General features: G+C 42.4%; 1 protein-coding gene across 1 annotated transcript; it reads right to left on the bottom strand.

The window, feature by feature from the left end:
* Window positions 1-30572: 30572 nt before the first annotated feature.
* Window positions 30573-63516, bottom strand: ZNF704 (zinc finger protein 704). The gene is made up of 8 exons (XM_056854714.1): window positions 63287-63516; window positions 46923-47026; window positions 44529-44761; window positions 42931-43031; window positions 41530-41791; window positions 39789-39893; window positions 33766-33863; window positions 30573-30748 (listed from the first exon to the last, which is right to left on the bottom strand). The coding sequence occupies exons 1-8, from the start codon at window positions 63511-63513 to the stop codon at window positions 30637-30639; spliced, it is 1242 nt and encodes a 413-aa protein (XP_056710692.1). The 5' UTR covers window positions 63514-63516; the 3' UTR covers window positions 30573-30636.
* Window positions 63517-72089: the final 8573 nt, after the last annotated feature.

Here is a 72089-nt window from a genome sequence, read left to right as displayed (position 1 = left end):
ATATTTTTTCCAGAGATTGAATCACAAGAAATTATTCTAGCTCATGTATTTAAGTCCACTGTAAATATAATACCTTATAAACTACTTTATAGAAAGACAATAGGCATTGTTTATTTTACCTAACAACTTCTGCATATTGCATGGCTTTCCTTGACATAGCTAAAAATGCCACATTGGAAGGTGGATCTCTTCATTGAGTTTCTTAAGTTAGGTACTTTACTGCACATACTCTGTCCACAGCTAGGGTTTGTGATCATGATAAAGGACAATTCAGAGAGGACACAACTCTGGTAGATACAAGATTGGGACCCGTGATATTCTAAAGCAAGAGATAGATATTAATTTCCATGGAACTTGCTTGTCATAGTTAAACAAGAAATGGGGTCAGCATAATTATATATCTTTATAAAGTGGCACTGGGGAGTGAGGGAACATTATCAGCACCACATTTGTCTTAAAGGCTAACAGTTCTAAGGTGACCTCCTTGAAGCTATGGTCAGTGAAGAAACACTGCTAAGATTAGGGCCCTTACATTACACAACAATTAAATTTTCAAAAACTGTTTTTACTTTAAAAGTAGAATGTTTGTGATACTACCAACAAAGCATTGTGCCTTCCTCTCCTATAATACTAGAATGTAGAGATACCCAATGAAGTTGATGGGCAATAGATACAGGGTTGACCAAAGGAAAGGCCATGGCTTAGTGGTAGAATACCGGCTTGGCATGTAGAGGGTCCCAGGTTCAACCCCTAACATCTCGAGTTAAAACAGTTGGGTAGTAGGTAATGTGAAAGACACTGGGCAGACTAATGGTTTGAGACCCTGGAATGGACAGACTAATGGATTGACTCCATGTAAGACAGCTTCATAGGCCCATGAATCCCAAGACAGCTTCATTGAATTACTCATTGAATCACAGCATTCACTGCCAGAAGACATCTGATGCCCTCTACCATAGATGGCTAGACATTTATGGAGGGTACATCTGTGGCCATGGTGACTGAAAAGAATTTCCAGATGCAGTAAGCCTCTGACTACCAGTGTTAGGAGGCATCATAAGAGGAGGCCTTGGCTTCTATGCCCTGTTTTTGGCCTTCTGGGGCAACTGGTTGGTCACTGTATGAAACAGACTGATGGACCATGAGCTAGATCAGGCAGGCTACCTCTGATATTCTTCTCAAAGGTTAACCTGCCCTTGCTGTTGTTCCTCTAACACAGCCTCCATATTTATTCACGTGCCCAATAAAAATTGTGATCGGTACACATGAAAGGCCTGTTTTTCCAAATATAGAAGAAAACCCCTGTTCAGATTACAAGGTACTGAGAAGTCACATTCTGTAATATAAACAGAAGGCACGGCATTTGTCTTTCCTAAATAAAGAAAAGTACATCACATTTTTTTTTCAAACAGAAAATTACTGATTTTTACAATACACAAAATCATTACATTGCAATCCCTTGCCACAGGGTAGGCCTGGCTTCTTACCTTTCCAGAACACTATTTTTTCCTAAATGTATAAGGTACAACCTATTAGACAAATTTTTGATTTTTTAAAAACCCTGTATTTTTGAAAGGATATAGATATGATGTCTCAAATTCCAGTAAGCGCACTTGTTTTTGCAAATTATGTATGTATTCGACCTCAATTGAATCCAGAGAATCCATCTTTCTGAAAAAAGGAGACCACAGGATAGAGGAAACAATCAAATATGGTAGCACAATTGCTTATCTTCTGCAAAATCTAGTCAGCCCAGAAGAAGTGAAAGCTTCCAAATCAGTGTATATTGTCTTTGGTTGCGGGGGGAGGAGAATAAGCTAAGTGCCAAGAAATCTATGCATTGTTACTTTAAAAATTAATTTTCCGAAATAAACACTGGCCTGTAAAACAGTATTAAAAATAACTCTCAGAATAGAAGAGATTATTTAATTTCAAACTTCAGTAGGGCCACATTTAATACTAATAATGTTCAAGATGAGTAATATGTTTGGATTTCATAGAATTATTCTTTTTTTTTTATTACGCAATGCATGCTCGAATAATGATGCTGGTACCCAATGATGGCTTATGCTCACCAAGCAGAATTTTACCTTTCTTTGGCTTTGAACAGTAGAACCCAATTCTATATCACACTGCTTTTGAAATGCCTCTCATTTTCAAAAGCAATTTGACAGGTCAATAGTGGAATGGGCCATGGTAGAACATTGGCTGTATGCAAAAGGTCCCAGGTACAATCCCAGCATCTCTAGCTAAAAGGATCAGTAGCAGGTAACCTGAAAGCACTCTGCCTGTGATTCTGAAGAGCTGCTGCCATTCAGAGCAGACAATACAGACCTCGATAGACCCAGTGGTCTGACTCAGGATAAGGTGGCTGCATGAGCTGACCCTGCTTAGCTTGTGAGATCTGACAAGATCAGGCTAGCCGGGCCATCCAGGTCAGGGTACTTAAAGAGAGGGATAGTAAATTTGTCAGCCTGGTAGGGTAACTCCTCCCTAATTGTGATTTACACTAAGGTTGGCCTGGAGAAAAATTTTCGGCCCCTTAGGGGACTAATGTGATTTTTATTTATCTCCATGCCATGAAAAGCTTCAGTAGCCTGTACTGAAGGGACAGGCTTGTTGAGAGCCCTACTCACCACGCCATACTGACTACGGGAGTGTATCTGTCCCTACTGGGAAATGCTGCTGCCTTACCTAGTGAGGAAGATGAGCTACAACTCTGCTTGCAGTTATCCATATAGCATAATAATTTATGCAGCAAGTACGCTTTAAATTCTTTCCATATCCATCCCTTTCCCCATGGCAGCATTACCAGGTAGGCGGCTATGATGCTGCTTGGACAGCTGACCCAGCCCCTGGTTTAAATAGAGGCCTTGGGCAAGAAAGCTACATGCTCCGTAGTTGAAAGGTGATTTGAACTTCTGCTCTCGTAAGGTTGGATCCATTCCAGCAGACACAGGAATCCACTAATAATAATTGTGCGATGCCTTCAGTGTACAAAGGGCTTCACATATTATAACAGTAATCCTGACACCAGTCCTTTCAGGTAGACAGACGCCTTTTACGCATGGGAGGTTTTGCTTTGCATTTGCCGCTGTCCAGATGCATATTTCCCCCATTTAAATTCTCAAAACTCAAAAACAGGCCCCCATGCAGAATTCTGAGAATTCAGATGGGGGGAAATGTGCATCTGGCAGCGGCAAATCCAAGGCAAAACCTCCCATTGCATAAATGGCCCAAGATAAGCACCCCTGTGTTAGACGGGGAGGGGGGGGAGCATACCCTGCCTTGCATGTAGTGCGTTAGTGCAGAGGAGAAACTTGAGCAGGGGGGATCTCCCAGGCCTGGATGGGAGAGGAAACTGCATTCCCAGGGCAGTAGTAGTTTAGGGATTGAACCTAGCCGGATTTCCCCCCTCACCAGCCTCTCCAAGACCAGGTCCTTTCGCTGCAGCTCCCCAGGGCAGATTTCCCCCAATTCCTTTCTCCACGCCGGGAATTCGGATTCGTAGCAGCGGCAGAAGTGTACTCACCAGCCCGCTTCCCCGGTTATTGCCCCCAGAAGGCGAGCGGGCAGTCGCTCAGCGCTTCAGAGTCGCACTCCCGGGGCAAATTCCCAGTGGGTCGCCGTGTTAGTCTGTTTGCAGTAGTCAAAAAGGGCAAGAGTCCAGGAGCACCTTAAAGACTAACAGAAATATTTTCTGGTAGGGTAGGAGCTTTCGTGAGCCACAGCTCTCTTCTTCAGATACCCCGGGGCAAAGGCAGCCCGGTTTGCTTGGCTGCTATAGGAACCGTCCCCTCCCGCTCTCCCCGCGCCGCCTCGACGGCGCTCCTTCGGCCAGGGAGGCGCCGCGCGCCGCTGGACAGAAGGGAGTCTGCGCGGCGCGCGAGGCCGTCGGGGAGAGAGTCGCTTTTGTTCTGCTGACCACCCCCCCCCTCCGGCCCCCAATGGCTGCAGCTCGTCAGGTGGCGCAGGGAAGACGGCCAGGAGGGCGCTTGGGCGGGTGACTTCCACCTGCGGCTTCTTAAACCTCCCCGTGCCATCCGAGGAAGACTTTTTCGGGGACTCCTTTGAGTCATTGAGCAGCTCTGCTTAGGACTTTACAGTGGGTCGCCGTGTTAGTCTGTTTGCAGTAGTCAAAAAGGGCAAGAGTCCAGGAGCACCTTAAAGACTAACAAAAATATTTTCTGGTAGGGTATGAGTCTTTCGTGAGCCACAGCGTGAGCTGTGGCTCACGAAAGCTCCTACCCTACCAGAAAATATTTTTGTTAGTCTTTAAGGTGCTCCTGGACTCTTGCCCTTTTTGACTAGGACTTTACAGTTAGGAAGCGATTTAAACAGAGTATCTAGGCCCAGGAAGGGGGATTATTGGGGATTTATTGTCACCCAGCTTTGTTCGTTGATCTTGATTAATCAGCTTTGCAAGTAAGTAACTTTGAAACAAACAAAAAAATTGCAGCGGCTCAGGGGATCACCCAAAGATATTGGACAAAGATTGTATTTCACATTGACTGTGTCACAGCAGTTACCATGTGGTTTGGAAGGTGTTTAAAAAAAAAAAAAACCAGTCTGTGTTTTAGACTTACATGGATGCCGTGGTGGCAGGTACAAAGCAAGATTCAACTGCACCAAAAGCTACTGGAAAAGAGAAGGTTAAAAAAAAATGGCTGCTCCATCTTTGAAGATCGTCAATCGGATGTTTTCTGAACCGCAAGGCCCGTCCCTCGTAAAACAGAGCAGGAGAAAACCAGAAGAAAGACAACAGTTGTAGGCAGTCAGTATTTGCAAAGGGAAAAGAGACATGCCCTTCTGTCCCTGTAACTCAGGGGTCCCCAACCTTTTGTATCCTGTGGGCACCTTTGGTATTCTGGCACAGGGTGGTGGGCACAACCAGAAAATGGCCATTGCAGGAGGCAGACACACAAACACAAAGGAAGCCCAAATGCAGGGGACAAGGAGTCGTTTAAAAATACACTGGGAAAGTAAAGAAACAGAATAAAACCAACGCTTTGGTGACAACTACTGCTGAAAAAATTATTTTGCTTTGCACAACCAATCAGATCTTCAATGGTTGGTGACCCTCCCGCTGGGCAGGAGCCCCACCCAGCCCTACCCACTTCCTAAAAACACTTGGTGGGCACCAGGAAAGGTGTCAGTGGGACACCTGCTCTAACTTCTAATGCAATCAGAGATTATCTAATCTATCTCGTTTTAATGTTACCTTAGAATCATAGAATTGGAAGGGACCACCACGGTCATCTAGTCCAACCCCCTGCACAATGCAGGAAATCACAACTGCCTCCCCCACCCCAGTGACCGCTACTCCATGCCCAGAAGATGACCAAGATGCCCTACCTCTCATGATCTCATGACCTTTCTTCAAAGGAGATCAAGGCTCCCTTCGTGATTGCGCTTCCCTCCATCCAATCCTCCCATATAAGCTTTATTTGCCATTAAGTTGCAGGGTTTTTCAAGGCAAGTGATGGCCTCTGCATAGAGACCCTGATATTCCTTGGTAGTCTCCCATCAAAATATTGCCAACCCTTGGGTAGCTTATGAGTCCAGGCTAGCCTGGGCTATTCAGGGTGTACCAAGCATGGTTCAACCTAATTATGTTGACATAATTCCTCTTTTCTATCTTAAACTCTCATGCTCAGCCAACATGATTCTTTCTTCTCCCTCATCTTTTTTTGTGCGTGTCCAACCTAGTGATGATTTTTCATGATTATGAAAAATTGCTAACTTTTTGTGATGGTTTACTTGATCCTACAAAAAAAATACTGTGACTGTTTGTTCTTGCAGTAAAATATTGTCAAGAAGTTGTATGTTAAAAATTTAAGAAACATTTTTAATATTTACTAATTTACTAATAGAGGTCTCAGATTAGAATATTAAAGTCATTTTTCATTTTAATGTGCATCTTTTCCCTACAACATTTTCCTGCAAGAATAAACCTCTGTTATCACAAGAAGTCTGATCCATCTCTATTTATTTGTAAATAAATTCATTTGAGATGTGAGGCAGATTCCTAAGTATAGAAATGCATAGAAATGTAGCAAAAATGCAATTACTGCACATCTATTTAGAAGTAAACCCATTAAACACAACAAGGATTTACTTCTGAATAAACGTGTAGGATAATTAATAGCTACTGTCTTCCCAGTACATCCCACGAAACTACACAGCATTTACTTATTTAGCATTAGTACCCTTTCTGCTTCCTGTAAAAAATGGCCAGATGGATCGGGGCAGTTCAGTACACAAATGTATAGAATTAATTAAATAATCTGCATGCAAAGTTTTACTGTAGGATTTTATATCTGGATCATAGGTAGGGAATTAAAAGTAAACAAACCAACGGTAGCAAAATAGAAGGTGAAGGTGAAGAAAAGGCCACATCCTTCCCAGTTGGACTTCACACACCTCCACCTGCAGCTCTTCTTGGCCAGGGATGCTTTCCCACAGCCCCCTTTTCTGCTAATTCCTCCTTTCCTTAGCTACCTGCCTATCTCCCCTTCTGATACCAGCTGTGATGAGAGAAACACCAAAAACTCCCAACCCACAATTCCCTAAGATGGTGAGGGCAGCTGGGGGGGGGGTTTGCAGAAAGAATCAGTGGGCATCTATTGATTTCCTCTTGTGAATGCTCCCCACAGGGGTCAAAAATCAAGAGTGGGAGGGAGGACAGGATTTGCAGTGGGGTTTGCAACCTGCTCCATTCCTTGCCCTCAAAGCCTTTATTAGGAAGCTGCTGCCCAGAAAGCAGTTGCTGAAGGGATACTGTCCCTTTGGGATGACCCTTTGAGGGGGATCTGAGGCCAAGGCCAGATTCTCTGTTCAGCTGCTTAAGGGATTTGCAGGTTAAGCACTCTTCCCTCCATCCAATCCTCCCATATAAGCAGCCCCCCGGACTCCTTTTATCTTGGTAAATCTGAGATCTCCAGCATCTATCCTTAGGCTCAGACTATGTTGCATGTTTAGGTGTACACTTATGATATTTTAAATGCAAACTGTAAATGTGAGACGCACAAACATGCAATCCTATGTATTTTAACAGCAGAGAGTCCCAGAACTGTAAATAGCTGCAGCTTTTTTGCTTTCAGTCCTGATGCTGGAAGTGTCCTGATCGCTGTCACTGCTGCACCACCCCTGGGGAAAAGCAGAAATACAGAGGAGAGATGTCCAAAGAGGCTTTGTAGACCACCTGCTTCCCCCACAGTCCCGATGCAACTAAGTACAAGAAGATCAAGTGCTGGTTTCCACAAACAAGTTGTTCTCGTGCAGGGTGCTGGTTTTTTTTTTATCTGCTTGTCTGCAATGTTGTGTCAACCCTATCCAAAACACACTCTTCTACTTTCTAAAGTGATTAGTGGTTTAAAATCCAGTTTGGGTTATGTAACGTCACACGTGCTCAAAAAGGTTTGACGGGTCTTCTCTATTTTATTGTCTCTGGGTAGTGCTTGGAGACAGCCGCACTGAATCAGTGACCTCTGCAGTTGTGACCCCAGCCGCGAGAAGCCATTGATTCCTACCATCTGCCTGATCAGCCACTACAATATAAAATAAAAACTCGATCAGCCACTATGGCAACCCTGCAGTGTCTCTAGAGCCAACACTTTCCATTGCCATATTCACCTGAGACTTCATCAGATGTATCTGACCCATCTTTTAAAAGCAGCCGCCCCAATGCAATGTGAGGCATGCACCTGTTTTGCACGACAGCCCCCCCTCATCTCCCTCGTGCCAGATTCCAGTTTCTCCTCCATCTTCTAACCCTCCTGACAATTGTGACACTGATACATTCCTCCTACCACGCGGTTTGCCTGCTTATACTTACTATTTGACAACTCCTTGTCTTTCTAGAACCTTCTGTTTAGCTAGACTGAATGCTAACCCCTCTATGGTTATGCAGGGCAGAATTTTGAACATATCATACCCAGACAGGACCTGTCCTTGCTCTTCTGGCTCTATTGATTCATTAGCTCATGCCCTCTTGGAATGCCACTTTTATGAGGAACTTCGATCATGTTATATCTCTCTCCTTTTAACATATAAATCGAATGCCTCTGTCTCTGACATAATGCCTTTTTTATTAAGTGACAGGGATCCCAAGGCTACATTGTCAGTGGCAAGATTTATTTCAGTCCTTATATCCCTCAAACATTAAATTTATGCTGCTCAAGATCAATGGATCAAGGAGCTTCTAAGGGATAAAGGAAAGGATACGTTCCTCCTGTACAGATGCAAATATTTCGGCTGAGTATTCAGCATAATTCCCTTTTAGTCCTAATGCTAGACATTTGGGTCTGAGATCATGGCACATGTCAGTATGTAAGCAAGAACTTTGACCCAGCTGGCCAGCATGAGGACTAGAAAGAATGAGAGCCAGTGTGGTGTAGTGGTTAAGTGTCAGACTAGGATCTAGGAGGCTGAGGTTCGACTCCCCACTCTGCTCACTGGGTGACCCTGGGCCAGTCACACACTCTCACCTTAACCTACCTCACAGGGTCATTGTGAGGATAAAATAGAGGAGAGAATTATATAAGTCTGCTTTGGGTCCCCACTGGGGAGAAAAGTGGGGTATATATGAAGTAAATAAATTTAAAAAATAAATTTCATCCACCTTATTGCCCCAATCAACCATTACCTTTCTTTCTGTGCCTTTCTTTGGCTTTTCATACCATAGAGGTTGTTCTCTGCAAAGCTTCAGTTAAGAGAAGATAAGCCCAGTGACCATCCAAAATAGCAGTCACTAGCAAAAGTACCGTACAACCTTTCAGGCTTCCACCTGCATTGGGAGAAGTCAAGGCACAGAAAATTAGCACAGCTAAGCAAAGACGATGCTATCACCAATTTACTGCCATACTTTTCTTATCTTGCTTTTTAGCCTCAGTCTTTGCCAAAACACTTCACTTACCTCATGATGGGAGAGCTCCAGTTTACAGAAAAACTCTACCCATTCACATTTAAAGAGCCACACATCTTTCTTCATTGTAATTTGAGTTGTTGAAGGTTTTGAAGGACAAAACGGGGGGTGAGGGGAAGGACTGGTTTCTTGTGGGTCAACTGATTACCCATTTTGTTGGGGGGGGTGGAAATCAAACTCAGTAAAATGGATGAAGAAGAACAAAATGAAGCAAGTATTTCTGAGGTAATTTCTTTTACACTGCCCGCAGTAATAAACAGCTGAATAGGTCCATTGTTTGGAAAGAAAGTAAGAGGTGCTGCATCTCAGATCTGTTTGGGAACCGACATCTTTTGATCTGAAAATCCTGGCCCCTGAACCCTAGAGGTGTAATATCAGAGGCAGTCTCTTATATTCATCAGTCACATGTCCTGAGCCTTGTCATGTATCAGAATTTGTGCCTCTTTCAGATTAAGCACCCTTACCTCTTGTCAGATAGGCTCTCCGCCGGCCCCGGGTAGAAACAAGATGGTTTTCCCCACGGACAAAATGGAGTCCGTTTGCACTCCGCCCCTCCCCGTTTGCACCTGGTCTCCTGCCCAAGAACTGCAGCTCAATGGAGACCCGCCCCGGTAATGGCTGATCTGATACCGGGTCCCGCAGAACAATACTGGGAGCCCGGGAAGATCAGCCACTTAACGCACGCATTTAACTTTGAATACTTTTGCTCAAGTCTTTACCGGTAGTTTGCTTCGGTATTGTGTCTTTGTTTCCAATGTCCAATCAACCCCATTGTATCCACCCTATATATGTGTCAATATTCCCCCATACCTGTATGCCAGCCTTAAGTCTTTGACCTGCTGAAATCGCTGTTCTTCTGAAATAAACTTTTAACTCGTTGCATTGTCTGGAGGAAGGTTATTGCCAGAACGCATCGACTTGCTGAGGCCTGACACCTCTGAGTTGCGTTGGATTTACTGGAACTTGCTTAAGTAAATATGCACCAAATCAGATGTCAGGCACCAGTAAGCTAGTTGTAGTCTGGAAATACATTTTCCGGTCTTTTGTATTTTTCTGGGGAGTGGGGCTTAAGTGCCTAGGGCTCAGAATAGTCTAGATTGGGGTTCCCAATATGGTATCTGTGGGTGCCATGGTGCCTGCAAAGTGTTTGTACAAAGTGATCAGGGACAGGTGGGGCTTTTGCCCACAGGGTTTCTAATTGACCACTGGAGATCTGATGAGCCGCGCAGATTCTAAAACATGTTGCTTCAGCAGCTGCTACCACCACAGAACAAGGATCTTCACTGTATTACTTCAGATACGAAGAAGAAGAAGAGTTGGTTTTTATATGCCGACTTTCTCTACCACTTAAGGCAGAATCAAACTGGCTTACAATCACCTTCCCTTCCCCTCCCCACAACAGACACCCTGTGAGGTAGGTGAGGCTGAGAGAGCATGACTGGCCCAAGGTCACCCAGCTGGCTTCATGTGGAGGAGTGGGGAAACAAACCCGGTTCTCCAGATCAGACTCCACCACTCCAAACCACTGCTCTTAACCACTACACCACGCTTGCTCTCCTACATCACACACTGTGTGCATGCAGGAAAATATTTTTAACACAATATGTTCATTCAGGCAGCATTTCTGCCTGAAATGCTGACTCGGGATAAGGCAGCTTCATATGTTCATAATGGAGTCTTGTTTTGGACAATGTGTGTGAGATGGGTATTCATCCTCAGCTGAAGCCTGAACCAGCTGCTAAGGTTCATGAACTCTGGGAGGGACCACCACAGCGCAGCAGCAGAAATCACAGTCTGCCCATTCTTTCTGGATGTTAGTAGTAGTGACATTGGACATCTGAGGAAGGACTGGGTCTGCCTACCCCTCCCTAGAGTCAGCATGGCGTCTTGCTTAAGAGCGGCAGGACTCTAATCTGGAGAACCGGGTTTGAGTCCCCACTCCTCCACATGAAGCCTGCTGGGTGAAGTTGGGCTGGTCACCGTTCTCTCTCAACTCTCTCAGCCCATGAAGAGGCAAGCGATGGCAAACCACCTTTGAATGTCTCTTGCCTTGAAAACCCCAAGGGGTCGCCATAAGTCAGCTGTGACTTGATGGCACTTTACACACACACATCCCTCCCTTGGCAAGCATACCTTTGCCACAGGTGAAGGCAACAGTGGGTGTTGCGTAGGGCTGGCCACTTTCACTCTGCTATCTGAGCAAGCAGTGATGGCTGCCAGGAGCAGAGGCCAACAGCTAGAGGAAGCACACAGGCAAGTGTGCAGTGGGTAACACACAATGGCAATAGGTGTACCCATTCCCTTGACTGATCTCTTTGGTCTGTGTGGTCCCTGCAGTGCCCCGCTTGGGACAGCATCTTGCTGACAGCCACTAAGACCAGCATCAGACCCTTGCTTGGAGATTGGGGAAGAGCCCTTGGGGACACTCACTTGGGAGAATAGCACAAAAAATCCAAAGCGAATATTTTATAGCCAAGCAACTTGCAAGCAGAGCCTGGTCCTTACGGAAGACAGATAAAACTGGGGCAGGAGTTGAAGCATGACAGCTGTTAGCAGGTGCATCCTTTCTGGTTTCAGCTGTTAAGAATGAAAGAGGGTACCGGTTTACATACTTTTTTCTTTTCTTTTAGCAACTTGCAGATTTAGTGTGTACTTCTGAAAGGAGTTGATGTTGTTTAATAAGATCAAAAACATTTTGTAATTTTTAAAAAAGGTATGTCTCTTCTGGCTGTAAAAAGCTAATTGAAATTATTACACACATAAGTTTTAATTGTGTGGTTTTTTGAAAAATAATAATGGAGGATTGATTTATTAATGGCTTACAGTGGTGATGGTTATATGGAACTACATGTTCAGAAACAGTGAGGTGTAGTGGCTTATGGATAACAGTGGCTGCCCTAGAGCAGGGTGGCTACACTGGCAATGGTGGTAATTGAGGGCAGACAAAGGCTAATTGCTTCTTGATCAAAAATATTAATTAATTATTAATTCTTGATTAAAATTAAATCAGGAGAAGAGGGAAGGTGTGAGACAATATTATGATTAAGCATAGTTAAGTATCTGCCATAGATGCTTAGATGGAGAAAGATATTCTGTTCCCAGGAAAGCCAGAGGGTAGTCATGGGTGTGCTGATGAGATTACCTGGCCCTCTGGCCTTGGGGAGAGAGGTTCCAGGAGTCGGAAGGGAGTTTGGTTGTATCCAGGCTCCAGCATGATTAGCATACCTATTGCTAGGAGCATGGCTCACCCTTTCGCGAACAGATCATTGAACCCCTCTTGAAAGACAGTCCCGGCGGCACTGACAAGGAGCTAGTCAGATTTCTCTTAAGCGATAGTCATTCTCAGGTTACTGCAGGGGTTGCCAGCTTCCTGGGACTTATTTTAAATTACTCTAATCCACGTTTATGATGTTAAGTAAGAGTCCCACTTTAGTTTTAAAACCTTCTTTTTACCTAAATATGTATATATTTATTTTATGCCAATAAAGGTTTTGATATTGATATTGACCTATTGCTAGGAGAGGGTGAACACAAATGCGACGGAGGCAATATAATTCTTATTGTTTGAGGTTTGCACCTGGCATTGATCTGGGGGTGGAGTCATGAAGGACTCCTGATCTTGCCCTGTAAGCCTGTTCAGAGCTATCCCCAATATGAGTGCCAAGTGACTTCCATTTTGTCCCTGGCAGCACAGCAGTGCCTGCTCTTGTGCGTCACTCCGTTCCTGTGCCCCTCTCCAGTGGGTGCCTGGTTAGGCCTAGGGCTGGTAAGTGGCCCCAATATGAAGGCCTTTCTTCTGTTCTCACCCTACACAAAGGTACTGTGGTATAGGTCTTTGTATGTTTCATTAGCCGCCGTCTATTCCAGGGGTCCCCAACATGGGTGGGGCCGGGTGGGGCTTTTGCCCAGCGAGTCTTCTGGTTGACCATTGTAGATTTGATTGGCTGTGCCGTTCTTTTTTTAAATATTGCTTTGGCAAAAGCTGCCAGCACTGCACAAGGACCTTCAATGTGTGACTGAAAGTAAGTGGTGGCAGCCATTTTGTGGCAGGATCTGCTTCTTGATGCATCTGTTTCCTGGCTGCCATTTTGTGGCTGTGCCCACCACGCTGTTTTAGAATTTCAAAGGTGCCCAAAGGCTCTAAAAGGTTGGGAACCCCTGCTATATTCTCTTCTCACACTACAGGGAGAAGGTATAGGTTTTCACATGTTCCATTAGCTACCGTCTACCGTGTGCTCTGGAAACCTTTTGTTCCATTTTTAAACTGTATCTATCTGCACAGATTGCTGATAGAGTAGTTCAGAAAATTTCATGGTGGCTAGGTCTCTGTCAGAGGGCTAATTGCTTCTTGATTTGTGAATAGGCTAACTATGGAGACAGGAAGAAAAAACAGTACACAAAAAGGGCACGATTTCCTGTTCCTGCCCATGAGAGACCAGCCTGAATAGTCTGACTATACCTCGTTAAAGGGAACAACGGAAAGAGCAAGCAAGTTGGTCCTAACATGCATGTATTGGTTACTCTAATCTTCACCACCTCCAGGACAATGAGGAATAAAACTTGCTTTGCCAAAATAACAAACGGTGGTGGCACCTTGAAGACTAAGGAGCGTATTGTGGTTTAAGTTTTTGGTCAATAAACCTATGTTAGGTGCAAGTAGGCTCTGCCTCCCATAATAAATGCCACAATAAATTTGGTAGGTTTCAGGTGCCACACAACTGTTATTTCAGTTGCAGCAGATGAACAAGGCTACTGCTTTAGAACTCGTTTTGTTACACATGGATTTACTACTCCACAGTGTGCTGATTGCTCAACAGATACTCAGAACTGATTTACATCTCCCAGAATTTACTATCAAAAAGTTCTTCCCTGTGCTGGAAATCCAGATAGCAGGGAGTAGTATCTCCAGTACACGCCTGCAATAGCTTTACGGCCATCATCTGAAAATCTACTGCTGGCCCCCGGCCAGAAGGCTATCAGGCTGTGCTCAACTAGGGCCAGGACTTTCTCAGCCCTGGCTCCTACCTGGTGGAACATTCTGCCTAGGGAGGCCCAAGCTTTAAACGATCTAGTTTAGTTGGGCCTGTAAAGTGGAGCAGTTCCACCGGGCATATAGCTTGAGGGCAGAGATGGCATACAGCAAATCTATCGGCCGGCCTTAGGGTTGTCAGGTTGCTTAGATTGGTGGGCAATTGCCTGCCTATCCAGTGCCCGACTTGGAAGCGGGGGTCATGTGCATGCAGCCACGCTGATGCAATTACATCACTTCCAGTTTACACCTGGAAGTGCCACATCGCAACAGGCCTTTTACCAATCAAACTTCCAGTTGGAGTGGTAAAAGGCCCGTTGCAATGCGGCGCTTCTGGGTATAAACCAGAAATGATGTGATCGCATCAGTGCAGCTGTGTGCACGTGATCCCTGCCTCAGCTCTGCCACAAAAACCTCCCGCTGGAGCCAAGCGGGGACCTGACAACCCTAGCCGTCCTGGACCTTGTGCCCCCTTCCCACAATTTGCTCTATTAGATCATCCGGTCTTTTGGCCCACTCCATACCTGCCCGGTTAGCCAGTGTGCGTTTGCTCCCAGTGCCTGAACTGGCAGTTGTATTTAGGCTAGGAATACTACGGTATTAGGAATACTATTAGAACATGCACACTGCTGATTTTTTAGCGCCATCTATTGTGCTGTTTTAATTTTGTTTTAATCCATTTATTTCTTTCGTGTATTTTAAACGGCTATTACCCTCCCTGAGCCCTGTTATGCAGGGAGAAGGCAGGCCATAAATATAAGTATGAAGAAAATATTAAATAAATACTAAATGACATGTGGATTACCATGTAATGAGAAAGCTCTTTTCAAAGGCAGTCATGGGTGTATCTCTCTTTAGTATGCAGAGTCTGTTTCCAAGTCATAGAAAGGGGCTCCTGAAACATGAATATCATCTGATCTGGAACTGAGTCGGCACCCCACTTTCTCACATCCCCTCAAGTGATATAAGTAAATTGGTTTAATAAAAATAAAATAAAAAATAGCCCACAAATATACTTTAAAAAATTTTGAGCTGTAAACATATTTTTCACCATTGGAGGGCACCCTATGACAAAGGTTTACACTAACACCATAACACACGGGTTGCAAAATGCTTGCAGTTCCCACCGATTTAAAATGAAATATTTGAATACCCTACACACCAAGCAACAAACCATATGAACGTTGATTAATCTTATAAAATGAACAGTATGGCAAGTAAGCCTGTCTTCTGTCCATATACCATCTTGCAGCCTGAGACAACACTAACCTTTTTCTTTTATGGGATCAGGCATGAGAAGCAAGACTATCTGGTTGGAGACTGCCAGGAGATTTAAGTAAGGCTGACTAACCGGGCATTCCTGAGGCTTCAGGCCGATTCCCCTTAGGAGGCAGTGAGGGCAGTTCCGTCGGCGCCTGAGTGCCGCGGAGTTGCTTGCCGCTCCTCCGCCAGCGCAGTCTCCCCACCACATAAATGGTGGTGGGGACTTGTGGCGCTGGCATGCAGGGGCATTCCAGAGGGTGGAGTTGCCATTAGGCAGCTCCCTATGCCCTTTCGGCCCTGGACGCTGGCGGCCAGGATGGCGTCTCTGTTTTCAATAGTGCTTTTAGCCCCAGTGAAAACGAAAAAAAAGCCTTGTCCTGGCGGCGTGCAGGGAACGGGTTAGGAGGAGGCGCGACTGCGCCTCTTCCCTGCCATCCCCGCATGCCAGCAACTCAGGAATGCGCTGTATACAGGGGACCAACAACATAATACATTTATGGCATTTCTGCATCGAAGCAAGCACAAGACCTGAATGTTGCTTTACATCCCAGCCCTAGGATCTGCTGCGCTGGCTGACAGGATTTGTTTCTAAGTACTCCATGCCAGTTAGGGGGTACCACCTGCTAGGACCTGACCCAGCTCTCATTATTAGCATACCACCAGCTGAAAGCTTGCGCCAAGAAGAGGTTAGTTGGCCATCTGTCAGCAATGTTGATTCTATGACCTTAAGCAGATGATGAGAGGGAGGGCATCTTGGCCATCTTCTGGGCATGGAGTAGGGGACACTAGGTGTGTGTGGGGGAGGTAGTTGTGAATTTCCTGTATTGTGCAGGGGGTTGGACTAGATAACTTTGGTGGTCCCTTCCAACTCTATGATTCTATGAAACCTTAGCAACATATCAGAATACAGACCGTGGGTGAGCCGTCAGAATTTCTGTGAGGTACTTATACATTTAGTATATCTTCCTTCAATATTACAGCACCATTTTGGATATTTTCATAACATCTGCATATACCACATCACTTGCTGGCAAGGTGAAATTTTTTTAAAATAGAAATCTGAAAAGCGTAGTTGAAATTAAGCAATAAATGTTATTGCTCAGAGTATTTTAATTCAAAGGATCATAGTTCAAATAAATGTATTGTGCATTCTCTTTCATTAGGACCAATTAAGAAACCACAACATCCTTTTTTTTTTTGCTGTCAAGTCATAGCTGACTTATGGCAACCCCATAGGGCTTTCAAGGCAAGAGACGTTCAGAGGTGGTTTTCCATTGCCTGCCTCCGTGCCATGACCCTGGTATTTCTTGGCAGTCTCCCATCCCAAGCCAACCAGGACCGACCCCCCTGCTTAGCTTCTGAGACCTGACGAGATCAGGCTAGCCTGGGGCTATCCAGGTCAGGGCCACAACATACCAACCAAGCTTTAAAACTACCCAGAATTCTTCAGGCTAGAAATTCAGTGGGAAACAAAAGTTAAAAGGGAGGCAGTGAAGAAAAAACACAATTTCAGATTTCTTTAACCCCCGGCCTGCAGCTGTGCCACAAGGAGGCTGGAGTACTGAGTTTGTGATTCACCTTTGTTGATTTTTTACTTGTTGATGCATTTCTGCCCTTTTATTTCACTGCAAAAAAAACCAAAACTCTCACAAAGCAGTTTGTACACAAAGGCTTTTATTACATGAAATAGATCAACATACTCCATGGTAATTAATCAGTTTTAAGTGCATTTAAGTAGAGTTGTGGACATTGTAACAGTCTGAATAGTTTCGCATGACGGGCAGGATTCCAACTGAACTCAAGCAAGTGCAACCCACGGAATATCCATCAACAGTAAAATACAACAATGATATTTAGACTGGATAAGCAACAGCATACTTGTCACATCTAAGCATCACAAAATAGAGCTCACTGATTGGAAACTACCACTAAAATGAATTTTACAAAACATTACTAATCTACTTCCTATGATCCATATTGTGGAATCATGTTACTTCAGTAACTTATCAAATATTTGTCTGCCTTTATTTTCCCCTTAAAGAGGAAATATTTCAATTTTTATACTTTTATAAGGGAAGGGAGGGGGACAAGAAAGATGTAAACATTTTGTGGTCCTTTTGAAAGCCCATTCAGGGAGAATAGATTCAGTGCCACAACAAAGTGCATTTTACCTGAAGCCACCCATTATGGCCAGTTGAAAATCTCAAATTCCACTTGTGAAATCAGTGTTGTAATTCAGATAGCACTACAGTTATTCATTTCTGGCATAAAATAGTTAGAAAACTTTTTAAATCATCACGTAAAGCCTTTTTCTTCAATTCATAAAGCAATACAAAACACATTTTCTTTCCTCAGAGAACAGTGATAAAAACACTAAACATTTAACCATATGGACCTATTTTATATATATTTATAATATATATTTATATGTATGTACAAGCACATGATATACCAAAAAGCTAGCAAAGCACTTAACCATTCAATAGTCCATCCCCCCACCCCAGGGTTTTGAAACCTGAACTCGTTTTATTTTTGCATTTACAGTCTGATAGGATTCCACAGAAATAGGAATTAGCATACCTGTTATTTGGCTAAAAATTATATAAAAAGAACATCTGTCAAATTCCCTTCCATTTATAGATATATATATATTAAAAGTATCCAGAAATGCCATTAGTGCCAAAATTGGAAGCTCTCTTTCAAATATTTATAAAGTGAATTTTCTGATATTACTTATGATAAAAGAATCTTCCGAGACAAGGATGACTCACTCTCGTTGCGTTCTTTGGAAGGAGTTCTGGCAATTCCAATGAAAGCAAAACCCCCAAACACGACACAGTCTTACAGGCTTCAAAAGACATTAGACGTTGTTTGCAGCATTTACCTAGGGTGGTTGCCATCTGTCCCCCAAGCCAAACTAGAGGTAGGCTGCAGTTACCCTCCAGATAGATTCTTGCTTAATTCTACTGAATCAGCTTCCAGTCACTGCTAAGAGGTAGGCTTGAATCTAATCTGAGGCCAACCTAGAAAACACCCCGCGGCATGTGGGTACAATAAACTGTTATGAACAAGCCCTCTTTGTGATGTGGTAACGGTGGCGATCTGTACATTGTCACAAACCCAGCCCTTCAGTAACAGGATCGCAGGTAGATCTTTCTATATATCTGCATAGATCCCTATGGATATAAGTACATCATGTTGTGTCACTGGAGTCATAGTAAACTAGTAGAGACTTCTGTTGCATGTTGGATAGACAAACAGTATTCCTAAAACGTGTTTTTGAATCAGACAAAAATTACATAATTGTAAACATTTTTTAGTAAAATGTTAATGTTTGTTTTAGTTAAAATAATTATGTTATTAAATAAGTCTCTTTTTCATTCGGTGCCCCACAATTGCAACTGATTACCTATTAGCATCATATGTTTCTCTAAATTAAATATACAGTAGATATGGGAAGGAACCAGCCAGTTTATTTTCACTCCATCTCATCCAATCTCCCTTCCTTTCTACTGTCCCCATCTCAGGATAGCCTTTTCTCCAGCAGAAAAACAGTCTGGGTCCAACCCTTTTACTTTTAAATCAGCATGTAGCAGCTGAAAACATTAAAATCACTTTATGACCTGAAACCTAGGAGCCCATGGCCGCTCAAATGCAGGCGGTTATTTATTAAGCGTAGTATATTTGTTTTGTCACAGATGGGAAACATATAATCCTCCTACCATTCACTGTGAGTATCGGGCACAGTCCAGCCAAATTAAGCCCTCTTGTCTCCACTAATTTTTAATAAATGATTTAAGCACAAGTCTAACTCTGCCACTGGAGCCAATGATGTTTAAAAAAAATACACTTAAGTTGGATTGTGCTTATTTAACTAGAACGTTTGTCCTCCTATACCTATAACATTAGCTCTTAAGTTAAGGAGAGATTGGTGTGTGCTAGGAATGCAGGCTTCAGTGATTCATCTGGGGGCAGTATGCGTCAAATGTAGATAGGAAGATGTTTTTACTTTGTCCATATAAAACACGGTATTTTTTATGAAAATGCATAGTTTACGGAAGCAAATACATTCATTCACTAACACCCAAGGAAGATTCTTGGCAGAAGGAGACATACATGCCACATGCTGGCAGTAAAATAGCATTTTGAAGCAGATGTAGATGCATCAACTCTATAGTATTGGCTACATTTTTTCTCTCTCCTTGCCTGGCTCTTTGAAAGAACCTAAGCTCATTTTTCTATCAGAATCAACTATATCTACTATAATAGAAAATTCCTAAATAAATTATAGGGGATTGCTCCTGCTGAGGTTTTTGTGAGGTTTTATAGAACGGTTTATAAAAAATCTATTATAAATAATCCCTAGAAAACCAAACTTGACACCCAAGGCTGAAAGTGATGAGTGAACTTGATATTTATTGTCTTCAGAATTGCCTATTTATTGATGGGCTGATAAAGAAAGGCTAAGTTTGTAAGAGTCCTGACCTGAATGCCCCAAACTAGCCCGGTTTTGTCAGCTCTCAGAAGCTAAGCAGGTTCAGGCCTAGTTAGTACTTGGATGGGAGACCACCAAGGAAGTCCATGGTTGCTATGCAGAGGCAGGCAATGGTAAACCACCTCTGTCCATCTCTTGCCTAGCAAACCCTACGGGGTCACCAAGCTTATATACTTTGTACCTATTCAACATTTACTAGAATTACATACTTTTCAGCAGCTTCACCACCTTGCAGTGTACAATTGTCTTGCCTCGCCTATCTCTTAAAAAATCTGAATGTATTAAAACACATCATTATTATGTTCCTTGATGCATCAAAAGAACTAGGATGATGATCTAACATTAATTAATCAAAGGTTTTTCTGTGTTGAGCATGATGCATAAACAAGCAATATCAGAAGATTTAGTCTAGATACTTTACAGGTATGTTTTTGCTTCCATTGTACATACATAACTTTAAAAAAACCCCGCTAAGATTGCAATGTTATCCTTTACTCTGGAGCAATCTCAGAGAAGCTCATTACAGGGGTCCTTTAGGAATGCTCCAGAGGAAGGAGTTTGTGGACAGCCGCTGAGGTGGAGGATTCTAGAGATCTGCAGCCAGAGGAATTTCTGTCCTTGGAGCCCGACTTTCCCCCTTCCCACTGCAGCCCAAAGTGTGTGCTCCTGGGGGGGCATAAGACCCCCAGGAACACCATCAGAGGGAATCGGGAGGTCTACACCGGGGTGGGGGGGGATCAGCAAAAATCCTCTGTAAGTGAGCCTGGGTCTCCTAATTTATGGAAATTTATGAAAACATTTTCCTAGGATAAAATTCTCACAAGGTGATTGCTTCAATGAATTACACATATAGAACTTGTCTTGTGAGAGGTTGGACCACCGTATGCGCCCAGGCTAAAACTAGCTCACATTTTCAAAAATTATGTTGGGCCTAAACGGGATGCATCACAACTCAGGAAGCGTTGATACAGCCAAGTGTTGACTTCTAAAATCCACTAAAACAGTCAGACCTGAACACTGGTAAGCAGAGCTTATGAACAAGTCCTGGTTACAGTTGTTAAAGAAAGCAATGACAGCCAAAATTAACAAATGTATTAAAACCAGAATTATAAGCACAGTTCCAATCCTTCAGTTATATTGTGCATTCTACTAAACATGGCCTACCAAAAAAGTTACTGCAGAGACTTTGAAATTCCTGAAAAATCATGTGTGTGACAATGAAGAACTAAAGCTGAACTTATTTCATAGGTGAGCACAAGCAGCAGCATAATCATAATAGTGCTATACTATGCGTGGAAGAGCACTTCAGGGCTTTTGCTCCTCACTTTAAAAGACCAAGAGATGAATCTGCACTAATTTCTCCAATACCTTTTCACACTGAAGAAAGAGGGCTACGCTGGTAGGACAGGACAGAGTAGAGAAAGGCGGAAGTGGGCAAATGAGGAGAGGGAAACGATCAAATGATGGGCATCTGCAAGACTTATGGAACTAACAGGATAACCAATGGTATCTTAAACTTGGATAGCCTTGTGATTCAGTTGTACATGTAAGATTGTCCCTATCAAACAGACAGGTAATTGAGTCAAGTACTTGTGTCCTTACCCAATGGAGAAAATAGGAATTCCATGCTGGGAAGAGGTGTGGTTGGGTAGGTTTAACCTCTCCGTTTCCTTACACCTCAGTCCCAATCCAAATCTCACCCATGCACACTTGCTATTTTAAACAAAATGGTGGGGACATCTGGTTTAGCCTTTAGGTTAACTCAGCAAATGAGTGGATAATAGACACTGCAATCCTGACCATTTTATCTGAACATAAGCCCCATTCATCAGCTGACTTGCACAAAGGTATGTGTTCTAGCCTTAGATACATATACATATGTAATATCGAAAAGGTTTTGTCAATGAGTATCCCGCTATCTTGAAACAAAACAGCTATCTTTTGTATAAAAGTAACATTTTGTTCCATTGTAAATTGCAGTTGACTACTTTGAAGTCTATAAATATAGTCATCTGCCTCTGTTATCCTTCTTCAAGAAACACCGAAGAAGCGATCCTAAGCAGGTCTGTTCAGAGGTAAGTCCAATTTGATTCAATAAGGCTTACTCTCAGCAAAGTGTTCTTAGAATATTACAGCCTAATTCTACTGAAAGACAAACTAGGAAAGCTTTTCTCACACTGATATAAATTATTGCGAGAAGTATTATCTTGATACTGTTAATTTTACCACCTTAATTTACTGTACCTGTGTGGTTAAACAATTGTTTGACTAACATCAAACTACTATTCTGCATGAAATATCTTTAAAAAGTGAAATCTTCCTGGCTTTCCTATTATCACATCAAAGGATAAAACCATTAATAAAAACCAGTCCTGGGGTCACTCTATAGAAGACAAGCTTACAATGAGGATAAAGTGAACAGAAGGAGGGCAGGATCATTCTCTCTTACAACATCCATTTATTTCAGCGAAACCCATGTGGGATCAATACAGAGGCTCCATATAAATAACTGAATATAGGGTAAAAAAAACCCTGAATATTGGGTAAAAAAACCTGATAGATCATGTCCAAATCTAAGGTAGGTGTCTCTATTTCAGCTTCTGTGTTCCATCATCACTAGAAATATGTCCATCTTTTCAACAATTCTGCTGACTCTACATACCATGGCAACACCACAAAGTACTACAATCTCACAGTTTATCCAAAATCTATAGCTACACAAGCTGAAAGTGCTTAGAGCCACAAGACAGCAGCCCCTGTTAAAAGTTCAATGGTTTGTACATAATAAATAGGGAGCATTCTTGTTGGGAGCATTTGCAGTTTGGCTCTAAGTCATAATAGCATTTCAGGATATTTGATGACCCGAAATTTATGTCTGCTCTGCTCCCATCAGGCCTGTGATGCAAGACTCTTGGCTCAAGCCATTTACAATGGTTGAGTCTATTGCTTTTCATTTTATCTGTACACTGACCTTACTCCAGATGAAAGTCAAGGTAACAGCAATGGTAAAACAGCAAATAATAAAGCATTCTATTCTCTAGATCTCTTAGTCTTTGGTTAATCCTAGAGTTCTTGGAGAGCAAGATTTGTTTCCTTTGGAGAAAAACTGCTGAGATCCAAGGAAACAATACATTCCATAGACTGCATTAAAGAATGTTTGGTCTGTTGATTAATCATGATCTAGAACTGCAAGTCAGGTTGATGTGTGCTTTTTAAGACCATCAGATGCCATTTTAAAACAGGCCCAATGCCAGAATTGACTAGAGGCCAAGCGTATCCTCTACAGTACAGCAGAAGAGCTTTTAGTGCCTAGCAAGAATGACAGAGTACTCTAGTCAGCCCTCCTTTCCAGTAGACACACATGATCTTGAAAAATGGTACCCCCTTCATGACTGTACATCAACAGTAATAAGTTTTTAAACCGGGAGCCTGCCAGCAAATTCTCTTCAGAAAGGATTTTCAAGCTTTACCCCTACTAAAATGACTATAAACAATGGGTAATTTCAGAAGAATTGGGGGTGGGGGTGGGAAACCTAACAGTTTGCTTTGAAGCCATTTGCAAATTTTATAAAATATTCTAGTCTGACCTATAGAAGATCTTGTGAGAGCTTTCTTCACAGTGGTTTATGTGCCCCTTCTCCAACAAGTTAGCCCTTTGTTGAATAAAAAGCAACTATTGCACCATTTGATAAGGCTGTTATCTCTCTCCATTTTACTACAATTTCTGCACAAATCTCAAAACACCAAAAAATCTTATGAATTACTAATAAAACTACTATAATATCTAATCAGCTAAGCTGAGTTTTATGTCAGTTCAGTTGGCTATCTATTGCATGGCATATCCATAACTTCTTCTCTATTTTACACATAAGCTTTGGGACAAATAGAATTCTGGATCAACAACAAAGAGTGTGACATCACAAAAAGCCAGATTGTCGTGCAATGTAAATACATAAAGACAGGGCTAAGAAATATAACTAGTCATATTATAGTAATTTCATAATTTAATAGAGTTAAGCTCATTGTTAACAGACCTGGTTGTAAGACTTAAGGAAAGCATGAACCAGGTGTAGTAGACAATTTAGAACAGTTGTTTTAAAAAGTTTGTCCCTCAGACAACCTGTTCCATGCTAATTTGTCTTCTGAAGAACTCCTGATGCTTTGTCAAGGAGTTACAAATTCTGGGACCACAGTCCAGCTTGATGTTCACACAGTGCAAAGTGAGAATGTGTCATAAAACACCCTCCTCTGTAGTGGCATATTTCAGGGGAAAGATCAGGAATACTAGACTGAACTGTCTTTTAGGCAGCTTGTCTACTATCAATACTGTTTCATGAAACAGCTCGTGAGTTCCTAGGAACACAATCCGAAAACGATTGACTTGAAATTCAGTACTACCCTACACCACCTTTCTCTGACTTTAGACAGTTATTAGTATTTAGATTCCCACATACTTTCATATAAAGTGAAAGATTTAGCAAGATCAGCACCATTATGAGGACTGTGGCATGTAACAATCATATAAAAGATGCTGGCTTTGTGGGTTTGGAGCCCTAGGATGATACAAAAACAGCATTATGTAACCCTCAGGCAGAAGCTTTTATTGTTGTTATTTTTTTGCTTGTGCATCCATAATAAAGCCGTGTTAGGCTCCAATTGTGAATGCTTTCAGATTTAACAATCTGAGTGACTGCTTGCCTGGTTTATTCTGGCTTCGATATCAAAAGCTACCTTGCTGATACTAAGCAAATGTCAACTAAAAAGGAGAAGCACCATAACAGAATTGCACTTTTGTGCCATGTTCATATCTTCAGCACAAATGAAAGAGGAACAAGCTTTAGGCTGACATTCCTGCCCTGCCTGTTCTACTTACCCCAGCACAATACTGGGTACCTGGGTTCTTCCTTAATTTGCTATCTCCCTTAACACTGGAAAAGATGACAGATAACTGGTTCAGCAGAATCCTGGGTGCCAATATTCCCAATATTGCCCTCTTCAGAAGTGACTTTCAATCTAGGGAGAGCAGGAAAACAAGAGGGGGCCTGAGAATGTTCCTCTGCTTTCATGCTAGATACAGAAAAGAACTGAGCAAGCCTAAATGATTTGTCCCAAAAATATATTTATATTACCTATAGATATACATTAAAAAAACTAATAAACGAAGCACCATTTCAATAGCAACTCTACACAGAATCTCTCGATTCTTAATACATTCCCATTTCTACACAATATTGTCACTTGTAAGTCATTCACTTGTAAGTCATTCTTAGTAACAAAGTCTTCATTTGCCTGTTGATATTCTCCATATTGGAGGGGGGGGGAAAGGGGAGGGTCCGTGGCTCAGTGGTAGAGTATCTGCTTTGCATGCAGAAGGTCCCAGGTTCAATCATTGGCATTTCCAGTAAAGGGACTAGGCAAATAGGTGATCTGCCTGAGACCCTGGAGAACCGCTGCCAGTCTGAGTAGACAATACTGACTTTGTTGGAGCAAGGGTCTGATTCTGTATAAGGCAGCTTCACGCGTTTAAAGGTATGCTAGCACAAAACATGGCTCTCTTCATTGTTTGGATTTCAAACACCAAATAGTAGCTTATCCTATACGCAACTATCATGCTATTAAAATATTTTTGATCTTGTGAAAATAACTGGAAGCAGGGATCAGGCTAACTCTTTCCTATATTTCTACTTGATGTGGAATTACCTGTTCAAAAAAAGAAAAAGTCAGAAATTCCACTGAGCCAGTACAAGCTCCTTGCCTGAGACTAAATAGTTCTTTGGATCTCATTCCTTTCTGATGGGAAGAAAAATAAAAATAAAACACAAAAGAACACTGATGCTGTTTTAATTATATAGAAAGCAGCTCTCATAGGGTTCTATGGTGTCTGAATGCAGCCTCACACGCCAAAAGGGCATTTATCACACACGAGAACTCTACTTGTTCCTGGTTCACTCAGACATAGACAATACTGTGACCCAAGGGTGCATTCAAACAAAATAGCTAGCAAATGAAACCAGCATAGTAAAATCAATTCATGGTGATTTTAATTTATCAGCAATAAGCAATCTGCGAACTAGGTCCAGAAAAGACACAATCGTGTGTTTTTTTGCGTATGAGATTTAGTATCCAAGTCTATGCCGTATGTTAGTAGCACCAGATACCTGATCAGGGAGATATTCAAAATAGTGCTGAACCAAAATTGAAGGGGGAAGCATTTTACCCCATTTTAACCCCTTGCAAAATGAGCTTCTCCTCCCCTGGGGTGAAGTTTCAAAGGAAAGCTACAAGATGGGCAAAAGGCATTTGAATCATTGCTTTCTTTCCACTAGGCATTTATAGGGGGGGAAATGTTTCATGCCATCTCTTGCAATGTGCATGGTGACACTGCCACACAGCCAAATCCAGTGGATTCATGATGTTATCATATTCCCTGTTTAATCACCAGCTGGTTGGGATCATAGTTGCAAATACAAAGAAAGAAAATTAATAGCTGGAAATAGTGCTCCAAGCAGGTTCTAGCAAGTACTCTGAATGTCAGTGAATAGGCATGAAGGTAAATGTTTTGCTGTGTTCTGTCCCCCCCCCCCCTCTACAACTGAAAATACACACTGGCCAATATTCAGCACAAAAGTAATTCAGAGCGAATACAATAAAATTCAGCACGTATTTTTGAAGCCATCTATGAATCAAGGTTGCTGCAGCGGCCAGTGGTTTAATCTAGCAGCTACCTATCATGATGGCTTAGTTCCAGTTCTGGCTAATGAATGAATTCTGCGTTTTTTCTGTATTTCAAAACCCGACAGAAATTTTACAACAATTACAAATCCCATCCCCACTCCAGCCCCCCTCCCCCGTACTAAGTAGTTTTAGAACAGGCAGTTAATACTATGTACAACAATCCAAAGTCCCACAGTCCACTGTTAAACTGAACGAAGATGTTCCTTTCAGATTACAGATCCAACAGAGCCACATACCAGTCAGTTGGTTTAAGACAGACTGGCCCACCCCTACAGCCTTTATCCTAATTACGGAAATCGGTAGCGACAATGCTGTGAGGTTGTCTCTGTGTTGCTATGTGAGGCATTCACAACAAAAGAATAAACACGTGAAACACAGTATAAACGCTTTGCAAGAGCAGAGAAAGAGAGTTAGGCCTAGCAGTTGGCGATGCTAATTAACTTTATGAAACATACCAGGCTAAGACGGGGTGGGCAACATTTGGCATATAGGCACTATATCACGACTGCCATGTTTTGTGTAAGTTTCTTGAATACAGCCCTCTTGAATACACAGCTGAATTAAAACCATATTGAAAGAAATGCTAGAGAATTAAAAAACAAACAAACAAGGTTATATGTTCAAACTGGAGAAAAAAGACGAACAAGGAGCAGTCTATTTGACCTTTTAGATCCCAACCTGTTTTGTTGTAAGTATTAGCAGGGGATCTTAAGCAGAAACTTATTTGGCTCATACCTTGTACAAATAGTCCATTTGTTTAAGGTGGGAGCCAGAGAAGTTTCTTCTTAAGATCCCCTGACAACGCTTCTAGCAAAACACATTGGGATCTAAAAGGTCAAATAAACTGCTCTCCTTTGCACCTTCTTCTTCTTTTTTCTACCTACCTACTGGTGCGGCCTTATTTTCTTCCTGATGTATGTTCAAACCGCACATTTCACCTTTCATGAGTTCAAAGTGCAAATATCAAGATTTCTCAAGGGCTGATTCTGGCTTGGAGCATTTGAGAGTATATCAACTATATAAATATTGCACAGTAGGAGCCTCATGTCCACCAACAGTAATTTGCATATGCCACATTCCCAGAAAAGCAATATGCTAACCATATTAAATTGGCGCAACCTAAATACATCAGTCAGCTGCAGCTTTCTGGTTTGTTCAACATTTCTACACATAGCTCAGTGGTCTGCCCACCTCTGTCTGTAACTTTAAGTCATGCTAACCGTTTCTGGGGAGGACATGAATGATCAGTTTGCAACTTGTACTGCCTACAAATTAATGTATACATTCATTCTTTCACAGCTATACAAGTTGCAAACTAATCATGTTACCCTCAGGAACTTTCAGAAGGTCCCCACCCAAATTAGAGACTGGAGATGGCAGCAGAATATTAGGTCCACAAAGTCTAACTGGAACAGTTCCTAAAAAGTGAGATGATAAAAATTGTTCCTTATGGTTGGCAGATACAATATACAATATAATCCCACTACGAGACCCAGTATGATATAGTGGTTAGAATGTTAGACTGTGGAGACCTGGGTTCAAAGTGCCACTTAGTTATAAACCCTTCAAGCTAACTGAGGGCCAGCTAGTTTTTCTTGGTCTAAGCTATTTTACAGAGCTGGTGTGTGGATTAAAAACAGGAGGGGATAATCATGCATGACATCCTGAACTTCTGGGAGGACAGCTGGGGTATAAATGAGACAGCTGACTGCATTTTCAGTTGGCAAGCGGCTTTCTAGGGCTTCTACTCTTCCTGCAACAAGGAAGACACTTTGAACGCACAAAACTGCCTTATACTAGGAGTCAGACCATTGGTCTATCCAGCTTATTGTCTACTCTCATTAGCAACAGACTATAGTTTCGCAGTCATTCCTGTACTTGTTTCCAAGCAACAAATCATAATTAGCTATAGTATGGGCTACTACTACTGGGGAATCTTAAAGAGGATGAACGGCTAGAGATGTACTATAACATAAAAGAAAAACTACATACTAACATGTTCAAGCAGGGCATTAAGATCAGTCTGTTGCATCAGACGAACAACGGACTGCTTGGTCATATAAACACCATGCTCCATGCTCTACAGACACTTATGTCAAGTGTAGGTTACAACTAAGGAATCAAAAAAAGAAGGTTCAAGCCTTTTGCCTGTACCGTGCCTGAATTTTACTTTCCCCAGAACTCCAGGGTTAGTGAGGCTTGACAGGAGCAGATACGAAATATTAAGAAAAAAAGAATCCTTCTATGGAGTTCATAAAGAGTTATGTCCGCCATCAAGTCTCCAGGAAGGCATGCTCATCACTCCCTGGGTATCACCAAAGGTTATGAAATAGTGCAAGACTGGCAAAGGGGATTGCGGAAGTGCCTTCTTTGGAGGTGCGACTGGATGAATATCTGTTGGGAATACTTTGGTTGAAGGGAACCCCGCAAATGCAATGCTGAGTTTTGACCAGAAGGACAATTTGGAGGGGAGAGTCCTAGGGCTATCTACATGTGTTTACATTTGTTTGTTTGTGTTTTAAGGAACCTGTTAAATCTAATTCATAGCTTTGGACTTAAGTTCATTTGCCCTGGTTAAAGATTCTGTGTTCCAACCAGATTTTTTTGTGCTTTTGCCCCTCTTCTTAGTAATATGCAGACTAGAAAATCCAGACTAGAAAGAAGTGTAATAAACTCCATCACAGGCCCTTAACAGTCTTCCTTAGCCAAGAAATAAATGGTACCTATGATCTTTTTTTTCAGCATAGGGTAATTAGGACAAGCCACCCACAAAAGCTCTCTTTCTTTTCCTTCTTTCCCCAACTTGGGATACAACGGTTCTACCAGAGTATACATCAAATACAAAACCTATCAAGAAATTCTCATTCACAAGCCCCACTGAAATGAACGTACAAAATTGCGTTTCTGCACGCTTTTATTCCTACAGGACTTGTGCAGATCTTTCCAATGCCCTGTGCCCAAAACTCCTAAAGATTAAAAACAAGAATAATCTGTGCCCTTTCATTTCAACAGTACTAAATTACACTGAAGCATGAAAACCTATTCAAGTGCAGCCCACTGTGAAGAAAGTTTTTTACTTCTGACCTTCAAATAACTTTACCACCAGTGGACTTTACATCCAACTATCCTCTTCACTGCAGTTGTGAAATGCTGGAAAAGGAGGGATGCTTGTCCATGTTGTCTCCCCCCCCCCCCTCCAGAAATAAAGTTTTGTATTTTAGAACCAAACTGTTCACATCGTGTAATATCACAGAAAACAGAGAAGGAAGCTGCTGGGTTGGATCACATCCCTGAATAAGTCCTTATGAAGCTTAGGCGGCTGACGGTGCTCCTCCTTAACAACGTCCTCGTCAGTGCGAGATGTACTCTGATCTTTCTGTAATCGCTTCTAGAATGAGATCCCGAACCTTGTATTAGGTTCTTATGCGTATTTCAGTGTCAGCTCATTTCAACCAGGACCCACCCATTCACGTCTTGTTGTACTCGTAGTTTAAATCTGCTGGTGATTTTTCCACACGTATCTTCCTTTAGGATAGAATCAAAAGTGGCACGCAGGCATCGAGTCGAAGTCTGAGGCCTTCTCAAAACTCACTTTCACAATGCTGCTTGTCTTTTCAGCAAATCGATATCCTAATACCTCTAAAGAACAAAAGCCTTAAAACTCTAGAGTCACGATTGTTCGCATTAGAATTATTTACCACTCCTGGGAAAAGCAGCTCTTGAGAAAACTGTAGCTTATGCATCTGTAAATTAAGGTGTAGTAACCTTGTGTGTGCATTTTTTTTAAAAAAAATCACTTCAGGAAAAGAAACATCATTTGATTTTATGTTTTTTGTGATCCCCAAGTTCATAATACAGATGATGCTGCGTGAAAAAGATAAGCTCGCCAGAAGCAAGATCTTCAAGATTAAAAAGATTTTTTTCCTTAAAAAAAAAATACATATAGCTGCTCCTGATTCAAAACTTTTCAGCAGGTTGTATTGCTGTTAGTTAGCAATATAGCAATATAGTCCCAATACTGCTGCATGCAGGCTTTTGTAAAGTCCTTCTTCGGTACAACTACTTTATTCCAGTGCGCAAGCATTCTGGAACAGCCAGCACTTAAATGGGTGGGGAAAGTCACACGGCCCAGCTGCAGCAAGAGAATTCCTGCTATACATCATTCCGCATCTTCCACATTTCCTTGCCTCAGTCAATGAACCTCTGGCATGCCTTCTTCCAACGGCACGCGGTGCACCACATATCTCTGTTCTCCATCCCATATACCTTACGACATTTCTTGCCTTCTCCTCTTGGTTTTCTGCCAGTTAAAATAAAAAAGCAGAAAGGCGGCCTAGTTAACAATAGGCTTACGATACAGTCTGGTAACCAAAACACAGTAGTGGACAAATCAGTAAATGTTGTGACCTAGTTACCTCAGTTCCTGAAGTTGAAATAACAAGGCACAGGGTATACAAAGGAAAACCAAGACAGAGAAGTGCTATAAGAGGTGTAAGGGCTTGGGATAAGATTTAATTTTGGGGTGTTGGTAGCAGGCCTAGCTAGTTTGGCTTGTCAATAAGTCTTGCAACACAAACATTTTGAAATTGTAATGTTTTTAATTATAGTTTGTCAACCACGAGCCACAGAAAAAGGTGGGATAGACATTATTTTAATAAATAAAACACACCTTTATTTATTAAATTCATATGCACCTCTCCAGAGTCCTGCTTGCAATGGCTCAAAAAGTAAAAACGACACAATAAAAATCATAGCAACAACACAAGAACTGCCAATAAAACAAGCCAGGGGAATAAGAAGTCAGGACACAAAAACATCATGAAAAAAACTCCTCAGGCTAGAAGTGAACTACTGAAAAATCTAGGAAAGACAGAACTGCTCACTTGAAAGCCTGAGTAAGAAGAAATGTTGGTTGGAACCTAAAGGACAGTAAGATAAGTGCCAGGCAAGTTTCAAGGAGGATGGCACTCCAAAGGCAAGGAGCCACCACTGAAAAAGGCTGTCTCTGGTTGCCAACAGACTCACACGAACACATGAAACTGCCTTATACTGAATCAGACCCTTGGTCCATCAAGGTCAGTATTGTCTACTCAGACCAGCAGCGGCTCTCCAGGGTCCCAGGCAGGGGTCTTTCACATCACCTTCTTGCCTAGTTGCTTTAATTGGAGATGCCGGGGATTGAACCTGGGACCTTCTGCATGCAAAGCAGATGCTCTACCGCTAAGCCACAGCCCCTCCCCTCATCTCTGCAGATGGGGACACAGAACAGGGCTTGGGAAGAGCATCTGAACTGGCAGGCTGGATGGTGTGGGAGGAGATGGCCCTTAAAGCACCCTAGCCCCAGGATGCTTAGGGTATTATATGTAAGAACTTGTACTCTGAATTGTGCCCTGAAACAGACAGACAAGCCGGTGCCGCTCTCGCAGCACAGTTGTGGCTTGATCCTGTATCCAGCCTCCAACAACAGCCTGGTTGTCGTATGTTGGACCAAATTCACCAATTTTCAAAGGCAGTCCCTTGAAAAGTATATTACAGTAGTCTGAGCTGGATGTGATCGCATCATCTTTTTCTCCACCTTCAGCTGGTACAACCATTCCACTGTTGCGTCTTCAAAGTATAAGCATACCATGGAGAAACTGTGGGTTCGGTTCCAGAGCAGCACAATAACGTGAATATCGCTATAAAGCGAGTCACACTAATTTTTTGGTTTCCCAGTGCATATAAAAGTTATGTTTACACTATAATATAGTCTATTAAGTGTGCAGTAGCATTATGTGTAAAAAAAACAATGTACTGTAATAATAATGAAAAAGTTTGAAATATTGCAAGAATTACCAAAATGTGACACAGAGACACGAAGTGAGCACATGCTGTTAGAAAAAGGGCGCTGACAGTTGCTCAAAAACGCAATACCTGCGAAGCGCAATAAAACGAGGTGTGCCTGTATGCGGCTTACTCCCTCCAGTTTCTTATCAATGAAGTCTAGCTCCCTGCCTCCTCCTCGTTCCATGGAGGAAAAAAGCTCCTCCCTTAGGAGTCCCTTTCATCCACCTCCTTGCAACTCCAGTTTTGATTGCCTGAATGCTGCACAGCATGAGGAAATGAAAGTTATATTCTATGATTTTACTGAAATTTTTAGCAGCTCTCTGATTTTGACTAGCATACAAATCAGTAGGAATAGCGACTTTTATTTTTCTAGCTTGAAAACAGATTGAGAGCTATTGGCAATTATTTCTGAATTGAATCAATAATGAAGAAAATAAACATCCTTCCCCAAAATTATGTTGTTATCCAGTTACGTTGAAAAAAAGGCTTCACTAACAGTGCAGTGCTATACAGAGTTAGTCCAGTCTAAACCCACTGAAATGAATGAGGTTAGATCCTCTTTAGCATTGCACTGTAAAACGCATGCAGGGGTGAGGAAACATGTCTTTTTGGGATGTATGTGCGTATGGTCTCCATCTCCTACTTAATTGTTCTGTTATCAGAGGTACTTCACTTTCACTTTATTCAGGTTTAACAGTCATAAGCCATACACCGAGAAAATATTTAAGGATAAAAACAACAGCAAAGAAGAATTTTGCCATATCCACCATACATGCTTTACAAAAGCCACTTAGAAACAATCTTAATTCATGGGCATCAGAAGTGGCTGAATATTTTAACAACCATTTTGCAAGAAATTTCTCCCTGGCAACAGTGTTTTTGGAACAATAAAAGAAAACATGCAATGACAAATCAACCACTGACAAGGCGGAATCCCAGCAAGACACCCCTTTGTCTGTGCTGCAGGCAGTGCATTACAGCGTGCAAGCATATATGACCATGTTAAGTTAGGTGTTGTCAGCATACAAAGATAGGATGGGCATTCAAATTCTGCTAAGTGTTTGATTCCCAGATGGAGCAGGGAACATTTCCATTTGGCATCTTGGATTAATAGGTTCCAGTCTTGTTTAAAAATCTTCTTAATAATTAACACTCTTTCCTTCTCCACCAAAGAGGTCGAAAACCTCAAAAGAGTCAACTGTGCGATTTTAAAACCTACAACTTTATTCCACCAGAACCAACAGCGCTCTTGAGCTGCCAATCGAGCAAGTGCCGGAAGGTTCCCAGCATAAAGTAACCTATATTTTAAATTGATTATGGCTTTCCAAATCAAAATAAAATTTTTTGGAAGACCCAGTTCCAAGTGTACAACTGAAGATGCTACACATGGAGGTGAAGCAAGGATTTTAAGGGGGCGGGGAAAGAAATCTGAAGCTTGTCAAATAATTCAACTGGATCCGAGAACCGGGTCAGGTATACCATCTCGCTTACCTCAGGCCGACTGATGCTCTAGGTGGTGATGACAGAATGGTCTGGATCTGTTGCTTTTGCTCTCCACTCGCTGCAGGACGTGTATGAGTTGGGGAAACCTAGCAACACAAAGACAAAAATACAATGTCAATTATGGGACCTCAAAGAGAGAAGAAGCAGTAGGTTTTTATACCCCCCTTTTCTCTACATTAAGGAGTCTCAAAGTGGCTTTACAATCACATTCCCTTCCTCTCCCCATGACTGACACCTTCTGAGGTAGGTAAGGCTGAGAGAGTTCTGAGAGAACTGTGACTGGCCCAAGGTCACCCAGCAGGCTTCATGTGGAGGAGTGGGGAATCGAACCCATTCCTCCATATTAGAGTCCACTGCTCTTAACCACTGTGCCATGCTGGTGGAGAGGGCACCATGGATTAGATAGTCAAATCAGCCATCCTAAAACAGGCTTAAAAAGACTGGCAGCTGAGTCGGTGCTGTCTCCTGAGAGAGCCGCTGTGGTGGAGTGAGGGGTGGCACTTGGCTCTGCCTGAGCAAGGTCAAACTTCTCTCTGGGCGCAGAAGATGAGGGAAAAGTGGAGGAGTCCCAGTGAGCCAGAGAAAGCCTCTCTGGAAACGGAGGAACTTGACCAGGCTAGCAGAGGAGCAGGAGTGCCAGCTGGGGGATGTTTGCGGAGTCCTGGAAAAAGTTACGCTCCCAGTGAGGCTCCCCAGGCAAAGAGCCACAGGCTCTGCTGTGCTCTCATCCTTTGGCGCATGCCTCTGGGGAGAGCTTGGCTTTAAAATGCACAGCAGATCCCAATTACCTGTTAAAGGCAAGCAGTGAGATGCAGTAGGCAGGGTTTGGCAGTTCTCAGTATCCTGAGCCAGTGACAAAGGGGGAAAAACCCTCCAACAAATAGCTCAATGGTCTACTCTGGTGAGAGCTTGGCTTTAAAACGCACAGCAGATCCAAGTTACTTCAGGCTGCTGCAATTGGAGCCTGGCATGCTTTGGGGTTGGTTGTCATCAATATGCTGATGATACCCAGCTGTATATATCCTTATCCAAACCTCTTGGGGATACAGTACAGGCCCTGAAATGCTGCCTGGCTGTGGTGATTAACTGGCTAAAAGTGAAAAAATTGGAGGTGGAGGTAATGCTGGATGGGAAGATGGTGGCCTTGAAGGACATTGTTCTCCCCACTTTTGATAGAGTTCTACTGACCCTTGCAGACTCAGTTAAAAGCCTTAGGCCATACTGGATGCTGCTTTATTACTAGAGAAGCAAATTAATACAGCTGCAGAAAAGGCTTGCTACCAACTCAGCTTAGCCTGTAACATGCTCCCTTACCTTGATACATCTGACCTGACCACCTGGAAGTATGCCACAGTAACATCAAGACAAGACTACTGTAATGCACTGCACATTGGTCGCCCCTCAAAATCAACTTGGAAACCGTAGCTGGTCCAGAATGCCGCAGCTCAGATATTAACCAAAGCTAGACAGAACATGCATATTACTCCCATTCTGCAGATGCTCCATCGGCTGCCCATTTGTTACCAGGCTCAGTTTAAGGTATTAGCTATCGCATACAAGCCCTTCATGGCCTTGGCCCCTTTTATTTGCGGGACTGCTGTTCTGCCATGACAACTTTGCTCAAGTTAGCGGGGGTTTCTGCAGGCGTCAATCTGCAAATGGCCAAAATTAACATCGACCCATACACATGCTTTCTCCATTGTGGCTCTGGCCTGGTGGGATAGTTTGCTCGATGAGGTCAAGAAAGCTCCCACTCTTCTGGCTTTCTGCAAACTATGCAAAACTGAACTATTCAAGTGGGCTTTTCTGTGCAGGCAACAGGGTTGCACTGTACATAACAGTTATACAAACGTACCTGGATAAATGATTAGGAACTGAGGTCTATACTGCTGTGTACAGCTTATTGTATTCAGAATCCTATTTATGTAATTTCTGTACCGCTTAAAGTGTCATGTGAATACTTATGCTATGCTGTAGCCCTTTCTGGTGGTGCCAGACTTCTAAAATCCTAATGCATTGTTTATTGAATGTCCCATTTTGCCAATTGTTCTGATTCCCTACATGTAATCCGCCTTGAGTCTCTGTGAGAAAGGCGGACTATAAATAATGTAAATAAAATAAAATTAAAAAATTTCCTCTACCCCATTTCTCCACAGCTTGCCCACCAGCCCACTCTCACTGGCACTTTGACAGACAGTGCAAGTACACTGTAGAACTTGTGGTCTCTACTATGTCAGATATGTATCTATGCAGGGGACTCTACAACCAAATTTTCATATTCAGCCCTACTCCCTGATGTGCTAATTGTGGACATATGGAGATATGTGAATTGAAACATATTGCATCCCTTGGATATAACTGAAATGTTACTCTTCTATGCAACATTGAACTATGTGCCCTATTAAACATTTGGCCTCACTTCTCTTCCTGCTGCTTGAGACAGATTCTGTTTTCCTCAATCTGCTGTATTTCCTCATTATATATTAAGCATATCCAGTATTGTAAGAATGGGAATTCCCACCACAAGTTATGTGGGTCAGCAGCCTTCAAGTCACATTACACTGTCACCAAAACATCCCTGGGCAGATTCCTACTGGGACTTTCCTTGGCAAATACTCAAGGAAAGTCTTACAATCTATTCCCATGCGCAACTGTTGTTCACAACTATTACTTCCCAAGGTTAAATCTGAAGTTAACTTCCTGCAAGTTAAATCTTGGGTTCCTGTTCTCTTTTTGAACTGGTAAGTAAATTCAGCTGAAGTTTGTACGTGGACTCTAGAAATGCACTTGTTATCTCTGACAACTGGTTACATTTCCTAGGATGTTCCAATTTGCAGGACAGGAAGGGAACGGTATTCAAAACAAAACAAACAAAAATAGCCGCCGCATAAGTGACAGAGTCTGATCACAGAAGAGCCTAGGTAGCTTTAAGACTTCACAATCCTAGCATCTCATTACAGCTTGTGCAATGAAAAGTGGTTGTTGTCAGGGATCTCAACTTAAAGCACAGCTGCAAGGGAGTCTCTATCTACAGCCGTGATCCTGGGATATAAAACTAAAGCACAAGAGTCAACTCCTGTCACATCCACTTCAGTAAAGCCATGGGAAGTACACCTGCCTATTATAGGGGAAATTTGGGACTAACTAATAATGTTTCATGATCGAGCCTGGGATGGTCTGCAACAAACAATTTGTTAGCTTCTAGACTAAAATTATTCATATTGATCTGTAGACCAAACAACAATGAAATGAGAAGCTCAATTGTTTCACTGCTTTGTGCTTTATATTAGAAGATGGTCGTGTGTATTGGGGGTGGGGGCATCTGATGTATACAGACACAGCTCTCCTCTTGAAAATCCCACCAGAGATCCTCAATTGTTATTTTTGGTAGAAAACACAGGTGCTCTCTTCAATGATTTTTGCCTGTATGTATAAATATGCATATAAAGCTGCCTCATAATAGCGAATGGCCACCTACACAATACCACCTACTCTGACTGGCAGCGGATCTTCAGGACCTTAGATGGGAAAAGGGTTTTTTGAAACACCTTAGATCTTTTACGATGCCAGGGACAGAATCTGGGATGGTCTACATGCAAAGAATGTGCTCTACCGCTAGACCACAGCCCCTCTATGGTGGTTTGTGAACCAGACCCAGATATCAGGCAGCAATTATGTTAATCAGCAGCAGCTGTTTTTTAGAGACAAACTGAATGGATTCTCCTGTGTATTCAACCCCTGCAATCCATTCCTATCCCAATTCGATCTCTACCACTTCCACTATCGTGGCACGAAAGACACAATCTACACTGTCAAGACTAGTCAGGACACTTCATGTAAGGACAACTTACTGAGAGGAGTATTTTTCTTTCTTGTTCCCAATGGAACCTCACCGTTCACATTGGGACTGCACTGAATTTGCACATCATTTATTGCAGAATCTGATGCCTTCTCTCAAGAAATTCATGTTTTTGTTTTAAAAAGTAAGTTTCTAGTGATCATAATGGTAAATAAGTTTGAAAACCCAGCAACAGTGGTTACAAAGACTTCTTTTGTACAGATCGTGCTGATACATATGTGTGTATTGAGGGGGGCAGGAGAAGTACTTTACTTCTTTAATCAGGGACAGCAAACTTTAAGGCAACCCAGTGGCAATATAGCTTCCTTCTGCAATGGCGCGAATAGATGTAGACTTGGATCAGACGTGAAGCCAAACCATGGTTCGGTGCTACGTGAATGAGTGTGTCCTGGTTTTGCATGCTCTCCCCTCCCTACCATCCTCTTGCACGACTATTCTCCCTCCCACTTCCTGCTTTGAGGCAAACCTTAGTTTGCAATTACATCTGAACCATTTGACAATGGCTTACATTTACCCTGCACTCTATGACCAAACTATGGTTCGCAATGGTTTATAGGGCAAAGATATACAAACTATTCATGACCAAAAGCATTTTACTATGTAAACACGCCACTGAATCCAGTTGAATGGCACACTCGCAAAAACCCTGCAATTATCATTTCATAAGTATTTTTAAGCAATCATTCACGGACTCCCTTGAGCACATCGAACGGTGCATCTTAGAATGTTATGAATACTGAGATGTGCATCCAGGCTTATCGGTTCTTGAAACAAAATCAATTTATGCACACAGCAGTTCATTATAATTTTAAAATTCAAAGTTGTTTTTTTAAATCACTGATTCCTTTCTAGCTTGCCAGACAATTATCTGATTTCTTTTAATTCTATTGGGAACGGGCAGTTACTATGTACAAAAGATTTCCGTCACTGCATGTGGAACACTGACTACCTATAAACGTAATCCAGTCACCTTAGGTATCTGGTTTACAGAGTGACTAATGAGATCCTTGGATTCCTCGTGCTGCTTGTGCCAATTTTCTGTAGTGCCACAGAGAACAAACCACCTTTATAATTACTCTAGATCAACTGTATTGTCATGAAATCAAATTTTGGGAGTATTTGATGCACAGCATGCTCTGTTAAGACACTCTCATTCAAATTGCTGCCAGCGTGACGCCTTTCCACCGCTAGCTGTTCCTTGATGGAATTTAATAAATATTCATTGGCAGAATGCAATGTAATTGATTCAGCTGCTTTCATTTTTTATCAGCTCTGCAGGAGACCACAGACTTCTACAAAAAAACCTCCCAGACATGCCAAAGGTTGACAGTAAGAGGCTTTTGTGGTTCACTTGGGGAAGACAGAAGGAGCAGGCAATACCTTATCAGTGTCTAATTCCCATTGTCAGAAAGCAGAGTTTTTGTATAACCAGCATGCATTTGTGAGAAATGGAACACTCTAGATGTGTAGCCTCAGGTTAAAGGCTTTGACAGAAAGGAGGATTGTATTCACATGGTGGTCATTTTAACACTAAAACAATTATTTCAGTAAAAATCTGAATGTCATTCATTTGTGGGGAGTGACTAGTATTGGACATTACTTGCAAGAAAAAAATGGCAAACAAAAGAGGCATAAAAGAAGCTTGGCAGAAGACCTAATAACCATCATATCTTTCAGATAAAAGACAGCATTACTTAAACAAGAGTTTGCTGACACAGGGAAACATTTTCGATGCTAGATATTGTGCAGGGGGTTGGACTAGATGTGAAGGGGTTTGACTAGATGACCCTGGTGGTCCCTTCCAACACTATGATTCTATGATATTACCAGAGGCATCCAGGGTGAGATCCCAAACGTAATAGTTTTTGTTCAACTACCAGCTTGTTTACTCCATCAGTCAAAACCTATCCAACTGCGTATTTAACCCTTTATGAAATACTCCCACTAGCCTCTTATTTATGCCAGTAACACTCGACCAAAGCTACACAGAACAATTGAGATTAGGTGGTGAAATAGTGGCTCTTATTGCAAGAGGTAATCAAATAGGCAATGGATTATAGCAAATAGGCAATGGATTATAGCAAATGCTACCAGGCATGTACCACTCTATACAGAAAACTTCCCACCGCTTATTTTCAGGTCTTCTACTTACTGGGACACCAGTAAAGGTAACTGGGGGTGACTGCCAAGAGATGCTAAAGCTATTTCCATTGGGCGTGAACTTGGTTGACCCTGGAATGTTCACCGGAGGTGTTGCCTGTTTTAAAAAAAAAGCAAATAAATTAAGAAGGAACAACTCTCTTCTACAAATTAAATATTTTGTACTCAAATATGATGAAATAGCATCAAGATCAGAAAGAGATTATTCTTAACTAGTGTTCTAGCTTTCACCACAAAATACAAGGAATAAACTTAATGATGCCAAGTGAAAGCAGAGAAAAAGTTGTGGACTCTATAATTTGGGAAAATAAAGGATTTACCAAGACTTGGAGATCCAATAAAGTATATTTAATGGCTCAACAAGCAGCACTTCAGAGTAATACAATTAAGACTTGAAAAAATAGTTATCTCTTACTTTCTGCCAGAAACAATTATGCAACGTGAAAAGCACATTGAGCAAGAGTGAGCACATTGCCTTATCTGTTGCTATAATCACACTGAAACATGTAAAAGAAGTTTCAGATCTCAAGCTGTGCTAATAACCTTACAAGTTATCCAGAAACTGCAAGGCAAAGAGTGGTGGTAAGAAAAAGAAAAAAGAAAAAACAGAAGCAAGGAACAGAGCCTAGAGCTCTTTCAGAGTACAGATGCAATTACTGAAAAGCTGGAGATTAATTTAAATAACTATTATCACCACGGTTGTTCTCTTATCACCCTGGTAGTCTAGACGTCATGGTTAGCAGGTGCATATCTTTCTTGTGCAGGACTAACACAATACAATCCCCTTTGCCTTTTTGGGGAGAAAGAACAGTACAAAGATCTTTTATGAAAAGGGGTGTACTATATTCTTCAAGTCTTTCAGTAAGGTTTCTGCAACAAAAAAAGCCCCAAAGGATCTAGTCAAGGATCTCTTGCCATAGCTTCTAGCTCCCTAGCAAACTATGGCAATATGGAAGATTACGTGGTCTCAAGAGGCTGAATTTTTATTTTTTGGTTTTCAGGCTCTACTGAGATGTCAATTCGACACATGATCAGACAAGTTCAGGATGGGCATGAGTCTTACTTCTTTTTGTGCTCATGTGCTCCCTCCCGCCATCCCCTGTATACGCAAAGTGTGATTGAGGGCTTCCTGGTTTCAGAAGTCTCTAGTGTATCTGTAGTTAATTCGGACTCCAAACTGGAGTTTGTTGCTTTTCACTAAACTTGGATTCTAAACCAGGATTATGTGGCAATTTAGAACCCCAGTATGTGGAAAGAAACCTGCTCCTATTTGTCAGGTGCCCAAATTCAGACATGGCGAGACACTGGAGTTAGGCTGAAGATGTCTGAAACTAGTAACTCTTCAAATGCGCTCCACATGGAAGGGGAGGAGAGGAAGCATGATTCCAATAAATGAGTATTTTTATTGTCAGATACTGACTCATTTATCACTTACAGGCTGTCACTTTTCGCTCTAGCAGCTAGAAAGATAACAGCCAAATCAGTGCCAAAGAATGTAACTAGCCAGAACTGATGGCCAGCTAGGATATATTGTATTTTATCATAATTTTGTATTTTATCTTTTATCTTTATTGTATAATTTTCTTGTTTTATAGTTTAATTTACCTTGTAATGGCCTTTGGCTATCTACAAATAAAAATATTTACTTACTTACATACTTAATGCACTGTATTCATGCCGGTACGTGATTACATTTGCCTCTTGTGGGTCAAAGTCTTTTGCACCCATTTTACCTGATAAGCATGATCCGTGTGAACGAGGTAGAGATTTGTGGGAGCTGAACGGCTCAGAGGGGTCATCCCTTTAGTGTCCATTTTGGCACAAGACAATTCACTTTTGCTCACATCTTGGGTTGGAAAAGAAGGAGGAGACGCTAGAGATGGGGAGACGGGAGACGGACTACTTAATCCATCAGCCACTGAGTCAGTGTTTAGACGTATCTCTGTGTAGTAAAAATCTTCCTCTCCATCACTGTAGTCAGATTCTCCTACTCGCCTAAATCAAGTGAAGACCAAGAAGTTACTTGTACAAGAGTAATTTGTTAGAACAAGGTTGAACTGTTCCAATTGTTATGTCAGGATATAGGTACATGGTCTAGACTAGGGTCTCACTATAATTTATTATTTTATCTATTTTGAGACTTATACCCTGCTTTAATCCCCCATGGGGACTCAAAGCAGCTTACAACACTGTTCTCCCTTCCTCCATTTAATCCTCACAACAACAACCCTGTGATGTAGTTTAGGTTGAGAGTGACTGGCCCAATATCACACAGTGGACTTCCACACAACACACAGTTAAATTGTGGAACTCCCTGCCCCAGGATGTGGTGATGACTGCCAACTTGGAAGGCTTTAAGAGGGAGGTAGACATGTCCATGGAGGAGAGGGCTATCCATGGCTACTAGTCAAGATGAATACTACTCATGATGCATACCTATTCTCTACAGTATCAGAGGAGCATGCCCATTATTTTAGGTGCTGTGAAACACAGGCAGGATGGTGCTGCTGCAGTTGTCTTGTTTGTGAGATTCCTAGAGGCACCTGGTTGGCCACTGTGTGAACATACTGCTGGACTTAATGGGCCTTGGTCTGATCCAGCATGGCTTTTCTTATATTATGTTCTTATGAAAGAACATGGATCTCTCAGACCCTAGTTCAACACTCTAACCATGACTTGTTACTTAAGGGCAGATATCTGTAAAATGCAGATGTTGCTATCACATCTGTGTAGCACGAGACATGGTCATTCAATAGATTTCAGTTGTGGCAATTTTTATGATCTGCTGTGCCATGGGCATTAGTGATGGTGATGGAGGTATGAAGAATAGGTTGCCACCTCATATGACATGTCACTCTCTTGAGTTACATGAACCTTTTGTTATGGCAACAATTTCTGGAACTGAAAAATATATGCCAATGTAATGTGAGAACTGTTTTATCAAAACCAAGTTTGTGAAATAAAAATGGAAAAATCTGGAACTGAGATACTTCACTAAAAGTCTGTTCTTAAGCATGCTTACTTATATGTAAATCCCAACAACATCACTGGGACTTACTTCCAAATAAACATGGTTGAAAGTCTGGGTGGAATTACCCTTATAAGGTAGTGAAAAAGAATGATAGTCTTCTTACCCAAGGTGAATGGTCCGGATGTGTTTTTGAATACCAACAGCTGTGCCCAGTACCTTTCCACAATTTTTCCAAAGGCATTTGAACATCACCTTCATGGAATTCTGAGTAATTCAACAAAAGAGCATAAACATTAATTTGTTCACACAATTGACTCCTATGAACTGCTAACTAGGTCGTAGTCAGCTTATAATGATGCTAAAGTAAATCCAAGTTAAGGATGAAATTCAGGGTAATTTAAAAGTTATGTTGATATAAAGGGCTTGGATGCTGCAGAAAATTTCCGATAATGCAAAGATGGGGGAGGGGGATCATCATCAATTCCACCTACTGCTGTAGATCTTACCCTCCCCACAAATACATCCAACCCCCCTGCAATAGTATGCATTTGGTTTCCTGTATGTGGCTATACACACCATTGGGCAATACTTTATCCTGACTTGTCTTACAAAGACATTCGAACCACTAATAACTACCATCTGAAAGGATGTCTCCAATGGTTCTGATTAATTAAAACAACAAAGTGAGTTACCTATTCCATGTAAATGTTTTTACATCTGGATGTTCAGTGCTTTGGTCGGGCATACTGTAATTTTAACAAATACCATGTATATTGTAGAAATTTAAACCACTGAAGAAGGCCTCATGGCCAAAATGCATTTTGGGTACATATATTTTATGTTATTAACAACTGTACCTAGTCATAGGAGAGATGCTTGTAAGTATGTGGCATCCCCATGTGTTTAAGTGTAATTTTATGGAGTAAGTTTTCATGAAGCACAACCTACTTTCATCTGACAAAGTAGGCACTGGCTTACAATTTGTTAGTATCTAAGGCACTACAGGATTCTTTGTTATCTTGAAAGAAGTTTTCTTTTCTCTGGCCTGCTCTATTCAGTATGCCTCAATTAAAGTTTGGTAATGCTGCTAGTTGGTCATCTATGTACTAGAAGGTAACAGATTTATTTTGAGCAAGAGAAGTCTGGCTGGGTAAATTGAGCTAGTCTGGAAATATGTAATTAAACCAAAGGGTACCTCGTCGTGGCTTCTGGGTATAACAATGAAGCTGGGTCGAGGGTCCAATAATAATCACAACCCAAAGGAGGAATGGCTTAAAACAATTTTATTATGAAGAGCAACGAAAACATCTTGTACACCAGTTTCTAAGCCTTGTCCTAGAATTAAGGTAGGGTTGCCAAATCCCTCTTAGCCACTGGTGGGAGGCTTTTGGAGCAGAGCCTGAGGAGGGCAGGGTTTGGGGAGGAGAGGGACTTCAATGCCATAGAGTCCAATTGTCAAAGTGGTCATTTTCTCCAGGTGATCTGATCTCTATCAGCTGGAGATCAGTTGTAATAGCAGGAGATCTCCAGCTACTACCTGGAGGTTAATTAAGGTCACATGATCTTAAGGACAAGACCACCAAGTATCCATTGCTTAACACTGTAATATAAGGGAATATCACCAAATTGTAAATTCTGTCACTGAAGAAGCAAAGGACTTTCAGGCAATAAAAGCATGTCCAATATTCAGCAATAATACTGATTATACAAGAGAAAACAAACAGTATGGTTTTTGTGAATCAGGCTTGATAACATGCTCACCTTCCTTTTTCTCGGAATGGGCTCATCAAAGAGGAGACTGCTAGTTTCAGCCTCATCAATGCCATCATCAGTTTGAGAGGGCAATCGAAAAGGTTTGAAGCTGTCGGCAGAGAGAGGCGGAGATGGGGTGGATGGATTGGATTGGTCACTGGGAGCGCTCCAGCTCCAGTAGCCGCTGCTGCTGGTACTCGAAGGCACAAATCCTCCTTCTTTCCAAGAGCCATTTAAGGATTCTAGAGATTAATGTTTTTTTTAAAAAAAACAAAACAAATATGTACAGATTGAATAGTACTGGATAAAGCCAACAGATCTCAATAACCATATTTATTTTAGCAAGAAAGCCTGGGCCTTAACACTTAGTCCTAAATCAATGAGACTGCTCATGAATAAGGGTAAAATGAAGCATTTCCTACACAGATGCAAAATGTGCACGTGTCACTTTTTGTCTGCGTACACATGGTGGTAAGCTGTAGCTGGCTATGGCTTCTTAATCAGCGTGTTTATATGTAGACCACACAGGCATGTGTATTTATTGCACATGACTGCACAGAAACATTTCCTATACAGAAGCAATATCTGTGCAGAAAGCTATCGTATGTAAAGCAAGCCTACATGGACTCACAAAGATGGCTTTAACTGTAAGCATTTAAAATATATCTCCTGTAAATCTTGACTTCTGGTATGAGGACATTCTCTGGAAAGTTGCTAGCAGGGTGCAGAGCTTATGATATCTCCTTTGCATCACAAGCACAGTGGGGGGGGGCATTTATAAACACCTACTAATGGTGAAAGAAAAATACCTTTAGCTAACAATGAAACCTAGGAGAAGTCCACTGAAACTACTTAAGACAAAAATAAATAAATGTTAAAACCATGAAAGCACAGCTAGAGGCACAGTGCAACCCTAAGCAGAGTAAACCCTTCTAAGTCTGTGCAAGTCATGAACTGAACTGTTAGTTTCCTGGCTGTATATACACCAGTTTAGCTGGTAGCAACTACAAAATATTTAGGTCATGTCCAAAAACTAAGATATTAGAAGAAATTCTGTAATTCTTCTGTTTTGTAGTGCAGTTCTTTAATTAATTTTTAAAACCTACTCTTATACTCTAGTCCCCTAGTTCCACGCCAAATATGTGTAGCAGGCGGGGTATCAACTTCTAAGCTGAACACAGTTTTAAAATTCTGTTTGTTCGCAGGGAAACAAAAAACAACAACCCAACACTTTATTAAAACATAATTTGCAGTCACACTTAGGACACTTCTGCAGTCTCTGAATTTGCAGCTTCCTTTTCCTTTAAAAGAAGAGATTCAATCAGGAACAAAATTTAGAAACAAGAAGAGGGCTGATAGAATGAGGTCGAGTGTGAAGTAAAAAAATAGACAAGTGTAAAAAAAAATTTTGTCATCCCGTTTACAAATCTCTGACTTATTTAAATAAAGTTACCATCACAATCTTAATCATCCAGCCATGGCATGATGTCATGCTTCTTTCCTCAGACTTTTTTTTAGGATCTGGAAAAAATACTTTTAAAAACTATTTATGCAGGATATATTTATACTATAGTTTATAGTCGAGCCCTCTGAGCAGGAGTATTCTGCGAAAAAGCTCAGAAGTCGACGTAGACAGACTGGGGAATCTAAAAAGTAGCAGTGTGTCATCAGCATACAGTAGGAGTGAGATAGGAGTTTGTGGCAGTACAGGGGGATGGAACTGGTGGTTAGTTAGTGTGAAGGCCATGTCGTTTATAGAGACTGAACAATGCAGGGGCCAGCAGACATCCCTGTCTTACTCCCCTCTGTATAGAGAAGGAATTGGACAGATGCCCTTCAGAACTACGGCAAACCTGGGCAACTGAAGATTCATAAAGTTTTGTATTAGCTACAAGAGTCTCCGGTCGATTGTGGTCCTCCTTAACTTTTCCCATAGACACTTCCTAGGGACTGAATCGAAGGCTGTTTGCAGCTCGACAAAGGCCACGTATAGGCACCCTTTTGTAACAGCCATATATTTCTTAGCCAGGTGATATAGCAACATGCAGTGATCCATGGTTAATCGTCCATTAATGAAGCCTGCTTGCTCTGGACCAATAATGTTCTCTGTGGAGATCCAACTGAGTAAGCGACGCAACAGGACAGAAGCATAAATATGCAGGACATATTAAATATCCCTGCCTAAAGTTTTTTAGGAACTGAAAAGCAGCCTATGAGGGCATTCTGGTTTCAGTGTGTAACTGCAATGTGTATCACAATAACGACAGGTGGCATGATGTCTTGTCTAGGTTGATCCTGGCGCCAGAAAGGATCTTTCTTTAGATGGGGATGCTTAGTATGTGCAGCATTAATCATAACAAGTCTTTGATATTTGAATGCAAGTGGTTAAAAATGCACGCTTACCATTAGGTCGGACAGGAGGGCTGCGAACCAAAGGACTGGTAGATAAACTTGTTAATACCATAGCTGCTGTCACTTTATCCATATCCAGTTCTTCTGACGATTTTCTGAAATAAAGGGCACAGAATGGGGAAAAATACACATTACTAGCAAAAAAAAAAAAGACAAAGATCTGAAAAACAGTAGCACTGTTACTATTCCAAGTTCTTACAACTCAGGCAGACTGTTCCTGTACCCTGAAGTTCTACAGCCACTGTAGCGTTTTTGTTTTTTAATCCTGTTAGCTATTGCTGCCCAGTTTGCAGTGGCTGATCAGGGTGTTACTACCTTCTTCTACAAGCCAGGTGCTAGTTTCTATTTGGCAAGGAATGTTAGAGGCGGCTAGTAATGTTAGAACACTGCCTACGAGAGGGAAAAACAACAACCCAAAGTTGGCCAAGTCATTTGGAGGTCATGACAAACTAGCATTTGATCCCAGGCTTCTGAAAACAGGAAGCTTTCAGTCACTCTCTGAGCATGGTGGGGAGGAAAGACACCAGCAGCACAGCAACAACCAGGTTTGTGCCCATCAAGAACAGAGGTGATATTTGCATGGCAGAAGTGACACCCAGTGTGTAATAATGTACACTAATAATGAGTAAATGTAAGTCTACTCCACCACACAGATAAGCTAAACTCCTCTCTGGTAGTTGGGTGACAGGACAGTTCCGTTCTGCCCCTGGAAAATTTAGTTTGGATCCAACCCCGTTTCTAGGCTTTTCTGCTCAGTACATTTTTTCCCCCAAAGCCTCCTCTCTGCTCAGAGAGACAGCGTGGTGTAGTGGTTAAGAGCAGCGGTTTGGAGCGGTGGACTCTGATCTGGGTGACCTTGGGCTACTCACAGTCTCTCAGTCCCGCCTACCTCACAGGGTGTCTGTTGTGGGGGAGGGGAAGGTGATTGTAAGCCGGTTTGATTCTCCCTTAAGTGGTAGAGAAAGCCGGCATATAAAACCCAACTCTCCTTCTTCTCTTGAGCAACTCCCAAAGGAATGAGAAATAATTGTTTCTGGGGTTCTCAAGTTGTATTCACCACAGTGACAAGTTGAAAAAGAGAAGGCAAAAGCTGTTTTCATTAACGCAAACCTTCCAGTAGTATGAACTATATTAAAACAAAGATGTTAAAATGTTCAGACTTCACAGTTATGAATTCCTGCTACCAAACATAGTCCAATATAAGGGCTTACCATGGCTCTGTCCTGCGATCAGAGTGCAGGCAAACGGAGTTCTAAGTGGTAGGGCCAATCCCCATATGCATTTGGTCTGGACTGCCAAGACCCCGGTTGGGGCAGGGAATTCCCCGCCCCAAGATCCTGTTGCCTGCTGTCACTCAAAGCCATGACCGGGGGGGGGGGGGAGGGGAGACAAAATGAGCAATTTCCATTGATTTCCTTTTCCTGCTGCAGTCTCCCACTCATGTCATTGCTCAGGGTCCCCTTCCCCCTAGGAACAGCATTTCAAGGAGATCAGTGGGTTGCAGTGGGGTGAGAGGACAGGACAGTTCCATTCTGCCCCTGGAAAATTTAGTCTGGATCCAACCCCGTTTCTAGGCTTTTCTGCTCAGTACATTTTTTTACCGAAGCCTGCTCTACTCTGATATCTTTGGAAAGGATGCAGGCCATACCATCTGGAAGGAGTACTGCAAGTGTTCCTGTCATACAAAGCTTCTGCCCACATTGATGCCATTCCCTCCCCCTTTCCCAGCCATTATTTTTGGCTGCATCTTCACAAGGTGTTGGAGGAAAGGGTGCAGAAAACTCCCCAAGTGTGGAATTTCCATCACAAAGCACATGCCTCTGTGTTCGCAGCAGCGCTGAGAGCAATGAGAATTGTGTGGAGGCAGGCAGAGTTAGGCATGCATGAGCACACACTTCAGCATCCCTAACGCAATGCTGGATTGTGACTTTCTGTATCTTAAGACGGAAAGTTATGGAAACAGTTTCTACAGACAGCTCTACAGATATGCAAACAAATAACCAGATCCTCAGGCAGAGTCCAAAAAGTGGGGCTGCCAATTTTCAAACTCGTCCCCCTCACTGTCTCTTAAATATCTGTTTTCTCTGCAGCATTTATCGGGTGGCATTATTCATCAACTGTCCATTCCCACATAGAGAGCCGGCGTGGTGTAGTGGTTAAGAGCGGTGGTTTGGAGCAGTGGAGAACCGGGTTTGATTCCCCACTCCTCCACATGAGCGGCGGTGGCTAATCTGGTGAACTGGAGTTGTTTCCCCACTCCTACACACAAAGCCAGCTGGGTAACCTTGGGCTAGTCACAGCTCTCTTTGAGCTCACTCAGCCTCACCTACCTCACAGGGTGCCTGTTGTGGGAGGGGAAGGGAAGGTGATTGTAAGCCGGTTTGAGTCTCCCTTAAGTGGTAGAGAAAGTCGGCATATAAAAACCAACTCTTTTTCTGCTGCTTCTCTTCCTCCTCCTCCCTTAAATGGACAGAACATTTTTCACCTGGCCTACAAACCCTACAAACAAGACAAAAATCATACTTTGCAAGCTGCCTCCCCCCAAAAAAAACACAGAGGGAAAAATATTCTTCCTCTTTCTTTGAGCAAATGGGAAAGCAGCTGGAGAAGGAGACATTTTGAGTGGCCAGAGGGAAGATGATTAAAAGCACACAGAAATGCTGCCCGTACTTTAATCAAATATGCAGTAAAAGAGAGAGAAAAGTCAGGCAACTGTTGATAGGTCTCCCTTGTGTTGTCCTGTTGAGGCCTCATTTAAATGGGGGGAAACCTTAGGCAGCAGTCTTATTCAAAAATGTGTACTGAGGCAGTAGCTATACCAGCTCTGCTTAACTGAAAAGTGGCAGCCGCACGGAAATATTCTTAATTCTTAAAAAAATAAACTAAACTTCAATTACCAGTGAAGCTAATTAGACAAAGCACCCTCAAGGCAGACATGGGGTACATCAACATGAAGTCAATTGATGAATACTAATCAGCTCAAGAATCATGCATCTTCATGTGGAGTTACAATGTACTGGATTTTCTATCCTTCTGATAATTTAAAAATGACTATGCTTGATGACTGTTTTCAATCGATCCTCTCCATGTGTTTTGGATAATCAATTACTTATTTACTTCACTAAAGTAAAATGTGGACTTGGCCCCCAAAACCCACAAGTGGAGTTCTGCTTGCAGAAGGGATCTTCCTTACATTCCCTTGACTTCTGAACCACCTGGAAAGCTGCTCGTGGGGGGGTCAGATGAACATAGTGGGGTACAGCACAGTGGGAGGTCACTAGGGTGGGAAATCCACAGAAATCACGGGCTCCTCCCTTATCTGCACATGAACGAGTATCTTCTGCTCATGAAAGTGCACCTTTGGAGGCAATCCATAGAGCACAGGTTCCCAAACTGTGCTCCAAGGAGCACTTGGTGCTCCACGAAACATCTCCCAGTGCTCCATGAAGAGATTGGAAAGAAAAATACTACTATCGTTTGGTTTAGTATATGCGTGCTAGGTGAAAATTCGTGCTCCGTGATGAATTTCTATCCTGAAAAGTGCTCCATGACTCAAAAAGTTTGGGAAACTCTGCCACAGAGTGTTTCTATTCTAGTTGGTATACGGGCAAATCTGCAGTACACTGAAAAACAGTTATTTTCAGAGGGTGACGAAAAGCAGAGGATAATGGATCACAAGTAGCACCTATATGGGCTGGTAAGAACTGAAAGTTCACCAGAGATGTCAAAGATTGCACTACTAACACTCTAAAATAAATTTTAGAAACTTCTGCTTCAAGACAAGAGTCGAGGCACCTAGAAATTCACTTCTGCTCCAAAGAACATGGAAATCATAAATCAAAGTTGCCACCTTAATTCCCACACTGCGCAACCAATCCATATGTGCAGTCTGACCTTTTGTGGTTGGTTATGATTTAGGGTCCCTCAGTTTAAATCCAGTATTCAAAGCACAATGCTGCCATAGTGTAGGGGCAAAGAAGAAGCTTCATGTGAATTCAGTTTAAAGATGTAACCCCTTGCATTTCCAACTGAAGGTACACACAGGTAGGAAGACTCTGAAAAGGATCTGAAGAGATTTCTGCCAGCCAGGGTATCCTTTCCCAAATGAATCCAGACACCCAGAATTGCAACAGAAGGCTGCAAACATATTTTATTTCCGTTTGGCTTTTGGGTGGTTTTATTTTACTAAAAAATGTTGCTGACAGTTTGGATCAAAATAGTTATTTGTGTTCCCGGAAGTTGATGTCTCTTAATCCCAACAGCCATAGACAGGGTTATAATTTCACTCCAGAACACCTGCTTGTTACTTTTTAGGAAAGGGGCAGGGGAGAAAGCTATTTTTTTTAAAAAGCTGTCATCTTGAAAAAATGCTTTAAATGCATGTTTCTAATATTTAGCAACTGTTGAACAGTTTCTATAAATTATGACAAGCTAATCTTCACCTTCACCTTAGGAATTCCCGCATGGAGAAGAAGATGATACATTTTTTATACCCCAATTTTCTCTACTATTTTTAAGGAGACTCAAACAGGCTTACAATTGACTTCCCTTCCTCTCCCACAACCAACACCTTATGAGGCAGGTGGGGCTGAGAGAGTCTGGAGAGAACTGTAACTAGCCCAAGGTCACCCAGCTGGCTTCATGTGTGGGATTGGGGAAACCAACCCAGTCCACCAGATTAGAGTCCGCTGCTCATGTGTAGGAGTGGGGAATCAAACCCAGTTCACCAGATTAGAGTCCACCACTCTGAACCACTATACCACACTGGCTCTCACGGTGGCTGGTGGAACTATGCATTTATGATGGAAATTCAGGATTTCTGTTGTTTTTCTTGTCAAGCAACAACAGAGAGCCACTTGATGGGAGAAACTAGTGTCTGTGTGTATACCTGCAACTCTTTACCCATCTTTCAATGTCTTCCCAAGCCACTTATATGCATTTTTCCAAGTAATCTAGGCTACAGAAAGAACAGCTGGAAAAGGTTTTGCAGGAGAACTGGCTGGTGCATTAGAGCTTAATTGTCTTTCCTTTCTACCTGCCAGCTCTCCCCTATTAAGTGCCTTCACATTGTCTCAGCCAACTTTGAATTTGGGAATTTGTGTTCAGGATGGCCTTTTTAAAATGAGGATTAAAACTATAGTATAATGGAACAGCTCAGGAGGCCACTTTTTATAAGGGAGAGGATTGTAGTTTATTGAATGTGCTGCCATCCTTTTACTACATTGTGACCCACTTCCTGCATCGTGGAATTGTCATGCCTTAGAAAATATGTTTGCTCTTGCTTTTTGTTCAGAGTCACCAGCTCCGGGGGAGGGGGATTCCTGGCAATTTGGGGGTGAAGTCTGGGAAAGGCAAGGTTACAGTAGGGTAGTGACCTTAGCTGGGTATAACGCCACAGAGCCAACCCTCCAACAGCCATACAGGCAGCGTGAGGCTGTTTCAACAATCCATGTTTGATTACCATTGATTTGTAAATGTAGGATGATGCAGGTTAGTGTTATATTTACATTCTTCTTCCCAATTATCTTAGGGTAACGTATTCATCTGGAGGTTATGTTATCTACTTGCCCAAAAGAGAATTCCTCAAGAAGCCTATTAGCTATTATTTTTACTAGGCTGCAAGTCCCATAAATGAAAGAAGAGACTGAAATGAACATGAGATTCATCCTCAATAAGTTAAATGAAGCAATGTGTATTAGAAATAAGAATAAATAGCTCATTCAGGACAAAGCATTAATTCACTTTTAAACTGTGTTTAGAATTCAGACTGAGATGTAACTGTTCTGGCACCCACTTCTGGCTTGGGTTGCCTAAATACACACGCCTCAGAATACCAGAAACAATCCCTTTATTGTATTATGTACACAGACACACACACACACCCTTCTATTTGGAATGTCTGGATTGTTGTTTGGATTGCTAACGCACAGATGTTTAGTGATCTATGAAGCTGTACTAACAACAGGTATCTAAAAGATGGCTCTAGGGTACCAAGTCTCTGAAAATGAAAATGAAACATCAAAAGAAAAGCAGCAGTCACATTACAGGAATTGGACAGAGTTGTTCTTCAGTACCATCTAAGTGGAGAAAAGTCTTAAATTCGCATTTAGAATCCGAATTCTCTTTCTTAACTTAAAGATAGGTACTCCCCTGTGCAAGCACCGGGTCATTCCTGACCCATGGGGTGATGTCACATCCCGATGTTTACTAGGCAGACTATGTTTAGGGGGTGGTTTCCCAGTGCCTACCCCAGTCATCTACACTTAACCCCCAGCAAGCTGGGTAATCATTTTACCCACCTCAGGATGGAAGGCTGAGACAACCTTGAGCCAGCTATCTGAAACTGACTCCCGTTGGGATCGAACTCAGGTCGTGAGCAGCTTACCACTCTTTCTTAATTTACCTGCTGCTTATGTACTATTGAAAAGGCAAGTCAGACCATTTGGCTGGAACTAGGCAGTGAAATGACAAGCACCCTGAATGGTCTCTTCCTTACAACACCCCAGTCCTCATTTATATGAGACAAAATAATGTGTGTAAAGGCCCATCAAGTCGCAGCTGACTTACGGCAACCCAGCAGTGTTTTCAAGGCAAAGAACTAACAGAGGTGGTGTGCCATTGCCTGCCTCTGCACAGCAATCCTGGTATTCCCCAGTGGTCTCCCATCCAGTTACTAACCACAGCTGACCCTGCTTAGCTTCTGAGATCAGGCTAACCTGGGCCATCCAGGTCAGGGCAAATGAAATTATACGTACTGGCAAAGCTGAGTATTCATTTTAGTAAGTACCTTTGCTGTACCTAAAAACCAGGAAGTCCACTCGGCTCCCAGTGCAAAACAGTACTTGACTTCTTTATTACGGACACATACAACCCCACGGTGCTTTACAAAATACAATAGAACAGGTGCATGCCCCAAGGAGTTTACAATCTAAAATATGACATAAGGGAGAAAGCAAGGGAAAGGGAAGGAAAATATGCCTCAATCCAATTACCAATACTCAGGCTTAGGTCACTTATGCACAGGTTATTTGCCCTGGCCTAGATGTTATTGGGAAATTACTTCTCCTCCCCCTGCTTCCTGATACCATCGTGGTCCTTTAGTTCACCCCCGGGTTTTCCCCACCTTCCCTGCAATCTTTCCCAAACGTCTGAAGACCCATCCAGAAAGATCAACATGAAGACTTTTATTTGAAGGGATAGGAGCGGAGGAAAGAAGTCTGAACTGCTGGCCTCGGTGCTATAAGAAATATCACCCAAACCAGCGTTTGGGGCGGGAGATGAACCCTGTCTGATGGAAAGCCTGCCTTCTCTTCCTTGCAAGCGGCATCGGTTCCTCTCTCTCCCGTCAAAGGCAAGGCAACGAGGAACCTGAAGCACGTTCTTCTGACAATTGATTCTGTTTTCTTTTTTCAAGCCATTCTCCGTAGGCTTTAAATAATTCATGGTGCTGCATCCCCCGCCCTCCCCGCTTCTTCATTTGGTTCTGAGGGTGAGCGCAAAGAATGCTAATCACTACAGGGCCAGACCGGCGAGCCGAAATGGCCGAGGCTCCTCCCACAATGAGCTCATCCCCTAGCAGTGCAAATGAGGATGACATCATGTTTCTCCAAAGCTCGGCACCCGTAAAACTCATTTCTCAAGCTGCAGCTACTTTTCTTCAATACAGCTTTTATTCCGAGATCATTAAGCTTTGTGTGTGTGTGTGGGGGGGGGAGAGAACAACCCACCACAAAGCAAATATAGCTCTTCAACACCAGGAGATTTCTCTGCTTCCTATTCCTTTCGCCCACACCGATCTTTAGGTCAACAATTCCAATTGCACCGGGGGCTCTTTAAAAGAAAACACTGTAAAATAAGAGAAGAACTGAAGGGCAGTGAGACAATATTGGGGAAAGAAAGCCTTAGGGAGGACGTGGTGGTTAAAATATATCCAATTAAATTTGGATACAATTATCCCTCCTGGGGCTTAACACAATCCAGGATGAGACCTTCTCCAAATCAGGAAAGATTATATACCCTTCACCCATCCCCAGTTCTACAGACCCAATCCATACAGCCTGTGAGGTGGCTTGTTACAGCTCAAATACACATCTGGGAACCTGATCGCGCATTCCCAGCCTCACATAGCAAACTGAGAGCCAGCATGGCATAGTGGTTAGAGTGTCAGACTAGGATCTGGGAGACCCAGGCTCAAATTCCCACTCTGCCAAGGAAGCTTGCTGGGTGCCTCTGGGCCAGTGACTCTCTCAACCTAACCTACCTCACAGGGGTGTTGTGAGGATAAAGCGGAGGAGGAGAGAATAATGTATGCCCCGGTCAGGCCCCCACTGAGAAAAGCAGGGTGTATACTCTATATACCATCACTGAATCTTGACAGCATAAAGACATCCAGAATATGATTTATTTTTTCAAAATAAATATATTTTGGGAAGACGCACATGTAAACAGACATCAGCTTTTCCCTCTAGCTTCAATAAGCACAGATGTCTGGCACTTCAACAGAGATATTTTTGTACATCATTTAACACCAGACACAAAGCAGCTACTTTTACTGACGATGCTACTGGTCGATCAACACTTGCCTTTAATTTCACAGCCGTTCCGCTAGAAAGCGGCATGCATGGCATTAATGCCAGGGATTGGTTTGCCTCGGCCCCCCTTGGAGACAAGGAAGGGACGAGGCTTAATTGGATAGCCACACTTGAAGCAGCCAATAAGGAGACGTGATTTTACCACTTATATTGTGGCTACGCCTCCTCCATGCAGAATTTCCCACTGGCAGCTGACCCTTTAACATCACGGGATTAGCTGGTTTCCGTTGGGGCCAAGCAGGAATTTATGGGGTTTCCTGTGACCAGCTATCAAGGAGGCCTTTTTTCACCTGCTTCGTGGTGTTGGGGTAGAAGTAGTTAAATAGGCCTGGTCTTTGGACTGTTTAAGCCCTAACTAGTTTGGCAGGGATAGAGCAGGATGATCATGATAGGTAGGGATGATGGGCAAGCACAGCGCTCCGCCATTTGCTTTTTCAACAAAAATAGCCACAGCACTGCAATAACATCTTAAAAAGGAAAGTGCTTGTTTCTTTAAATGTTTTTATCCTATGTTTCCTCCACACAGGAACTCCCAAAAAATTACAAACACAAATCTGAACAAAAATATACAACCCAACACTCTCGCAGTCAAACTTCAAAACAGGGGATGAGCCAAGAGGCCATCCCAGTTTTGTTGATGGGGAACATCTCAGACATGATCACAGCCTCAAGCCTCGTTCCCCTGAACATGCTCAAGCTATAAGTTACCTGCAAATGGTCAGCCCAGGTCTTACAGCAGCTGGCTCACATGTTTCTAGATCCCTCCCTTCCTTCCATCTCTGGCCAAGCCGGACAATTCTCCCTTTGCTGTCACATGACTCCGGACTGCAGCACATGAGGATGTCGGTGGGTTCTCCACCCACCCCGCCACAGCTTTTAGAAGGGCTTAGCACAAGGGCACCGCTTTGCACTACAACTCCCCAACTAAATGCCCTCCCCCCCAAAAAAATACCCTGGTGTTATAGGAGTTCATGGATTATGGCCTCAATGTGTTTTTCCCCTCCAACTGTAATAAGTAGTGAAATCATTTTTTGTGTGTGTTAAGTCGCTTTCGAGTCATGGTGACCGTAGGAATCAATGTTCTCCAAAATGTCCTATCTTTAACAGACTTGCTCAGGTCTTGCAAACTGAGAGCTGTGGCTTCCTTTATAGAGTCAATACATCTCTTGTGGGATCTTCCTCTTTTCCGGATGCCTTCAACATTTTCTAGCATTATTGTCTTTTCCAGTGACTTATGTTTTCTCATGTGACCAAAGTACAATAGCCTCAGTTTAGTCATGCTAGCTTATAGGGTCAGTTCAGGCTTGATTTGATCTATAACCCACTGATTTTTTTTGGCAGTCCACGGTATCCGTAACACTCTCCTCCAACTCCACATTTCAAAGGAATCTACTTTTTTCCTATCAGCTTTCTTCATTGTCCAGCTTTCACACCCATACATAATATGGAATACGATGGCTTGAGTTAACTTGATCTTGGTTGCCACTGACACATCCTTACACTTAAGAATCTTTTCTAGCTCTTTCACGGCTGCCCTTCTTTCATGGCTGCTCCCAGCTTCACTGATACACACAAAAACCCCTCACCACGTTAAGGTGTGAGTCCAAAAGGGGGGGGGATCATCCTTACATTACACTATATTTATTAGCATCTGTCAGTGCACATTTGTTTTATTTACTTCATTTATACCCTGTCTTTCTCCCCGATGGGGACACTATTCTCCTCCATTTTATCTTCTCAACACCCTGAGAGGTAGGTTAGGCTGAGATGGTGTGACTGGCCCAAGGTCACCCAGCAAGCTTTCATGGCAGAGTGGGGAGTCAAACCTGGACCTCTCAGAACCCAGTCCAACACTCTAACCATTGCACTACACAAGCTCTGTCCTTATAACTTCCTCCCAAGATAGGCTGGTTCACACAAATATATGTAATGTTGTGCATGGAGTGGGGGGCAGGGGGTTCTCACCCTCAGCTTTATAGCCTATTATTCACTGTGGATCAGAGGACCAAATCTTTTTATGTTAGATACAAATATTGTAGCTGTACAATTGCATGAACTCTGTATGCCCAATTCAGTGACCATTTATAACAGAGCTTCAAGGGGACAACAGCTAATGCTCTTAATTAGGCATGGTAAGAGCTCCATGGAAACATGCTTGGCAGGATCCAAATCTCAAAAATAAACGATCTAAAGGAGAATCCAGGCCATGTTTTATGCAATTTGCTATACAGAATTGTGACAGGAAGACAACACAGTCTTGCTAACCATACCATTTAATTCGATTTGTATCATGCCCTCTGTCCTGGCCAAATCAGCCCCTCTGTTTCTTTTTAAAAAACCTGTAATTTTTCCTCTATTGCACCAGTTCCTCTATTGCAGCAGTTCCAACACAGATACGTTGATAAATGTCTGCTTTTTAATTTTCTTTTTCCAGAATCTAACCTCATCATCTCATGATACCAGATCTTGGCTATTTTCCAATCTCTCCGCAGTTTGTGTCATATACTGTGTCACATGTACTAGGTAGAGAGTTTATGAGCACCACTAAGGCACTGAATTTGCAGGTTTGGATCAGGGAAACCTAAATTTCAGAAGAAATAGCATATATACAGAAAATTAAAAAAGACTAGCTACAAAGTTGTGTGAGGCAAAACCAAGCACATGGATGCACATTAAAGGCTGGGTCCTAATGCCATTTTCCACCAACAGTAAAGGAGGCAATTTTAGTTATTTCTCTCTCTTGCTACAGACCACCTTAATTTCCCCTTCAATTGGCTCCTGAGAGTCCCATGACCCCAAGAACAGCGGTTTGGGTAGCTCAGCAGGTGGCAACAGGAAGGGGGAAACAGAGAAGTTCCATTCTGCTGCGAGGAGAAAATATTGTTTGGCTCCAATGGGCATACCATGATTGAGAACAGTCCACTGTTACCGAGAAAGGAAGAATGAGATCCTTTCCTGCATGGAGATTTGCCTCTGTTATTTTCACTAGAATCAGTTTTGTACAGTGGTTAGAGTATTGGATTAGGATCTGGGAGACTCAGGTTAAATTCACTTCTCTGCCACAGAAGCTTGTTTGGTGACCTTGGGCCAAACTCTCAGCCTAACATACCTCAAAGGGTTGTTGTAAGGATAAAGTGGAAGAGAGGAGAGTGATGTAAGCGACTTTGGACCCCTTTGAGGAGAAAGTCAGGGTATAAATGGGGAGAAGGAGTTGGTTTTTATATGCTGACTTTCTCTACCATTTAAGGGAGACTCAAAGCAGCTTACAATCACCTTCCCTTCCCCTCCCCACAACAGACACCCTGTGAGGTATGTGGGGCTGAGAGAACTCTAACAGAGCTGTAACATGCCCAAGGTTACCCTGCTGGCTTCGTGTGTAGGAGTGGGGAAACAAATCCAGTTCACCAGATTAGCCTCCGCCACTCATGTGGAGGAGTGGGGAATCAAACCCGATTCTCCAGACTAGAGTCCACCGCTCCAAACCACCGCTCTTAACCACTACACCATACTGGCTATGCCATAATTATGTCATAGTTAGCAGATGTTTGAAACTTTCTTTCCCATGATGATTCAGCAAATTCTCAATTGCAAACCCACAAAATTTATTACCAACCCAAAGTTAGTCCTCTAGCCATCTGCCGTGTCCTGCAATAATGAGCCTTTGGCAAGCCTTCACAACTGTTGAGGATGGCCTGTTATCTGGCTTGATCTGCCACAAATTGTGCAGGCTGCGCTCCACAGTCAGTGTTCATTCCTGGCCTATTCCAATCCAAAAACCAGACTCTAGTTTTTAACATGACTGAAGTTGATCGTAGTTGCTTTTCAGTATTGAAACAGGGTTGAAGACTAGATAATTGTACAATTCTGGATTGTGTGTGGCATGAAGCACATATTTCATAACTGCAATTTTTGCAGAGGCAGAAATATGGGACTTCTTTGCAGCAATTTTTCTTGTACGCTACTTCCCTCATTTCTTGCATCCCTGAACACCACATGAAATCCAAAAGAGACTTGTGCACATTTAACACAGTGATGTATCTAATGACATTAAGTGCTACACTGTCATGAATTAGCTTTGCTTTGGTAATTGCAGAGATAGTCAGCACTTCCCAATATCCACATCTGTTTCATTCTACACAGGTGCTCAATCCTTATTTCCATATCAACAATTAGGGCTTGACAATGAACGTTACCAAACTAGTCTAGGCAAAAGAGTGAAACAATAGTCACAATACCCAAGCAAATGAGTCACTTGAACGTACAGAGAATTTGGGCCAATTACTTTAGAAGTAAAACACTTACAAAAGGTGTCTTGCATGCACACACATAAATTTTCTGTGGAGGCTTTGATTTAAAAATATTTAGTTATCACGTTGGGGCCAGGGCCCCTTTCCCCATTCCTCTTTGCCCTGACCTGGACGGGCCCAAAGCTAGCCCAATCTCATTTGATCTTGGAAGTCAAGCAGGATCAGCCCTGGTTAGTACATGGATGGGAGACCACCAAGGAAGAAGAAGAAGAGTTGGTTTTTATATGCCGACTTTCTCAACCACTTAAGGAGACTCAAACTGGCTTACAATCACCTTCCCCTCCCCACAACAGACACCCTGTGAGGTGGGTGAAGCTGAGAGAGAGTGACTTGCCCAAGGTCACCCAGCTGGCTTCGTGTGTAGGAGTGGGGAAACAAATCCAGTTCACCAGATTAGCCTCCACCGCTCACGGGGAGGAGTGGGGAATCAATCTTGGTTCTCCAGACTACAGTCCACTGCTCCAAACCACCGCTCTTAACCACTACACCACGCTGGCTCCCTACATCACGCTGGAAGTCCAGGGTTGCTACCCAGAGAGCGGGCAATGGCAAACCACATGTTTGTCTCTTGCCTCGAAAACCCTATGGGAATCTTCGTAAGTTGGCTGTGTAGACAGCACTTTCCACCACTGGTTATCAGTATGTGTTGTATTTCATGACGACAAGATGACGATACACATATTTCCTTTCAAGGAGGAATCCGGTCTCTTTGCCTGTGAGCATCTGCTAAGTCATCCTTAGAAATTAATGAGGCAGTCCTTATGCACGCATCAGAGCAACTATATGTGCATGTTGGCGTGACGGATAAAGCAGATCTCATTTACTGATGGCTTCTTTCTGCCAGACAATATATTACTGTTAAATAGATGTTTTCTAATAGAAATCTGAAGACAAATTAAGATCTTCCTGATTTAAACTCAATACACAGACATTTAAGTTAATAAAGTAACTAAGGGTTTGGTTTGAGACACTTCTCCAGGGTCCAAGGGAAAATCCCAATGGCCATCAGAGCTCACAGCAGGAAATGCAGCCATGGGGCCCCTAATGCCATCTGGAGTTTTTAACCTAAATTTTAAACTGCCCTGCTTCAAAATGTTCAGGGCTCATCTCACAGACGTTCTTCTTCCCCATGTTATCCTCTCAACAACACTGTCTCTCAAGACCTAGTCCAGCCCTTGAATCAACTGTACCACTGGATAAGCCACTGTACCACTGTCTCCACTGGATAAGCCTTCCCTGAAATAAACAAAACCCCACAAGGGCAGGTTCTAGCTGGACAGTTTGCACAATATAAACTCCCTCTTGCTTTAACAAATATTAGCTACTGAAGGCTTCTCAAACAATCCACTGATGTTGCTATGCGACAATACTACAAGGCCACTAAAACGTGCTCAGACTCTGGTTTGTAATCAGGCAAGGTAAATTACTTCCTCCAGATACTTTCTCAACGTCTGCATTTTGAAGCATTTATTTATTTTAGTGCTGTGAAGAAGACCAAAGGCCGAGTGAAGTAGTGTATTTAAAACAGTTTAATATTGCTTTGCTGTTAAGAATATTTGAAGTGGGTTAACAAAAAGAGATAAAGAATATTACATAAATAAAATTAACAGAAGTATCTATAACAACCATGGAATGACACACTGGTCTATAGCTAGTCCTAATATAGTCACCTCAGGTTTTAACAGGTTTTAAGGAACCGGAAGTACACGATGCAACAGTTTAGTTGTTTCTACCTTGCGATAGCTACCTAAAACAAATTGTTTGCACACTCATACAACAAACGTAGTTTATGGAGCATCAAATGTTGAGAGAAAACTTCTATAAAATGTATTTTAGATGTTATATATCATCCAAAGATACTGCAAAAGCTAGTAAAGGGTTTAATGGGAAGTGTTAACAATGTCAAAGTATAGATGCAACATATGATAATGTGGTGGACCTGTAAAAAAAGTAAGAAAATATTGGAAAATGATCCATGATGAAATGCAAAGAATACTGAAAATTAAGTTTGTGTTAGATCCAAAAAATATGTTGCTAAATATTCTGCCAGATAACATACCAAAAATATATAATGAACTATTTAAGTATATGGTGACAGCGGCAAGAGTGGAGTATGCAAAAAAGTGGAAAGCAGAAGATTATCCAGATGCAGGTGAACGGGCAAATAAAGTAGCAGAATATGCAACTATGGCTAAACTAACATCTTTTAATGCACAATAGATCAACCTTTGAGTTTTATGATAAACGGAAAATATTCTTTCATTATATAGCTGTTAATTAATAAAAAAAGAGAAAGAATTAAAGTAAAAAAATCGATTGTAAAATATGGCAACATAGTAAAGTATGTATAATCAAATTGAAACTATAGCGTAAGTTCCAGTATAATGTAAGAATCTGATGTGTAGTTCTGTATGTTTTGTTCATTTGTATGAAAATTTAAAAAAATATTTTTTAGAACAAGTAGAAGCATTAAAAAAACACACATTAAAATAAGGTTTCCTTCCCAAAGCTGACTAGGATGGCATACAATGGTTTTGCCCTCGGCCTGTGCCTCCTGCTGTTTTCTGCAGGGAGAGCCTGTCTCCAGCTCCACACTTACAGGGTAGCTCTGTCACCTTGGCCAGGGCATAAAACTACCCTACCCGGAGCATCAGCTGGAGCAGCAGAAACAGGGGCAAGAATGCAAACGCTCTTCTTCTGTGTTGTACACTATATGCTATTGCCTCTTCTGGATTACAAACATACCTTGGAGAAGTTGTATATCTCTATCATTCCAAAATTTATATTGAAAAGGTAACATACAAATTTAGTAAATAAATAAAAATACATTGCACAGTGATACTGCTATGCTGGTTCAGGAGAAATTTAAGCGGGCTCATCCCCACACTCCTATATTCAATTATTTAAATATTTATGTCCCACCTTTCTCTTGTGGCTCAAGGTGGCTTATAACTCCAATTTGTAGGAAACTACTGCACACGTTTTCTTCAGATGCTCTTTCTACAAGGAAGTGAGATTTAAGCTAATTTCCCCTCTCCCTAATCTAACAAAGGGCAGCTCTGAGGAAGGGAGGTTGAGGAATCTCCTATGGGAAGGGTCAGCCCAGACGATGAAACAAGTAGCTAAATCCTGTGCTGCAATACACAAGATCCGTCAGACAAAGCGGGGGCTTGGCAATCTAACCTAAAACGGAAAATGTTATATTAAGCCAAGGTTTTTAGCTAATAGTAATTTGTTCAATTTATTTAAGAATTATATATCCCATAGTTTTAGTTGCTGTATCTTTTAATTCTATCTTGTAATTGATGTGAATATTTTAATAGCTTTGCTGTATTAATAAATCTGCATCTGACACCAAATAGCTGACCTTGGGCTTCTGGAGGGGGGTGGGACTCAAACATGCTGTCGAAGACTGAGACTTTGTGGTCAGCCACTTGTACCGTTCAGAACTTCCTACCTTGCAGGAGGCACATCGATGTTTGAAGAAACAACTTTGCGTTTCTGTTCAAGAAGGCAGACTGAACGCGTGCTTTCTTTCTCATGCTCGTGGACTCTGCCAGGCTTTTTGGTGTCTGCTGTTTTGGAATCCTCCTCCTTCATACCCAGCAGAAAAAAATGTTGGTCTGACAGTTTTTGATTCAGGCCACTTTTTACGTCCTCCTGCTGGAACGTGGTGAAGGTCATTTCACGCTTGGTGCTGGCTGCCTGCAAAATTAAAAGCGATTATTAGATTTTGTACAAGTCATGTTAAAAGAGGGGCAGACATCGCCTGCAGGCACCCGGTTCTATTTAGTAGCTGTGAGTCACCCCTTTGCTTCACAGGCATGAGAAAGCTCTTCAGGTTTTTTTTTTGCCCTAGAAATATTTTTCTAATTGTCAAGGCTGCCCTCTGGAGAGCGTTCTCCTCACAGCAAGAGCACGTTCTGCAGAGAGCACCCAGCCTTGCCCCAGGAACTTCCTCTCTTCATCAGATATCTTTCTTTGTTGTTGTTTTAACAAGTCGCGGCTGTGCTATCCTGAGGCTTGAACTTTTTTTTTATCAATGAAACATGAGCTTCCAAAGAGTCCACTGAGAAGACGACTTGGTTTTTATACCCTGGTTTTCTCTACCTTTAAGGAGTCCCAAAGCGGCTTACAATCACCTTCCCTTCCCCTCCCCATAACAGACACCTTGTGAGGTGGGTGGGGCTGAGAGAGTTCGGAGAGAACTGTGACTAGCCCAAGGTCACCCAGCAGGCTTCATGGGGAGGAGTGGAGAATCAAACCCGGTTCTCCAGATTATAGTCACCTGCTCTTAACCATTACACTACGCTAGCCAGTGCTTCTCTCGATACAGCAGTTTGTTGTAGTACATAAGGGTGTGGTGCTGGTTTGTGGAGCCTATGGCTTGTCTCCACATGCAGGTGATTCTCTGTGTACCTCTCACTGCTGCCTGCACCTGTCCCTTATAACTCCACAATGAAAATGGGTAGAGACTTACTTTTTAAAATGAAAGCTGGGAACTAGTACATGGCTATATTAGAACACCATAGTGATCTCACAATTTCCAAATTTTTAAAAAAGCTTGAGAAAGCCATCCAATGTGTGCAGGGGGGGCAGGAATAGTAGCAATGTGGGTAAGAACATGCAAAACTGCACACTTTCCCGTCCACAGCATTTGAGGTGATTTAACTGCAGCCTTTCCAAAAAGGACTGGGGAAGATCATTGCAAAACTAGGGAAAACACAGAAGCAGAATAAACAAACAATGTCATCACTGGGATGCGCCTAAAAAAAGCACTGCTATAAGGAAGCCCCGTGGCACAGATTGTTAAGCTGCAGTACTGCAGTCAAAAGCTCTGCTCGCGACCTGAGTTCGATCCCGACTGAAGTTGGTTTCAGGTAGCCGGCTCAAGGTAGACTCAGTCTTCCATCCTTCCGAGGTCGGTGAAATGAGCACCCAGCTTGCTGGGGGTAAAGGGAAGATGACTGGGGAAGGCACTGGCAAACCACCCCGCAAACAAAGTCTGCCTTGGAAATGTCAGGATGTGATGTCACCCCATGGGTCAGGAATGACCCGGTGCTTGCACAGGGGACCTTTACCTTTTTATAAGGAAGCTAAAGTGGTGAAAACACCCATGTGGGAATAGCCAGTGTTACTTTTACTACCCATGATCAATTGCTGGTCTGCATTGCATTGCCCAATCCCATATAAACTGTAGTTTTCATCGGTAACTAAGTTTCCAGACTGGCCCCTTCTAGCAGCAGAATACAAGCCCAGATGGGCCATGATGTCATTGCATGATTTTTATTAAGAATTTTCAATGCTGCATTCCCATCTCAAACTAAAGAAATTAGAAGCACAACATCTTAGCCTAGAAGGCAAGAATTTAATACAAGATGCAAAGAATTGTTAGATAGTAATAAAGTGATCCTAGATTGTTACCTGACTTGACACAAATAAACAAGTAAGATAATCAGGCACCAAAGTCTTCTGACTACTGAGGCTTGAGTCCTGGGCCACATTTAGAGAAGAACATTGAGCTTTAGCAGGCTGCGTGGTAGAGTCCTCCAATTTCCCCCACATCTGTTTAGAGAGCCACCCTCCACCAGTGGTATCTGAACAACAACCCAAGGTGATAGCTTATGTACTTGCAGTCCCTGAGAGGGCTACACAAAAGAAGCATCAGCCCTTGGTCATAATATGGGTGCCATCTCTCCTTTCCAATGTGCTGACTGCTCCCAGCAATCCTCTCCACTGGACAGGGAGGTGAATTCAAGACCTCAAAGACTACATCAGGATCTTAAATTCTGAGCATTACCAGAAGGATGAAGAAGATTCTTGTTAAAAGCTCCTGTAAATATTTGCAAAGGAGTTCAAATATTTCTTATCAGGTGGAAGGGATAAGGGCAATAAGCCTATATTTTCAATGTCAATGACAGCTACAGTTATCTATCTCCCATCCACCTTTTCCACTGGCGATTGACATTGACCAAGTGGGAATGTCCCTGCAAAGGAGAATAGACTGACACAAATTAGACATTAAAACCAGAAGAACTCAGAAACCAGTGGGGGAAACATTCAGCAACAGTCTTGTATCTTCAAAAACAAAAACCATGTAATATGTTTTATGACCAACTCAACTAACAGAAAATAATATGTAGATTTTATTTCATTTTTTAAAAAGTTTCTGTGGGGGACTACAGCTATTTAGTTGGAATAAATATGCACTATAGAAACTGGAAATGGCTAGCTTGTAACCAAAAGGAATCTCCCTCTTTAGAACATTCTTCTTGCTTTGCCCATTCATTGTCTGTTTGTAGAGGCCCTTACGTACTCCAAATGGATACTCTTTTGACTGGATCTTGCCTTCATTTGAGCTCTGCATAGTAACATAACACATCCATCTCCTGAATTGCTAGGCAGGCTTTCTGGCCTCAGTTTATACCAATATTCCCCTCCCCCTCCTTCCTTCTACCTGTACTAATGCATGTATATTTCTGCCAGCCCATGCTAGCACTTCACGCATCTGACAAAGGCTCATGAAAGCACACACCATGATAAATCTGTTGGTTTTTAAGGGGCCACAAGACTCCGACAGCACTCAGGTGTTAGAACAAGCCCCGCTTGTTTGTCTGTGATGGGCACAAACCTGACTTGTTCTTATGCTCACATATCCCTGCCACCTCCTTTCTGAATGAAGCAAAATGATAATTTTCCTGGTTTGTGAAGACTCCAGTCAAACTCCGATGTGAATGCACTTGGTCAAGCTGAGTATGTTACCACCACGCAAACCAGGATCAAACTATGGTACAAAATTTGTAGAGGCAGAAGCTTGACCCATTGCCCGCTTTTAAGTGCCATGGCAAACTGGAGTTTAATTGAAGGTTTCACAAACTAGGGCAGTTTCCATACAGAGAAGTGTCATGATGTCTGAACATGGTCTCTTTGATATTTGGTTGCAAGCGTGTAAACATAGCTATCCCCTGTAGAATTTGGCACTACTTATCTAGCAAAGGTAATAAATAAATAATCAAATAATCTTTTAATATTTGATGCATTCACATCATACTCCTAAATGTAAGTTAAAAGAAAGATTCATTATGCTATCATGTAGATAAAGGTTGCAAGCAGTAGTTTTCAGGTTTCATGAAGTAAAAAGGCCCTTCGGAATCAGATTCTCTCATACAGCAGCTCGCTTCCAACAATGGCCAGTCAAAAAAATCATTATATTCCTTTTTTCCAACACTGTTCACAATTTTACAAGCCTCTGTCAGGTTCCCCAACAGTCATCTTCTGGTAAACAAAAAAGCTCTAGAGGTTTAAACTTCTACTTGCAAAGGGAAGTGATTATTTTTGGTTCCCCTTTCTGCAGCCTTTTCAAGTGTTATGGTGCTCTTAAAAAAAAAAAAGCGAGAGAACTGTATTCCAAATGCAGCCTCACCACAGATTCACAAGCATCCTATTACGGCATTGGGAATTTCACTTTAAGTCCCTTTCCTAATAAGTCGCAACATTACACAAACCGTTTTTGACGGTGGTGCCCAGTAAGTTGGCATTTTCAGTAATCTGTCTACCCCCACTCTCAGAACTTTCTCTTGAGTAGCTGCAGCTAATTTAGACCTTGTCAGTTTATATACGGAGTTAGGACTTCTTTGTCCCAATAGGTATCACTCCATGTTTATTTGCACTGAATCTCATTTGCCATTTTGTTGTCTATTTATCTTTGACTTCCTCTGATCATATGTTCGAGAGAAAAAGACTTGAACGAGATTTCCTATCAGTTGGAAAGGTAATTTGCTCCTATCTATTATGTGTAAGCCCAGACAAAAACAAGCAGCCTGGTAGCCCTTGAAGTTCTGTTGTGTGACATCTAAAACCCCCTGAAATTCACAGCTCTTTGACAAACAAATATACTTCTAGCTTTTAGAGGTACGGAGAAGCTGAAGTGGCAAAAAACAAAAACAAAAAAAAAAACCAATGTGCTCATTACTGAAGAACAAATTGCACACTGCAATTATCAATTCACAATAAAAAATAATTATGCAATTATTAGAAGACTATTATAAACTACATTCAAGGTTACAATACAAGCATGTTATTACATGCACAAAAATATTAAAGGCAAAATATTTAAACATGTTTTGCGTTCCTTGGAAAGTCTTCTGGCAACAGTAAAACTGGAATTATTACTTTGCAGCTACAAATGGTCTCCAAGTTGAAAGCATTAGTCATTTTACACTTCTTGACACACAGCCAGATGACATACTATTCAAAAAACCAGTTGCTTTCTTACTGTGCCACCCCCCAAAAAAGCTTACAATATAAATAATGATGTATACATTTCATCATTTTTAACGTACCTGAGCTTCTACCAGTTTTATGCAGCTTCCAGCAATAACCTATAAACTTACATACAGAATCATGCAAGTAAAGCTTGATTCAGCATTGAACTGGTCCCAAATCCAGAGCCAAGGAACCAGTCATATGAAGCTGCCCTGAGCCCGGCCTTCGGGCTGAGGAAGGAGGGGCAAAAATGCAATAAAATAAATAAATAAATAAATAAATAAATAAATAAATAAATAAATAAATTTGTACAGAATGTCTCAGTAACCATTAAAGCTTTTCATACACCGCAGCGAGGAAAAGGTCCCCGAACGCTCTTTGATAACTAAAATGTATTCGATGACCTCTCTACAGAAATCAATAACGTCTGAGAATTTATAGAGCGTTTTGAGTGCTCAGAGCGCTTCAAAAACAGTATTGGTGATTCTTCCAACATCCCTTCTTGGCAAGTCAAGTTTCTGCAGATGCGGGGAGGGGGGGCACAGCATAAGACGAGCCCTGCTGGATCAGTGGTCCATATGGTTCAGCATCCTATTTTACACAGCTCCAAACAGTTTCTTTGGAGAGCAAACTGTCCTGGGACCGGCCCTACACCGGGAGTCCCAGGCCCTGGCTAGCTCTTGCACTTAACCTGGGACGCGAGGAGCTTGCCGGGGAAGGACGCGGGAACAGCTGCGCACCACCAAGCCCCTCAGTTGTGATCTTCCCGCCGGCCACCAGCCAGTCGGGGCAAGCCCAGCGGACAGCCCAGCGGGAGGGTGAAGAAGAGGAATGCCGGCCAGGAGTGCCTGGCCCACCCTGCAAGTGACACCGCCTCCTCCCCGACCTGCCAATCAGCTGTTAGGCAGGCAAGGCCAGGGCAAGGACATGGCAGCCAAGGCCCCAGCAATGGTGGCAGGGTTAGCATGGGGGCTGAAGCAAGCCCCTGCACCAGTCCTTTTATGGACTCGGAGAGGCAGGGCTAAGGGCAGAGTTGGGGGTGGAGGTAAGGTGGGGCTTCTAATCAGGGCCCTATTTAAGGCCAGAGGTGAGCGGAGGCCAGGAAGAAGGTCCAAGGTTGTGTAGGCCAAGGAGCTAGCCCAGAACCCTGGCCTCCTCTGAGGGAGAGTGCAGCTCGGACTCCCCCTCAGAGTGGTCTGAGGCCGAGGAGGCTCCTCTGGCCCAGCCTCTGAGAAGCACTGGAGAAAAGGGTGGCGCCCCACACCAACAAACAGGACAGAGAGGCTGAGACCTTCCCCTGATGCTTCCTCCTAACACTGGTATTCAGAAGTTTACTGCCTCAGAATATGGAGATACCCTTTCGTCCTCATGGCTAGTAGCCACTGATGGACCTATCCTTTATCAAGCAAATACAACAAGATAATTTGAATCGGGGACTTCCTGACTTGTACCTCACACCCTCGGCCACTAAAAGCTAGTCCTCAAGCAAGACTAGCAGCTTCGAGCAGAACAATCCTCCTTAATACTTAGGTTACCAGTAATTAGGCTTCTCCCAAGTAGTTAGTTTGTCTGCATATGCTCTCCATTAATCTTACCAGAGGCTCCTCACTAAGACAACTGGCAATGGCAGACAGTCTTCCCTGAAGGAAAGCTTGCCAACCAATACTGAAACTACTATCATAAGCAGAGTTACACCCTTCTGAGTCCACAGGTTTAGAAAGGTGTAATGCTGCTTGCTTTGCCTATAACAGTGTTCCCCAAACCTGGGACAGGACCCAAAAGTGGGTTGCAGGCCAGCCCTCGCTAATGGCCACCCCGCTCTTTCTACTGTTCTCTTTTCTCTTTTGTATCTTGGAAGCCAAGATCTGACCCTGGAAACAGTATCTTCCATCTCATACATTAGTTCGTATGTTTTCTTCACTGCATGTACATGTTGATTAAGTAAAATGTCTCCAGATGGTCGTGAATGAGAATCTTAGAGGGGATTAGAGGGAATAATGGAGAAAGAGATGGTAGTCAAAGGCTGGTATGTAGCTTCCATAAACTGTGTATGTCAGAATGCTAGCTGCTTGGGGTTCAAAGTGGAGTCCCCTTTGTGAAATGTTTGTTAATTTCTCAAAAACATCTGGTTAGCCACTGCAGAAAATGGATGGGTGCCAAGGTCACAGTCTGCCTAGGGGCACAAAAAACCCCAACCTTGGGCCAGCCCTGGTTGGGTAACCATACAAAGTGCATTTGGACTTGTTAAGTACCATACCGCTGGCCAAGAAGGTGCAGCAACAAGAGCGTTGCATATATTCTAGGGTGCTCTCCCAATGCATGCAGAATTATGACGACATCCAGTGCATGGGGGTTTCCACTGCAGATGCACAGCAGGCCCACAGCAAGCCAATCAAAGTGGTAAGGATTTTCAAAACGTTTTGCTGTCTTAAAACTGCAGGTGCCGTCTCTAAGTCTCATGCTGGCTGTTTTAGTCTAAGGATATATCCGCAAAAGCACTTTTCAGTACTGTCAATTCAGTACTCTAGCACAGGGCCAAAAAAACACAGGAAACCCGAGGGAAGTCAGTTATGCAGACTTCACAGCTGGTGCTGATACTAGATCCATCCCATTCTTATAGTACACGCCTCCAGTAACTTGCAAGGCTGGGCAGGAGACAACATGGTACCAGTTATCTTTATGGGTACAAACTGCAGAGTTCAGAAGTACAAGCTATTCCAGTACCGACTTTATTAAGAGATCTCCTGACCACTTGCTATATACCTATACGCATACAGACCATGCAATTCCTTTTAAAAGACTACAATATATGAATACCCAGGTTCAATCCCTGGCATCTCCAGTTAAAGGGACTAGGCAAGTAGGTGATGTGAAAGACCCCTGCCTGAGACCCTGGAAAGCCGCTGCCGGTCTGAGTAGACAATACTGACTTTGAAGGACAAAGGGTCTGATTCAGTATAAGGCAACTTCATGTGTTCATGTGAATAAAGTAACAATGGACACCAAGAATTCCACTGGTATGCAAATGAGCCAAAGAATCTATTAATACTCCCAAGTTTTTTTATTTGAGGTGTATTAATGTACACTTGCAAGCAAATGCAAACACAGATACTTGGTACATTTGGCCCTGGCTCATATTTTTACCCCATACAGACAACTCAAGCAGCTATTCCCCTTGACGGTGACATAGTGCCAGATCCACACGGGGAAGTTTTAATTAAGATCACAGGGACAGGCCCTCCTGATTGTCCCACCAATCAAAGAAGTTCATGCGGTGGGTAAACAAGAGAGGACCTTTTCAGTGGCAGCCCCATAACTATGAAACACCTTTGCCAGGGAGGTGTGCCTGACCCCCTCACTTTCGAACTTTAGAATGCAGCTGAAGAAAAATTTATTTAGGACTGCATTGGACTAATTTAGTTTTTTATTTCTTGGCTGTTCTAACTTGTGATTTTAAGTTGTGGTCTTTTGTGTATTTTTATAACTGTTGTATTACGCACATTGTAAGCCACCTTGAGTTCCACAAGGTAGAAAGGAAGCTAATAAATGTTTAAATAGGTGTTAGGAACCAGGCTTAGCCAGCTGCAACTGCAGATGAAGAAAGAGCCTCAAAGATTAGGTAGGATTTGAAGAGAGGCTTGAACGAAGAAAACAGCAGCATCATATAAATGCTTTGGAAGGAGGAACAGGAAATGGATGGGATGGTTAAAGAGCCGATTCAACTTTAGATCAGCCGAGAGCAGCACAGTTTGCGGGCAAATATTTTGCGGAGTATAGACAAAGGTCTTTTATGCATGGTTTAACCCCTCGCCATCACCCCTCCTATGACTTCGCGTCTTTGTTTTGATTATGCAGGTCGTTTCCAACCGTCAGAGGTCGCCTTGCTCTCCCCCTGCATCTCTCCGCGTTTTGCCCATGTTTTCAGGGACCTGCTTTATCTTAAATTTGAAAATGCGGGCAAAACACGGGGAAAGGCGGGGGAGAGCGAGGCAACC

This window comes from Euleptes europaea, chromosome 8 (genome assembly GCF_029931775.1).
Source record: "Euleptes europaea isolate rEulEur1 chromosome 8, rEulEur1.hap1, whole genome shotgun sequence".
In the NCBI taxonomy this organism is placed as follows: domain Eukaryota; kingdom Metazoa; phylum Chordata; class Lepidosauria; order Squamata; family Sphaerodactylidae; genus Euleptes; species Euleptes europaea.
This window is presented reverse-complemented; position numbering and strand designations above follow the sequence as displayed.

What these genes read in the sequence shown, in the direction of transcription:
- ZNF704 (XM_056854714.1), bottom strand. Translation starts at nt 63,513, where the DNA reads ATGACCTTCACCACGTTCCAGCAGGAGGACGTAAAAAGTGGCCTGAAT. An exon ending in ATCGATGTGCCTCCTGCAAG is followed by an intron (nt 47,027 to 63,286) that starts GTAGGAAGTTCT and finishes CCTTTATTTCAG; the next exon opens with AAAATCGTCAGAAGAACTGG. An exon ending in CCCTCCTGTCCGACCTAATG is followed by an intron (nt 44,762 to 46,922) that starts GTAAGCGTGCAT and finishes ATTAATCTCTAG; the next exon opens with AATCCTTAAATGGCTCTTGG.